The sequence below is a fragment of the Protopterus annectens genome, chromosome 3.part0 (assembly GCF_019279795.1).
Source record: "Protopterus annectens isolate FY-2018-M chromosome 3.part0, PAN1.0, whole genome shotgun sequence".
Lineage (NCBI taxonomy): Eukaryota > Metazoa > Chordata > Ceratodontiformes > Protopteridae > Protopterus > Protopterus annectens.
In genome coordinates this window covers 1,733,400,811-1,733,472,899 of record NC_056731.1, presented here as the reverse complement: position 1 = coordinate 1,733,472,899, position 72,089 = coordinate 1,733,400,811, and positions in this window count along the sequence as shown.

The window sequence follows — 72,089 nt, the reverse complement described above, 5'->3', positions numbered from 1 at the left end:
ACCCTATGCCAGACCAGTTCCAACTAGTTCACTTACTCCCGCTAAGTTCAGGCAGGCTCCTGCCAACACAAGATGGCATAGTAGGAAACACAGGAATCACGCAAATAGATTATGTAGCAAAACCTGTACCTAGATTATGCTAAAGATATTTAAACTCTGTGTAGTTCAATTTAACACAGAAGAACAGATACACACTTAAATATAACAGTAGCGCAAAGGGCAAACTGATTTAAACAAATTAACCAATTAAATAATAAAAAAGCTCAAAACTGAGCCCTGTTCCAGCAACCTTCAATCAGACAAGTTCTAACTGCACAGTTCTGCCACTTGGGTGCAGGGGAACCCTCCCCAACAAAAGATGGCCTTGTTTAGTGCTCAAATTATACAAACAGAGCTAGTGTCAGCAGGTCTGAATCTAGTCTATGCTACAGCAAACAAGGTTCACAAATTTCAGAAAGAAACAGTTCAAATATGCAGGCACAATAAGCCTTCAACCAGCAATTCCTAGCTTAGAAGGGCAGAATCTACCCACTCCTCCCAAAAGAGTGTAAACCACAAACCTTCTTAATGTAAAAACACTGTCCTGAAGCCCAAGTGCTTAAACCAGAACTAAGATGCTGCTTAAACCAGCTCTAGGACACTTTTAGCATAACAGAGTCAGGTAGCATAAAACGGTTTACAGTAGTTAGCAATATAAATGTAAGATAATTACAGAAATAGGTCCCGGTAGACTTTTGTCAGGGACCTCAGGGTCAACTATTAGATTAGGGACTTCCATTTTAAAGTAGTTTCATTTATTCATAAAAGACAGTTAAGCAGAAAGAAAAGTAACCTTGTTTGCCAAGCATGGAAGACAGTTTATTAAAAAGAAAATATAAGCATAACATGTGCAAACAGAATGTTCTTTTCACAAGGGAAAGCTACAATATTGTCAGCTACAGAATGTTCCTTAATGGAATGTTAAAATAAAGCACATAAGAGACAAAGCCTGAGACCAAGGTTAGAAAAAGTAAATAAGGAAAAATTCATATTTTTGTTTCTTTTGTCCAATACTATTTTATGTGCTAGTAGATGTTTAATAGCAGATTTCTTGAATTCCTTCCAAGAGATACTTACAGGATCTAACCATTTGCGAGCTATATATAGCTTCATTAATAAGAAAACCATTATAAGTGGGTTAGCTTGTTTTCCTGAGATGTTGGCCGGGAGGATGTGTAAAAGAGTAAATTCCCATGTTAATGTTGATGCTTGATACCCTATTTTTTGCAGTTGTAACTTAATGGAATTCCAAAGCTTGAAAACGCATTTACAACTCCAGAATATATGTATTAGGTCTGCAATCTGGTCTTTACAGTGCGGGCAGTATGGGGACTTAGTTGCATTGAATTTTCGAAGAATTGCTGGGGTGAAATAAGCATTATTATTAATCATGAGTTGCGTGTAAGAGAGTTTTTTAAGTGGAATAGTTTTCAATGTTAAGTTGATTGCCTTTTCTATTTGCTGGTCATCCATATCAGGTTTTAATTTTTTCCAGTAATTAGAGAAGAGAAGGTCTTTCTGGAATTTGATTTCCCCTATCATTTTGTATGAGTTCGTTATTGCTTTCCTTGACATTAACATAGTCTTCCAAAGTAGGGTACAGTTTTCGATGTCACTTTTGCGTATGGTAAGGTTTTAGAGGTAACTGGAACACACCTCTTTGATTTGTCTTAAAATTATTATATATACTTTAGGTAAGTTTAGATTACTTCTTAATTCATGAATTGTGCTATTGAGGAATTGGTAGATATATTGGATTCTCTTATGTTTTAACCGAGGGAAGGAGTATAGGTTTAGCATCTTAGGTTCATAGGTTCATAGCTAGGTACTAGGCTATCAGCCCTGGGGCCCATACAAGCCCAGCCAAAAAGGTATCCTGGCTTTTGCCACCCAAGAAAATTATTTTCCTGTGCCACTGTCGAGCAGAGCCACAGAGGTGATCCCCGTGGTGAATTTCCTATTTCCCATCCAATCATCAAGATTTTTCTTGAAGAGTGCTAATGAGGAGCTTTGTTTGATATAGATAGGTAGTTTATTCCAGAGTATGGGAAGTCTCTGGGGCAGGAATCTATCCCTCCAGCATGTTCTGTTTATTGTGGTGGCAAGGTTTAGATCCCTAGAGCGTGTAGCTCAGAGGGATTGGGATTTCTTTAAGTGGAGCATGTCCAGCAGCTCTGGGTTTGACATAGCTTTGTATGTTAGGCAGAGATCACCTCTGAGTAGGCAATATGCGATGGAGTAAAGCTGGAGTTTTTTGAGACAGTCTGTGTAGAGCATCTGTTTGAGGCCAGTAATCCTCTTTGTGAGGTATTTCTGCGGCCATTCCAGGTGTTGTAGATGTCTTGTGAGGTACATACCAAAAGGGGCGTTGTACTCTATAATGGGTCTAATGAGTGATGAGTAGAGGGGAACAATTACCTCTTTTTTTCTGGATGAGAAACCTTTTGTGATGAGGTGTGCCACATAGAAGGATTTCCTGACTACTGTGGTGATGTGATTATCAAAGGAGAGATTACTGTCCACCTTTGTCCCAAGGTATCTTATCACATTTTTGGTGTTAAGTATACTACCACGTATGTTGTAGTTCATGGGTACAGAGTTTTTACCAAAGGGGATGACAATGCACTTTTTGGCACTGAGCTTGAGGCCATGGCTTTGACACCAGGCATCTGCCTCAGTGAGGCCCTTTTGTAGGATGTCCACATCGTTAGGAGTTTCGATTATGGCTCCTAGTTTGCAGTCATCTGCGAACTTCATTAGCCAAAGACCTTCTGTGCTAGCCTATACTTCATAGAAGTAGATACCAAACAGGAGAGGACCCAGGACTGAACCCTGTGGTACTCCACTTGTCTCTGGTCTGAAGTTGGATTTGGAGTCTGCTACTTTCACAGTGTGGGTTCTGTCAGTGATCCAGTTGGCAACCCATCTTGTAACATAGGGATTTATACCTAGTTTAGTGAGTTTATCTATAATTCCAGAGTGGGGGATGGTGTTGAAAGCCTTGGCAAGATCTAGATAGGCTGTGTGAACCACCTTACCCTTATCTACAGCTTTGTTGACTGCTTCAAAGAAGTCTATCAGGTTTAGGATACATGATCTGCCTTATACAAACCCGAACTGGGTGGGATCAAGAGTTTGGAGATTACCAATGTCTTTGTTTATAAGTTCCATGATGATACATTCCATGGCCTTGCAGACTTGGCTCATCAGGCTAATGGGGCGGTATTTCCTGGGGTCCATGGTGGCTCCCCCCTTGTGAAGTGGGATAACCATTGCTGTGCGCCATTCAGCAGGCACAAAGTCTATGATTGAACATGGTACTTAGGTGGGGTGCCAATTCATTCTGTAGTTTATGTAGAACACAGCCTGGGATGTTGTCTGGTCCCATGGATGCTGTGTTCTTGGCTTTGGAGAGTGTGTTTTTTACCTGTGCAGCCATGATTACAGGAACTTTCATTCTTTCAGTATAGAGATGGGCTCTTTACGGGGTGAGAGGGGGGTAAAGTTAGCAATGAACCTATCTGCCAGGATGTTGGCAATATCAGTTGGGTCTGTATATTTAGTGCCATTGTGCTGTAACTCAGAGCAGATCTGAGTGTTGCCATTGAGATTCTTGACATAGCTATAGAATGCTTTGTGGTTGTCTTTAGAATCAATATCGATTTTGTTTTCGTAACTAGCTTTGGAAGATTTTATCAGAGATTGCGGGTTCTTACTAAGGCTGACCAGGGAGCTCCTCAACTCGTGGGATTTTACTCTCTTGTGCAAGAGTTTCTTCCTTCTGTTGTACAGTTTGTTTATGGTAGGGGACCACCAGATTGGCTTCCTTTTTTTGGAGGATAGCATCTTGGTTCTGTTTGGGATAGCACGATCCATGCACTCATGTAAGTGCTTATAAAGTGCCATTGTGTAGGTTTCAGTAGTCGTAACTGTATTGTCCATCTGCATGTTATTTGTTATTTATTTTTAAGTTAGGATTTTTATGGAGAGGTTGTAGTATTAACATAGCTTGTCCAAGGTTTAATGAGTGAAAAAGTTTTTGTGTTATATTTATAGAATGTTTTAGTGGATCTATTATGTAATATGCTTGTAAATCTTTTTTATTTAAGAAGGGAAGCGCTTTGGGTTTGATGTCTAGTGTTTTTATGTACCTATAGTATATTGTTACCCAGGCTGGTGAACCAATCTTTGCTGAGGGGGTCATACTCTGCTATTCTCATTATTCTATTAGTGTTGATAATAGAGTAGTAGGTTTTGAAATCTGGCAAGTTCAGACCCCCTTTGTTTTTGGGCAGTGTTAGTTTTTGATAGGAGATTCTGGTCTTTTTAGGTTCCCATACAAATTTTGCTAGAAAGGTATGAATTTGTTTGAAGAACTTAGTATGTATAGTTATCTGAGATGTCATAAATAGATATATTAATCTAGGTAGTATGTTCATTTTAATTATTGATACTTTAGACAAAAACAGTAGCTTAAGATTATTCCACCTTGTAAAATCTTGTGTTATGTTTTGCCATTTAAGAGTTACGTTATGTTGGTAGAATTCCTTGTTATTCTGAAAGAAAGTAATCCCCAGGTATTTGGTTTCTTCTTTTATTTTTATTTTGTCTAAGAGAAGTATTAGGGTGATGAGTCTAGGTGGCCTTAAGGGGAATATATTAGTTTTATTAAGGTTTAATTTGTAGTTAGACATGTATGAGAATTGTTCAATTGTGTTTATTATTTTGGTCGTCTGAACTTGGTGTAGTAAAGTATATGTTTAAATCGTCTGCAAATGCTGAGAGATAAACTTTGAAGTTATGTATTGTGGGGGGATTATGATATGTATTTTGTTTAATATATAGAAATAGGGGTTCTAGGTAGAGGTTGAAAAGAAAGGGTAATAGCGGGGAGCCTTGTCTTGTTCCATTTTTTATCAAAATTCTGTTTGACCATGCTTTGTTTATATATAGGAATGTATATGGATTATTAAAGAGAATTTGAATGATCTCTATAAAATTTTTAGGTATGTCAAAATGAGGGAGCGTTTGCAGCAAGAATTCAAGATTGACCTTATCAAAAGCCTTGTGGGCATCTACTACCATTGTGAAGATGTTGGTATTTTTCTGATTTGCAAAGGATATTAACACTTCTAATGTTAGCGTGTTGTCACTGGTCTGTCGATGTGGTGTAAACCCAGATTGTTCTGGAGAAATGATTTTCTCTATCAGGTTTTTAACTCTGTTTGTGAGTATTGAGGTCAGGATTTTGGTGTCTATATTTAGAAGAGAGATGGGCCTATAGCTAGCTGGATTTTTAGGGTCCACTTGGTCTTTTAATATAAAAAAAGTTTTAGAGGCATTAAAGTGAATATCATGTATGTTGTTATTTATTATATCGTTCAGGCCGTGGTATAATAATTTGGCAAATAGTGGACTGAAGGATTTACAAAATTCTGTGGTAAGACCATCCGGTCCTGGGGTCTTGTGTGGTTTTAGATGTTTAATTGTTATGGTTATCTCTTTAATAGAAATGGGCTCCGTTAGTTTTTTTTTTGTTTATCTAAATCTAGTTTAGGGAATTTTAGTTTTTGAAGAAAAAGATCCCTATCCTCCTTCAAGGCTTCTAGGGTTTGTTCTCCATATGTTTGAATATATATTTGTTCAAATACTTTGATAATTTCCTCATTTATTGTATAGTTTTTCCCTTGGTAATTTACTTCTGCTATAACTGAGGTGGATTTTTGTTGAGTGATAATTCTGGCCAATGCTCTGGAAGGAATTTGGGCTTCTTCTGCGTAATTAGCCAACTGTCTTGTCTCATAAAAAGATACATTTCTGTTCTCGAGCATATATATGTCTCTTTGTAGTATTAGCAGGTCCATTTCCATTTTATTATTAGGGTTATTTATCAATTCTTTCTCACATTGTTCTATTTTCTCCTTTAATTTATGTTCCTCTTTCAGTTGGATTTTTTTATAATATGCTGCTTTTTTAATGAAAGTTCCTCTGATTTGTGTTTTGGTCGATGCCCATTTTATAACCATTGATGTTTGGGAATTGAAGATATTTACAAGGGATGTTTTTAATATATCCTCAATCTCTTTTACGACATCTGTTTTGAAGAGCAGATTAGAATTTAATGACCAGTTATTGGCCCTATTGTTTAAAAACCTTTTTTTGTCCCAGTTGATACTCAGTGTAACTTTGGAATGATCCGACAGAAATCTTGTGTGCATGACTATTGTAGGGTCCATGTTAATGAGTATGTCTGACATTAAAAATAAGTCTATTCTCTCCCACATTTTATGGCATTGGGAGTAGGATGTGTAATTCCCAGTTTTGTTATCTTTATCCTCATATTTAAAGGGGTCATATAGTTTGAAGTCTTGTTTAAGTTCATTTAAAGCTATTGTAGCTTGTCTATTATGTAGTTTAGTCGGGTTCGATTTATCCTTTCCTGGGTTTTGCTATGTGTTCCAGTCACCACCAATTATTAGATAATGATCTTCCAGTTGGTTTAGAATTGGGTACAGTGACATGAAAAAGAGATGTTGGTTGCTACAAGGTGCATATACATTTAACACCATTATGGGTTTTGGAAATACCATGTTAGTAAATGTTACATAGCACCACCTTCCCTTTTTGTCAGCCTTAGTTTCAAGTATTTTATCCTGAAAGTATTTTTTAATTATTATGGCCACCCCCAGCACTGTTAGTTTTGTCCCCAGAAGCTATAATTTGTCTTATCCACTTTTTTTCCCAATATCCGTCCATTGCTCTTAAGTTAAATGCATTTCTTGTATTAAGATGAGATTAGCTTTGGTTTTCAGGGCTAAATGCAAAACTAGTTTCCTTTTTTCTTTATTTTGTAGTCCTTTAACATTCCACGTTTCAATTTCCCCCATTTATGTGATAGATATGCTTGTTTTAACTGATCTGTATATTAATTTAGATTTATGGTTTTTGTATGTGTTGTTATAGTGTGTCATTGGAAAGCATCTAACTATTCCTGTCCCTAAACTGTGCCTACCCACTATACCCCTGGACCAGGAATAAATGGGGGAATACAATGTGATTTTAGTATGTACCATAAGATTCCCACTAGTATTAAATTATGTTTTTTCTTTACGTATAAGTTTGTGACATGGTATCACCCTTATGCTACTAAATACAATACGGACAAAGCTTAACAGACTAGTTCTCTACACAAAACACTGCTGCATCATATCCCTAGTCTCAACCTTTAAACTATTATACCATTAGAGTGCAGCGGTTAAAGTACAAGACATACAGCTTATAAGTTTATTATCTATTCCTCCTAAAAGTGCATTTTTAAACAACATGTTAATGATCAAATTCTCAATTAGATATGGCAAAATATACAACAATGTAACCTATATTTTTAAGCCAGACATGTCATATTTAAATGATCCTTCTCCATATAGTTCTCTTACCTTCCCTCTTCTTATATATATATATAAATTACAAAGCTTCTGTGTTCAGGCATTCTTCTGTAGCAATCTATAGCAAACTCATATTGGATTATTGGTATCTAAATAGAAGTGAGTATATGAGGGAAAAAAAAGATTGCAAGCTTAGGCAGGTATATATACTGCTAAGACTTGCTTGTTTAGATATTTATAACTTCTGCAGTCAATTAGGTTATATTCATATTGTCATATAATTCCTCTCCTCTAAACTGCTTAAACTCTCATTCCTGCAGTTATTCCAATTAAACATCATTATTTCAATCAAGAACCATTTACTTGGTCTGGTTCTACCAGACTCACATCCAGAAATTAAGACTGGATTCTTTACAATAAGCTTGTATTGGAGAATTAAAGTCACTGTTTTGTTTTGGTAAAACAGTACCTTATTCTTCTGATTCTTCAAAGTCATGTTTGCAGGATTTACTACTCATATTTCAGTCAGTTGCTGTCTTATTAATTGTTTTATGTTATTTTTTGTGATTTTGAGTCAGAAATCACTTCTTGGTCTTGCTGTACCTTCCTTTTAGGTAGTTTTGGTTTTATAGTGAAGATTTTGAGCTCAAAGGGGTAGTGTTTTAGCATACCAGTTTCCTGGGAAATGGTGTCACCTTATATTATGCGCATCGGAAACGACAGTTGAAATTTAGTTCCTACCCAGTTTTCATTTCCTTTTCCTGTGTTCCTCATGGCTCCCATCATTGATTTAAGGGCCTAGGCAGCAAGGGAAGCTCTCAGGGTGTGTATCCCATCAAAAACACTCACAAATCGGTCTGATTTTTACTCAAGGGTCATTTTTAATTTCCAGGCATTTTATTTAGTTTCTGGAGGTGGAATCTGCTTGAAAACTGACAGGAAAGTCTCTTTTGCTTCCTAAGGGTTAGCAATCATGTATTTAACATCTTTTACATTGAAAATTAGAAGGTTTGGGTATTTCATCTGGAACTTTATTTTCTTTTCTATCAGAAACTTGCAGTATGGAGATAGAAGTTGCCTTGCTTGCCTTATCTGAATAGGCAGATCTTGAGCAAAGGAAATTCCACTATTATTCCAGGTGAGTGTCCCTTTCTTCTTTGCTGCAAAGAGTATTTTATTTACATCTTGATAGTTTAAGATTTTGGCATATACAGGTCTTGGTCTCAAGGATGATTAAGCTTCTCTCAGAGCTCTGTGGGCTATCTCTATTATTATTTGTTGTGTTGCTTCAGAATCATCTAGTAAAGATTTTAATATGAGTTTGATAGTTGGTATTAGATCAATGTGTGGCACAGTTTCAGGGATTCCCCTTACTATAATATTGTTTCTCCGAGCTCTTGCTTCTAAATCTATTTTTTTTTTTGCTTGTAGACTTTGCAGCTCTTTGTCATGGGAATCAGTTCTCTGAGATATAGAGTCTAATTTTATTTCATTTTCTAATATTTTTGCTTCAGATTTTTCAATTCTGGTTAGAATTTGATTAAATGAGTCTCCAAATGTTTGAAACTGTGTGGATAAGTCATGTATTGCTTGTTGAATGGGCAATAACGCTGTTTTTATATCTTCCAGACTAGCTGGCTGTTCTGACTTGGTTTTATTTGCAGGCTTGGAATTGTCAGATTGCTTATTTGTCCTCTGTCTTTTTGGAGTTGTGTCTTTGTCTGGTGAGGCTATCGAGAATTTGGTTTTAGTTGTTAAAGTCTCCATATTATTTTCTTCTTTCGACATCTTGCTTTTAGGAAAGTTTTGCAGACTTTATATATGACTGCAGGGCCACAGCACCACACAGCTACAGATGATTTCTAGAATCTTAGTTAATCCTTTTGTTTTAAAAGGAAGCTGTTGCTTTTTTCCCCTTCTTTTGAATGCTGTCTGTTGTCTGGAATAGATATTCAGTCGTATTTATTTGTTTTTTAGTCTGAGCTGTCTTCTGGGTTTATTATAATCCAGGGTATTTCAGAGAGCTAGGTGCTTGCAGTGCTCACAGAACAGTGGCCATCTTGAACTCATGAATACTCATTTTCTAATTCCTTTTGAAAGGACGATAGCATGTTACATTGTTTGAATTGAAATAGAAGTTTGTTCCAGAAAAATGGTAGTTGTATGACAAACATTCCTCTCCACTGTGCTTTCTTAAATTCCTGAAGCAATCCTACTGTTTTTTTTATTTATTTATATTTGATTACCAGGAAAGTCTGACTGGGTAGAAACCCATTTTTAGTAGAGGCCTATGGAGAAAAGCTCCAAATTATTACAAAACATTTTAGAACAATAATTTTACAATCTTAAAAAAAAATCTGCATTTTAAATAATTATAACAAATTAGTGATAATATAAAAACATTGGTTAAGAATCAATAACAAGTTATATAACAATAATTTAATATTTATAGAAATTTTAGACAGTAGAGAAATTAAAGGTAAGTTAGTCTAATACAAACAGAAACTTCAATATGAACTGAGGGGAAAACAGACATGGTATATTCAGAGAATAAGTCAGGGCTGAAAATTTGATAGAAGTAAGGAAGTAAGTGAATAAGGGAGAGTAATGAGGTATAAGGAATGAAAAGGTATATAGTTTACCCTGGTTTTAAGCAAGAACAAAGCAATTTAGCTATTAAGTCTTTCAGAGTGTTTGTGAAAGATGGGGGGGTTATTGATCTGATGGATACAGGTAAGGACTTCTAGGCCTTAGCAACCTTCTATGAGTACAGACAAAGCCCATCAGATTATATAAATTTGTAGAAAGACAGGAGATTTGGGTCATTGGATCTCAGTGACTGACTGGCAACATAGTTGTGTAGAATATTTTTGGTGCTGGACAGTCAGATGGATTCTGGATAATTTTATAGGTGGTAAGAAACTGTGTATATGTTATTTGATGAGGCAGTTCTAACAAGTTTAGGCATTTTAGTGTTATACAATGGTAGGTTCTGAAAGCAGTATTTGTTGCAAATTTAGCAACTTTGTTCTAGCATTCTTCAAGTTTTAATTTTTATGAAGCTTGGATGTTTGTAAGGGTAGGAGCATCATAAAGAAATGTGAGAAGGAGATAAGCAGTGGCAAGTATACCTTTAGTTTGGTGAGAAAGTTTTTGGCTTTGTAAAGCACCACTAGTTTTTGGGTGGCCACGGTGGTGCAGCGGTTAGCATTGCTGCCTCACAGCAAGAGGTTCTCCAGTTCAATTCTCGGCTGGAGTGCCTTCTTTGCGGAGTCTGCATGTCCTCCCTGTGGTTGTGTGGGTTTCCTCCGGGTGCTCCAGTTTCCTCCCACATCCCAAAGACATGTTGTAGGTGGATTGGACACTAAATTGGCCATAGGCGTGAGTGCGTGTGTGTGTGCCTTCTGTGGAAGGTCGGGCGCCGGGCTGACAACTCGACACTGTAAAACTGCAATGCCAATCATGAGCAGACAGGTGATCCACTGTGGCGACTCCTAACCGGGAAATGCTGGAAGAAGAAGAAAGCACCACTAGTTTTTGTGGAGTTTTTCTTATGCAAGTTTGTATATGCAGGTCAAATGTAAGCTTATTGTCCATTATCACTCCTAATAATTTGCTACGCGAGGTGACTTCAATGGTTGTATTATTAGGAGACAGGACTTTAAATTATGTTTTATCATAACAGAGGGATTTGGGGGGAAAAAGTAGCAGTCTGGTCTTTCTTATATTGAGCATGAGGGTCTATATTATATCCTCGAACACTTAAAAAAGCGAACGCTGATTGATCAAACTTATTTTCGCAAAACTGCAAAATATCGAAGCAGCAGAAACTCAAATTTTTTCCTAGGGAAAGAATTTGGTTGTCTGGTTTCTGTTGCTTTGGTATTTTCAGTGTTATGGTAGAAAGTTACCGGTCGGATTCAGTTAAGTGTGCGATTGTGTGGATGTGAGTGTTAGGGTGATTTAGGTGAGTTAGGGTTAGGGCTTGGGTTAGGTGTGTCTGCGATTGAGTGGACATGGGTTAGGGCGGATTTAAGTGAGTTAGGGTTAGGGAGCAGGTGAGGTGAGTGTGTGATAGTGAAGGACCTTAGGGTTAGGGTTTGGGTTAAGGTAAGTGGGTAGTTAGTGGTGTGTGCATAGTTTAGTGTAGGGTTAGGTATCAGATTTTAGGTGTATGTGTGTGGATTTCTGTTTGTTTGGTGTGCTTGTGTTGTGTGTATGTGTTTTGGATCAGTGATTTTTTTCCCTGGGAAAAAAATCGCTGATCTGACAGTTTGAGATTGTAAGCTTTTGCTTAAATTAGGTCGATCAATCAGCGTTCGCTTTTTTAAGCATTCGATGATATAATATAGACCCAAGCATGAGTTGTGAGTTACAAAATAATGTTTTAGTGGCTGTTAAAGCTTCCAGAGTAATTTTTTGGAGGTGTACCATGTTGTCAGATGTGCAAATGAGAGTGGAGTCATCTGCATATTGTATTAGGATGGCCTGTTGTGTGGATGTATAGAGGGTATTGATGAAAATGTTAAAGAGGATGTGACAAAGTATAGAGCTTTGTGGTACACCACTGGTGACTGGGAGGTAAGAAGAGAGTGTGAAGTGCCATTTTATTAACTGATACCTATTGGGCAGGTAGTTTTTGAATCACAGAAGGGTGGGCTGATAGAGACCTAGTGAGGACATTTGAAGTAGAAGTTTGCTGTGACAAACTGTGTCAATGGCTTTAGACAAGTCTAGAAATAAGGAAAAAAAAACTAGTTTGCTGCTATCTCTAGCTTTAGTGGCAGTATCTACATAAGTTAGAAGGGCAGTGCTAATAATATGGGAACGACAAAAGCCATGTTGTGTAGGGGGCAGGAATTCTTCCTGCATGAAATAGTCTAGCAATTGTTCCAGAATACATTTTTCAAGTGTTTTGGAGAGGGGAGATAAGATTGCTATAGGTCTAAAGTTATTAATGTTTGTTGAATCTCCTCCTTTCTGCAGAGGGATAACATGTGACTTCTTCCAGAGAGATGGAATGTGGAATTCCAGGACTGACCTATTTATAAGAACTGAGACGGGATAAGCAATGGTATTGGCTGATATTATTTATGTACTCACTTGGAAGGTCATCAGCTGAAGAACAGCAAGGTTTAAGTTTGTTTAAGAATAGTCATGCGGGCACAGGTTTGAAGGTAAAAGTGAATATGGTGATATATGGCTGTTGGGCAATGCTGGGATTAGATGCTGAGGATTTCTCGGTTAGAAATGCTATACTTTTTACAAAATAAGATTTGAACTATATTGCAATTTTGAGTGGTGAGTTATTGGAAGAGGGGTTTGGGCTGAATTTTTGGCCAGGATGTAAGATTTTTTAATGGATTTTCCAAGTTTTTAGGGCTGTATTTAGTATTATTTTAAAAGTTATTATGTGTATATTTTTTTGTCTTGATGTATTTGCTTTTTAGTATGATTGCAGAGCATTGTAAAGTTTTCAGGACATCGAGGTGTTTTATATTTTTGCTATTCTTTTCATGCTTTTTCTCTATCCTGCATTAGCATTCATTTTGGATACCTAAACTGTATTAATTGTTTTTAGTCTCTTCCTTCTAGGAAGGTGCAAGGCTCTTTAGGATATTTAGAAATGTTGTATTGAGTTAATTTACAGCAACACCTAATGAGAATATTTTAGGAAGTTCTAGTTAATAGATGATAATGTAGTAATGAACATTTCTGGGTTAAACATGGAGAGGTTGCGTGTTGTTTTATAAATATGCTGTTTAAATGGATGCATGAGATGTTTGCTTGTATAGACTGGGAGAGGATTACTGACAGTCTGACATTGTAACTGTGGTGGTGTATTTACTAGGGTCTGATACTAGGATACTATATCTTATAGGATAGAGTTTAGTGTTTGCTGGACTGGTTGATTTGTGGAGATATAAGAGGCCTTGCACAGTTAGAGCTCTAATGTCCTGAAAGGCAAGGTACAGATCACCCCTAAAAATTCTATAAAGCCCTGAATGCAAAGACAAATCTTCCAGTTACTCTTCATAGCTCAGGTCTTTCAGGCCTGTGATCTTTTTTTGTTGTTTTTTTTTTCAGGAGCCTTTGGGATCTCTCCAACTGATTTCTATGTCTAGTAAGACACATTCTAAAGAGGTCGAAGATGACATTTTTAGATTTTGTGTCAGGTCAGGTGGGAGGATATAATGTTGTCCTGATCAGTGCCAGGAGTCTTAATAAGAAACTACACTCCCTGAAAATCCTCCTCGCCTTGGAGAATGTCGATGTCTGTGCAGTTACAGAAACATGGTTCAAGGCTGCAGAAAACACTCCAGCAGTGCAAGGCTACAATGCTTATCACACATTCAGACCACCTTCTGAAAAGGAAAACAATGAAAGGAGGGGGTATTTCCATTTACATAAAAAACAATCACACCTTTAGATTGGTCAAGCAGGATGACTTGCTTAAGCTATTCTATGTCCAGCTGACCATAGGAAAAAGCCCTCACCACATCATCTCTAGCTATAGGTCCCCAACTATGAAATAAAAAAAAAACAGTCTGCATATTTGAAGTTACTACAATCACTTACCATTCAGTCCAACACACTACTCATGGGTGATGGCGATTTTAACTATCCCTCCCATATACTGGGAAACATATTTGACCACTAACATGCATGGTCATTGATTCTTGAACATTGTCAATGCAAATGCTCTAGAACAGCTGATCTGCACTCCCACTAGAGGCTCAAATATCCTTGACATATTACTCAAAAACATGGGGGAGTGGTGGAGTGCTGTACCCCCCAAGAGTAATGTCCTCATTGGTAAGATTGGATCATGAATCAGTCTCCTTTGAAACAAATGTGATGGCAGAAGCTCCATCGAACCCTAAAACCGTAAAGAATTCTTCTAAGTCAAATTACCTTTTATTAAGTGATAGCAAAGATAATTTTGAAGATCCCCTTAGCTCCAAAAACAGAGAGGCCTATGCAGAAGTATACATGAATGCCGTGTACATCCACTTAAACAACTGCATAGAAATGGCTCCACCTGACCGAAGTAAACCCAGGTTTAGCTGGAAAAACAAACCACCCTGGTGAACCCCTGGCATAAATGGATTATACAACAGAAGGAAGAAATTCCTGTCTAGAAGTAAGTGGGAGGATGCACAACAGAGAAAAAATCACTTATTTTTCTCAGTAGGTAAATCATGATACAAGTCAAGTCTTCAAAAGCTACATATGAAAATAAAATAGCCTCCCAAGCAAAGGATAACTACAAAGCATTTTTTTAGTCATGTCCAAAATCTTAAAGGAAACACTCAACAATGTGTTGAGTTGGCTGTAGATGGAACTACTTCTACTCAGCCAGAAGAAATATCAAACCTGCTGGTTGATAAACCCAGCTCAAATTTCACCCCCTCATCACCTCTGGTCACTCCTCATGAAATAACCAATATCATTCCTTTGCCTGTTATCACAAAAGAACGGATCATTACTGCATTCTTTAAAGCTAGAAATACAGCATCAATGGCTGCAGATGGAATCCTAGGCTGCCATTTAAATAGCCTGAAACATGACCTAGCAGATCTACTTTGATCCCTATTTAACTGCTGTCTCCAGACAGGCCTTGTCCCAGTAGATTGGAGGACAGCAACAGTCATCCCTCTGCACAAGAGAGAGCCATCAGCTGACCTAAGAAACTACCGATCCATAAGTCTGATTAGCCTCATATACAAGGCTATGGAAAGGATAATCATAGACCTAATTAACAAAGACATAGGGAATCTCCAGACTCTAGATCCAACCCAGTTCAGTTTTGCTAAGGGAAGGTCCTACTTGCTCAATCTGGTGGACTTCTTTGAGAAGGTCACCAAGTCCATGGATGAGATTAAAATAGTAAATACCACCTACCTTGACCTGGACAAGACATTTGACACAATACCCCATTTGGATATTATAGATCAACTCAAAAAACTGGGCATAAACCTCTACATCACCAGATAGATAACCAAATGGGTCATGGATAGGACACTTATTAATGTGGAGGAATATACATCCAGCAAGAGGTCGGTCACAATTGGAATACCACAGGGCTCAATGTTGGGTACCATCCTGTCTGGTATATACATCTCAGATGTCAAGGCAAATGCAGATGGCCTTTGGAAGACTAAGTTTGTCATGAATGCAAGTTATGGGCAATCAAAGTCCTCAAATGATGTTGACATCCTACAGAAAGGTCTGACTCAAACTAATGATTGGTGTCAGAGCAATGGCCTCAAACTAAATGCAAACAAGTACATAGCAATACCCTTTGGTAAATCAAATATCCATGCAAATTACAACATTGATAGCACCACCCCTAAGAGTGGACCCAGTGGTGAGAGATCTGGGTACTCAGATAGATAATAATCTGATCTTTGACTACCATGTGTCCACTGTGGTGAGTGTATTCTTCTATGTGGCACAGTTTATTAGTAAGGGAATGACATCCAGTTATAAGGATGTCATAATACCACTGTTTTTGGCCCTCATCAGTCAATAACTGAGTACAATGCACCCTTTGGTGTACACCTTGCCAGGAACCTCCCAGACCAAGGACAAGCAGGAAGCATTATTTAGCTATGTCCACAACCTCAAAGGCAATACACAATTGTGTACAGAGCTCGTTGTAAATGGAGCCACCTATACTGAGCCAGAGGATATAGCAAACCTCCTGGATGATACGTTCAGCTCCAACTTTACCCATCTCTCCCCATCAACCTTCCCTCAGGAAATATCATCAAATATAACTCCCCCTAAGATCACTATGGAACAGGTCCTTAATACTCTCTATAAGACCAAGAACACTGCATCAATGGGCCCAGACAATATCCCAACATGCCTTCTAAATAGCATGAAACATGACCTATCAGGGCCTATGGAATTACTATTTAACTGTAGCCTCCAAACAGGGTTCATGCCTTATGAATAGAGAAAGGCAACAATCATCCCTTTGCAAAAAAGTGAACCATCTACAGACCCTGGAAACTACAGAACCATAAGTCTCACTAGTCTTATATGTAAAGCCATGGAAAGAATTATCATGGAGATGATCAACAGAAATATAGTAAACCTCCCAGACACTGGACCCAAACCAGTTTGGTTTTGTCAAGGGCAGATCATGCCTATTCAACCTGGTGGACTTCTTCGAGAAGGTCACCAGAACAATGTATGAGGGCAAAGTCATTCACACTTTCTACCTTGACCTAGCCAAGGTATTTGACACAATACCCCACTCAGGTGTTGGTGACAAACTCATGAGGTTAGGTACAAATCCGTATGTCTCCCAGTGGATAGCCAACTGGCTCACGGACAGGAACCAGGAAGTTAGAATTGAGGAGTCCACCACTACAAAGAGGTCAGTCAGAAGTGGAGTCCCTCAGGGATCAGTCCTTGGGCTGGTCCATTTTGGTATTTACTTCTCAGACGTCAAGGCCAGTGTCAGTGGTCTATGGCTGACATAATTTGCAAATGATTGCAAATTAGGAGCTGTCATTTAATCTCACACTGACACAGATGTTCTCCAGGAAGGGTAGACACAGACAAACAACTGGTGTCAGAGCCATGAACTAAAACAAAATGCCAAGAAATGCATAATAGTATCCTTTGGGAAGTCATCCATCCCTGGTAACTATCATATTGACAACACACCCCTTAGAGTTGATCCAGTAGTCAGGGACATAAGGACATACATAGATAGTAATTTAACCTTTGATCATCACGTGTCTACAGTGGTGAGGAAATCATTCTATGTTGCACAACTTATAAACAAAGGTATGGCATCTAAGTCCAAGGAAGTCATTGTTCCACTGTATTTGGCATTCATGTGACCTATCATTGAATACAATGCTCCTTTGGTATGTACAAAACCAGGAATATCCAACAATTTTAACGTCCACAGAGGTTCCTCACTAAAAAATACAGGGCATAGGTAATATGTCCTATGCAGACTGCCTCAAGGCCCTATCACTGTATTCTGTCTCCTACAGGCTTTTGAGGGGAGATCTATGTCTGGCATACAGGGCATTGTCAGACCCCACTCTGATGGACCTCCTGCATATCCACAAAACAAACAGCACCAGAATTACCCATTCTAAGACTTAAACCTTGCCTGTGATATAAATAGGACCTGCTGGAGAGATAGGTATGTATCCCAAAGACTACCTCATCTATGGAGCAGGCTCACCATCCATGTGAAGCAGAATTCTTCCGTAACCCAATTCAAGTGCAGCTTGGACAATTGGATGGGAAACCAGAAATACATCCCTGGTTTGGCACCTATGTCTCTTAATGGACAGAGGTAACCTGTAAATAGTTCATCTCCCAGGCCCATACTTAAACTTACCAAGGGTATCAGAACTTGTCAAAGATTTGGGATGCATGGCTATGCTTAAAAAGGCCCTTGTGGTTTTTAGCGTAGTAAACACATATGAACCCATGACCCTACAAACAGGTGAAGTTTCCACAGAGGTTTCTGACCAAAAAAATACAAGATATAACCAACATGTTGTATCTGGACTGATTAAAAACCATATCACTGTATTCAGTTTTCTATTGATTACTGAGGGGTGATCTGTGCCTGACCTACAAGGCCAGTCACTGACCCAGCCCTGATTGAAATGTTGCATATTCACAAAACTAACTGCATGAGGCTTACCCACTCCAGTGATCTAAGCCTGATCTCTGACATGTATAGATCATGCTGGAGAGATAGATATATGTCCCAGAGATTGCCCCTCCTCTGGAATAGGCTTCCTATTCACATGAAGCAGAGCCCTTCCCTGACCATCTTCAAGCACAGTCTGGACCAGTGGATGGGAAATTCCAAACACACTCCTGGGGTGGCACCCATATCCCTTATGGACAAAAGCAGTCTGCTAAAAAAGTAAAAACCCCACTCGCTAACCCTTGTTATCTTTTCCCAAGGGATAGAAAATTAGGTAAAATCTGGCCAAAAACTGGCTAGGCTTGAAAGGGTTTTTTAGCCATTACTCTAGTAACCTCCAATGAAGCTATATGATTAGTCAAATCTGATAGTAAGTTGCAGAGCCAGCAAAGCTTCTTCATTTTGCTGTTTGTAGCTCTTTTCTTTTCCAGACCAACAAAAGATTGCTCAAGAAATGTGAACCAAGGCTAGGTTCTCCAATCAGGTGGATTACCTTTGTCCCAGTTCTACAAAGCCACACAGTTTGACAGTACTTCTGAATATTTTATCCAGCAATGCCTCAGCTGTTGCCAAGTCCTGGCAACTACTGAAAGTGCATAGTTATGTTGATTAGCATGTTTGGGCATTTATAATACAGTTTTTTCCACTTTGGGTATAGAACTACCAAAGTACCATGTCACTGGTGCCATCACATGTTGACACTGAAATAGGACATTGAATATTTGCTGTGTAGCACACAGAGATAAAGTCCTGCACCCTAGACACCCAAGAAGTGACTATCAATCTGGGAAGAGATCTGGGGAGATCATTGGATAAGAGTGCATTGTGAGTGCCTTTCCTCCCATCCAGGGGGAAAATCCAGCCTGTGCACACCACTGGCAATTCCTGGTGGAGGTTAGGAAGAGTACAAAAGGGAAGCAGAAGCTCCATCCATTCACAGGAACTACCAAAAAGTGCTTTATGATTTACTATCATGTTATTTCTGACCTTTGCATCAAGGAGTACAGTCCACGGATAACCACGCGTATGCCTCAGCCCAGCAGCATTAAATCCCATAACAGGAAAAGATGTTGAATATTACAACTTCCTATGGGAGCATAAACAGGAATGAGAACAACTATAGATCTTAAGTGGCTGAAGTGCAGAAGTTCAATACTGTAGTCCCCAACATTGCTATCGGTCTATTCATTCTGAGATAGTGTAGCTGAATGTGATGGCAGCAGATACATCAATAATAATATGTAGACTGTAGTTATTTGTACACATGTTGAAATACACGTCATCAGCTCAGATATGCCCCTTCATTTCAGAGTTGCACATAGAAGACTGCAAAGGAGAATGGGGTAGTCTGCAATAGAAAATTGCTGGTGATGTTTCAGGGATAATACAATGCCAGGGACTGGCCCATGTTTCCTGTTCAGCAGTTTAAGCAAGAGATCTTTGTGCTTGACCATGGGAGATCATTTTTGTCTGGGAAACCAAGCAAGACACACTGGCTTTGTAGGAGAATAGGCTACTGATAAGTGTTAACTTGATGGTCAGAGTACTGCAGAGGGCCAAGACAGGATAATAAAAAAAAAAGACAAGACATGTTGTAAGCTCAATCAGACAGGTAAGGTGAAGACTATATCCTCATGGTGGTTCCATCCATCCAACCACAGCCCCCTTTTCCCATTTTTACACATGGAGACAAGCTACCACTCTAACAGTGATGATCATCTATAGCAAGCATTCACTATGCTGGGTGGCTAGCCCTGTTGCAATTGTTTTTCCACACTACACATACACCTGCACTTATACACCTATCCCCAATTCAGAGAGTCCAATCCACCTACTGGATTTCTTTGGGATATAGGAAGAAGCCAGAGCATCTGGAGAAAATACATGTGAAACATGGGGAGGGCATGCAGACTCTGCATGGAAGGCACTCCGGCCAAGAATCAACCAAGAAAACCTCATGCCATGAGGTGAAAGCCCCAACTGCTGCACCACTATGTGACCCCATGCCACTGTGCTGCGCCGGTACTAGTGTTTTATAGTGACCCCATGCCACTGTGCTGCGCCGGTACTAGTGTTTTATAGTGACCCCATGCCACTGTGCTGCGCCGGTACTAGTGTTTTATAGTGACCCCATGCCACTGTGCTGCGCCGGTACTAGTGTTTTATACTGGGTATAACCTTCAAAAGGCAAATAGCCATTGAAAACTATGACAAAACAATTGCTTTGCTCCTGAGTTTGTACTAAGGTGAAGAAAGTAACTATCTTGACTATAGGACAGAACTAGAAATAGAGAAGTCAATCAGTAGCATGACATTGTTATGAAGGACACATTCAACATTCTGTACATTCATTACACAAGGTTGTAACCAGGCACACTTATGTATATAAATGAATACATTTACAGATTTTTACCTGAACATTTTTTGGAAACAAAATAGCTTACATGGGTCAAAAGATGGCTTTAACTGTCAAAATATATGTGCACTATTTGTTGACAGACAAGTTTATTTATTTGAAAAATATGCTCTTGTTGATGCTTCATGGAAGAGCGGCTCATTTGAAAAACATCTTGATTCATTAACACCTATATTAATTGTACACTAGGTGTACACCATCATGAATGAACAGACAACAGAAGCATGACTCACACCTTCTTCCTTCTAATTTTAGTTTACCTATCAATTTTCTCGCAGACTTAAATATCAAAGGGGATTCCTAAAGTTTATCACAAAGTGTAGACTACATGTACACTTAGTGAAATCTTTCTCAGTGACTAGAAAGCACAAAAAATGTGATAGGGATGTTCTTGAATACAGATACATTTAACTGTACATGTATTATAGCTGTTAATGAATCTGTCAGTATGTTTGTAGAGATATGTACAGTTTTAAGAAATGAAGTGTGGGGGTGGGATTGTAGCAAGAGAATGATCAAATAAAATGTTAGCTTGTCTCTTCAGTCCTGTAGTGATTAATATTAGCTGTATGACTTGGTAAGTAAAACTTAAGAATGCCAAATATAAAGCTTATCTTGTCAATCACAGTATGGGATCTGTATCAGACATCAGAAGTTCAAGTAGGAAAGAAGAGGAGTGTTTTATCAAATGCATTTCTAAATTATGATTTTATTCCTTTACATTGTACTCTATTATAGAAAACAGTAAAAGGACTATTATTTATTTTTAAATAAATCAAGCAGCAAGTATCTAGTAAAGGGAACTGCATCAGCCGAAAAAGATGTAAATAGATGATATTATGCAACATAACATTATAAAGATAAATCATTACAAAGTTAATCAAAATATCGGCAAGCACTAAGAATAATAAAGGCTTTAGAAAGCATGCACTCTGTGTTATTGTAATGGATTACAGAAGCAGTAGAATATTTACCTGACAGAAAGAAATAAAAACAGTTCTGCTAAGGCTACAGATGGTACAATGCTTGTATTTGCCACGTTTACCAGTATGATTGTGATGCATAGGGACTTCTGACCTAAATGGCTCATTGCCAGTATAAATACATTGTTATTTAACATCCATGCTATTAGTTAAATGTTTAAAAATATAAGAAAGTATGTAAATATGACTGATGCTGAATGACATATTTTTATAGGAACCATGTCTCTGATGTTTTACAGGATCCCTTATTTCCTTTAAAATGAAGCAATGCTTTTCATTGCATCCATGTGATATTTACAGCTCATATGGGTAAGAGGGCTTAAGGTAAATTATAGGGTACTAAGATGAAAAAATACTGTGGTATATGAAATAAGCTTTGATACAAGATTAAAAACAGATATTACTAAAGTGGTTAAGGTAAAAAAGTGTTTATTAAAACAAGGTGGTGGTCCTCTGTCGTCACTTGCAAAGCAAAGATGCCTACTAGTGTTATATACTCTGCAGTGCTACTGGGAGGGAAACAGCATGTCACTCTTACCATATGGTTCATTGGAAAGAGAACAAACCTAATCTAGCTATGTATCCCGCTGTTGTTCATCTACTGTTGTTTTGCCTGTCTAACTTTATGTCTGTAGAAATCACTGCTCATTCAATCTGATCTGTGTACATTTGTATTAATACTGACAGAGCATTTGAGAGTTAGTTTGCATTTATAATCTCAAAACTGAAATAAACAGTCTCTGTGGTGTCCCTCGAAGTCTCACAAACCCAGTATGTCAGTATACTGGGTCCAACAACAAATAATGAGGAAACTTCTCTGTGTGAAAGATCTATGATTCCCTAGAGTTCCTTAGATTTCAGGCAACACTGGTGCAGAGAGGCTCTTTTTCATAGTTTCATAGTTTCAAAGTTTAGTACTAGGCTATCTGCCCTGGGGCATTTGTAAGCCTAGCCATAGTGATGTGGCTTTCGCCACCCCATGAAATGGTACAAAAATGCACAGAATAGATTTAGAATACTGTGCCTCTGTCTAGTAGTGACACAGTGAAGGTCCCCTTATATAATAGAATTAGTTTACTGTGCCCCTGTCTAGTAGTGACACAGATGTGACCCCTGGGGTAAACTTACGCTCTCCCATCCACTCATCAAGATTTCTCTTGAAGAGAGTCAGTGAGGGGCTCTGCCTAACATGAACTGGGATCTTGTTCCAGAGCATGGGAAGCCTCTGGGTTATGAATCTATCCCTCCAGCATGTCCTATTCATACTTGTGCCAAGGTTTAAGTCTTTAGCTCTCGTGGTCCTGATGGTTTTGGATTTTTTGAGGTGGAGCATGTCCATCAGTTCCTGATTGGACATGGCCTTGTACATCAGGCAGAGATCACCACTGAGCAGGCGGTATGCTACTGAATAGAGCTGGAGTTTCTTTAGTCTGGCAGAATAAGACATATGTTGGAGACCCTTGATTCTCTTGGTGAGGTACTTTTGTGGTCTCTCCAGCTGTTGCAAATGCAGGGTGAGGTACATACCAAATGGGGCATTGTACTCAATCATGGGTCTGATGAGGGAGGAGTATAGGGGTACAATGACATCCTTGGATCTGGATGTGAATCCCTTCATGATAAGGTGTGCAAGGTAGAATGTTTTTCTAACCACTTTGGCAACATGGGTGTCAAATGAGAGGTCGCTGTCAACTTGGGTCCCTAGGTCTCTGATTACTTTTTCTGTACTCAGTGGGTTGCTGTCTATGTGATAATTTCTGGATACTTTGTTTTTCCCAAAGGGGATAACTATACATTTTTTGGCATTTAGTTTAAGGCCATGACTCCGGCACCAGTTGTCCGTTTCTGTGAGGCCTTTTTGTAGGATGCATGTGTCTGCTGGTGTATCGACTATGGCGCCTAGTTTGCAGTCATCTGCGAACTTTGTCAGCCACAACCCTCCCATGTTTGCTTTAACATCTGAGAAATAAATGCCGAACAAGAGGGGTCCCAGGACAGATCCCTGTGGGGCACCACTTGTGACTGGCTTTGAGTCTGACATTGTTCCAGCGATTTTAACTTTATGGGTTCTGTTTTTTAGCCAGTTTGAAACCCATCTATTGACATAAGGGTTTACATTTAAGCTGTTGAGCTTATCTATGATGCCTGAGTGGGGTATTGTGTCGAAGGCCTTAGCCAAGTCCAGGTAGGCTGTATGGACTGCTTTGCCCTCATCAATGGCTCTAGTGACTGTTTCGAAAAAGTCAACCAGGTTCAAAAGGCAGGATCTGCCCTTTACAAAGCCAAACTGGGTGGGGTCAAGTGTCTGTAGGTCCCCAATGTCTCTGTTTATGAGTTCCATAATGATTCTTTCCATAGCTTTGCAGACCAGGCTGGTTAAGCTTATGGGGCGGTAGTTCCCAGGGTCTGTAGTGGTACCCCCTTTGTGGAGTGGGACCACTGTTGCTGTATGCCAGTGTTCAGGTACATATCCTGTAGTAAGGCTAAGGTTAAATAGCATTTTTATGTGCGGGTTTAGCTCCTCTTGGAGTTCACGTAGCATGCAACCCGGGATACCATCAGGTCCCATTGATGCTGTGTTTTTAGCTTTGTTGATGGCGGTTCTCACTTGGACATCTGAGATGACAGAGAGATTACATTCAGCTGGGATAAGTATTTCTTCTTTTGGGGGTGAGGGAGGGGAGAAATTTGCACTGAACCTGTCAGCCAGAATGTTGGCAATATCTGTGGGTTCAGTGTATTTTTTGTTGTTGTGAACTAACTCTGAGCATATCTGAGGGTTTCTGCCCAGGTTTCTAACATAGCTGAAGAAGGCTTTGTGGTTATCATTAGTGTCCTTAGCGAATTTTATCTCAAAGTTGGCCTTGGATGTTTTTATGAGAGAATGTAGTTTTCTGCTAGTGTTGATCAGAGATGTCTTCCCTTTATGGGATTTTGCTCTGTCATGCAGTAGCTTCCTTCTTTTGTTATACAATTTGTTAATGGCTGAGGTCCACCAGACAGGACGCTTGCCTTTGGTGGAGAGGGACTTGGATTTATTTGGGATTGCATGATCCATGCATTCTTGGAGATGTTCATAGAAAGCATTTGTGAAGGATTCGGCATTGTGGGATGTGGTATCCACTGGCCCAGTGGGCTTAAAGGATACATCTCAGTCTTAAGAAGAGTGAAGTCTGCTTTTGAGAAGTTTTTCACTGTGGTCTTTTATGCTGGGGTTGGAGGTGGGATATGTATATCCAGGGTGATTAGTTTGTGGTCAGATCTCACTAGTGAGGGGTATACCTCCGGTGTGGAGCATTTTGTCCCCATGTTTGTGATGATCAGGTCTAGTATATTATCTCCCCTAGTGGGAGAGGTGACTAGTTGTTCCAGTGCATTTGAATTAATGAATTCTAGGAACCTTTGGGCTAGGGTGTTAGGGCTAGAATAATGTACCCAATCTATGTTTGGGTAGTTGACGTCTCCCAGTATGATAGTGTTTTGTGATGCATTCATATCCTCCAACGTCTTCAGGAAGGCTGAGTGGGGTTCCTGAGATTGGGAGGGTGGTCTGTATCATGCTACCAGCTGTATAGCAGATTTGCCTATGGTTAGTTGCACCTGTATGGTCTCTGATGCTTCATGTGTTGCTACTAACCTGGAGGTGTGGGTGTCCTTGATGAATATGGACACTCCCCCTCCCTTTGTGGTTCAGCCCGGGTTTTGGGGCCGAAAAGCATGATACGAGGTATAGCCTGGTAGTGCTGGGGTGCTCTCAGGAGCCTTGAACCAAGTTTCAGTTACTGCACAGACGTCGATGTTCTCCATACTAAGGAGTGCATCGAGTGCCTGCATCTTGAGATTTAGACTTCTGGCATTGAGCAGCATTACCCTTAGTTTTTTTCCATTTTTGTTTTCTAAGGAGGTGGGTTTGTCTTTTGAGCCTTGCCTAAAAAAGGCACTATGGGGGTGGCAAGAGCCTTAGCCAATATCCGGAAGCCCAGTGGTGACAGGTGCAAGCCGTCCCTTGTGAAGCAGCATGGCTTGTCCAACATGTCATCCCAGGCAGACAGACATTGGATCCCCTTAGAATGACACCAGTACTTGAGCCAATTATTAAAGCTGATCATCTTGTCTTTGTATTGTGGCATCATTCTTGGTGAGGGCAAGATGCTGCTCAGGGTCAGGGTCATACCAGCCTGGGCTACATAATCAGAGAGCTCCTCTGTGTCTCTTTTCATGTAGTCCAGGGAGGTATGTCTCAGGTCATTCATGCCAGCATGGACAATGACGGAGTCATATTTGTACTTGCTTTGGAGTGACCTGAGTGCGTATGTTATGTGGCGGATCCTAGCTCCCGATAGGCAGCTCACAGTCACCCTCTCCTTGTTCTGCCTGGTAAGTGGGACATCAGTGTGTCTGACTATAGAGTCACCTATTACTAGTGTATCAGGCATGGTGTTTGGCCTTAAGGGCTGTGATTGATTGACACACTGATTTATTGCAGTATGTGTTGCATGTGTTTTGTTTTGAGGTGGTGGATTTTTGGATGTCTGCTTTAGGAGCCTCTTTTGTTTTGGTAAGATTTTTATTAGAGCCTCCGAGTATGTCTTTGTGTTTTTATGTGTTTGGTTTGCAGTTGTGGTAGGCCTATGTGGGACTGGGTTTGTTGTGTGTGTGGTTACCATCTCCTCCTGTCTGGTCATGCCAGCCCTGAGTTGATAGAGATCAGCATCCAGTTTGGCTATATAGTTGCATCTCTCACATGTATTTGTGTTTGTTGGGAGGAGAAGAGGGTTGTCTGTGTACATGAGCCAATTGTAGCATTGTCTCAAGATAACCAGATTAACCAGCTGAACTGGAGAGGACGCCAGTAATCTACCACTTGACATGCTAGAACAGTATAAGGGAGTGCTGTGCCTTTAAGGGAAGTGGATATTCACGGGGGGGGGGGGTAGGTGGATGTAGTGCTTACTTAGTACGAGAGTGCTTACTTACTAGAGAAGTTTTGAGAACAAGTGCTAGGCTTATAATATAGCGAGTAGTCTGATTATACTAAGAGAAGAGCTTCCTTAAGGGAAAATTTGAAGAGCAGACTTGGCGGAGCCAGAAGAAGTTTAACCTTGTTTAATATGCGCACAACCACGCAAAGCCATGCAAACGCGGATTTTAAACAGGGAACTTCAAAAGAGCTAGAAATGGTCCAAAACAACCAATTACTACAGCTCTTGTGCTGAGGTCACTTCCTACAGGGACAGGTAGGCTGCTCAAGGCTCCCCACTCCCACTGGTGATCAAAGAAACTTCCTTCTATCCAAGTAAGGTAATGGACAACACAGGAACTACACCACAGCCCCGAATACAGCAATGCCTGTAAACTGGTCTAAACTAGTCGAGGAGAGGCGGGAAAACAAGGATTATTTTTTTGTTTTTTTTGTTTTTAGATAGAAACACACAGAAAATGCAGAAACAGTAATAAATCAGTTACACAGGCTAGCACACTTTAGTGGGCAGCCTCAACAGTTAAATTAAACAAACAAACAAACAAACTTTCGATCAAATTTGACTTTTCTAGTGCTGTTTCTCCTTGTAGAAAAGGAAAGCCTGGTTATGTGAAGGATGAGGCTAAGTTTGGTGTGATCCGATGTCCCAATAAGAGCTCATCATTATTCAGGCTACACACAATATTCAGACAAAAACAATGGAGTAAAAGAGGAAATGGTAAAGAAAGACTTTACATCTGAGCTGCTCATGAGTTCTACTCCGATAGTCTCCAAGCCTTCACTTCATTTAAGTTTATTGCATAAGGCCCCTGGACTGCGGGACACAGAGGAGTGTGTTTGCAGCTCTGGATTGCAAGTTGATTCTTTACTGACTGTGGTTTGCAAACTCCAATCAGTAGAGAATTGCATGGCAATCCAGAGCCACAAGCATACTCCTCTGTGTCCCGCAATCCGGGGGACTTATGCAACAAACTTAAATGAAGTGAAGGCTTGGAGACTATCAGAGTAGAACTCATGAGCAGCTCAGATGTGAAGTCCTTCTTTCTTGTTTCCTCTTTTCCTCCTGTGTTTTTGCCTGATTGTTATGTGTAGCCCGAAGCATGTCAAGCCCCCATTGGGACTTCGGATCGCACCAAACTCAGCTTCGACCTTCACATAACCAGGCTTTTCTTCTCTACAAGGAGAAACTGCACTAGGAAAAGACCTCTCTGGACCAACAGTGCCTGAACTCCAAGGAACTCTAGGGAATTTTACATCTTCCACACAGAGAAGTTTCCTCATTATTTATAATCTCAAAACTAAAACTGGATACCTAACCTAACTGCTATGGTGACATGGGGAAAAGGGTTCCTTAGGCATCTGGTGGCTTTTATACCCAGGGTCAGCCTTGAGGACAGATGGAAATAGTACAGACAGCAATATTGCTGGTCTTGCTAAATAATCTTTAAAGCAAAAGTGTATCTCTAAGAGAATGCCTTTAGAATCAATGCCTTGAACACTGGATTTGTATTTGACCATCTGACCATTTTCAGAGGAGAGACACACTTTTTGTGCATGTCTTGAGTATTCATTCCTCATCTCTGCCTGACATTCAGCCTGACATTCAGCACCATTAAGATACTGGCCATTCCTTTGGAATGGATAAGGTAGCAGGAGATCTGTAAGTCAAAAAGACTTCAGACCCCTGAAAATTTTCAGTGGAAGTTGCTGCTTTTAAATTTGCCTTTGCTCTTACTTATGCCCTGCTATGGGCAAACAAATGCTATCTATTTCTTTCTGTCACAGTCTGTCTCCCTCCCTCTTTCTCACTCTCTCTATCTCTCTTCTACTAGTAAACACCAGGATTTATTTCAAATTTATGCCATTCTTAGTGAACCAGACATTAATGGGAAAACCTTGTCATCAAAGTTCAAAAATCGCTATTTAGAATTCTTCCTGCTATGTTCTGTTAATATTCACTGGCATCCCTTTGCTCAGACTACTGCAATAGAACAGCGGGTACCAGTTTTGTCTCTGACTGTGATGGCATATTTAGCCCAATTGCTGGCCCTAGGCCCAAAACACTGCCTTGGCTGGGCAGCCAAAGCTCATGATATTAAACACTTTCAGAGTCTAGACTTTAAAAGGACACAGCAGGAAATGGCACCTGCAGATGTAGCGTTACATGGGTCAGTCACTATCGCTTCTTCCATTATACTTAACAGATTATTTAAACTTTCATCATTGAAAATGAGAACTGTGTATGAAACAGTGTGACAAATACTAATGCCTGCTGTTCTGTTGAGGAATTAAAATGGAATTACCTATATATACCCAGTAGACAGATTTAAGGTGGGATAAGCTTATTTCTTTAGGCGACCTATTATTTTCCAACTTTGTAAGCTTCTGAAACAGTTCACTCAACAATAGCAGTATTTTTAAAACATCCTGACATGTGCTTCCTATACAAAATACATGTGTGTTAAATAAGCGGTCACATTTCTCACTGAAACAGCAGCTTTTTAGATATATTTCTTCTGAAATGTGTGTTTCAGAGCTTGGCAGATCTAAATTTGAAAATCAAACTTCTGACAAGGAAGAAATAATTCTTGAAAGTGTCAGTGATATATGATCAAAGTAGATAAGTGGAATGGAGCAGGTTTCTTCCTTCCTGCTCTACTGGTGTTATGTTAGGTGACTACATAATAGGGTAATTTATAACCCCCTTGGTTTGTTATTCACTAAGTTTGCAGTCAAAACAGGAAGATGCCATGTAGCTGGTTTTAGCTCACAAATCCTTTGCACTCCAGTCACACCCTTTAATTATAATCACCACTTTAAGATTTCTCTTTTCCTGCTTGGCAGACTACAGAAAGACAACATTTTGCAGCATTTCCCATCACAGTTAGTCACGTTGAGTTTTTCTTGCTTGTATATCCAACTGTCATAATGCCAAGTCATTCCCTAATTGCATAATCCCTGAGTGCACATTGCCACAGTATTCATGTGCTGTATTGAGTCTGTGACTAAACTTGAAAACGACTGCTCATTAGTGATATAAAATTCCACGGGAGAGGTTACGGTTCACCATTTATCAGGGGTGGAACACTAAATCATTATTTGAAGATACCCGCCCCTTTATTTAGGGAATTTATTGTTTCATTTTGGCTCATATGAAAATGAGCTAGTAGTATAAATACCACCTCGGTTTTCCTCTGAAAAAAGACCACTAGCCTAAGTGGATTAACCTGGTCAGCAAAGGATAAATAAATACATAAAATGATCTAGGACAGAGTAGTAGATAAAGAGTTACAGAGGGTCAAGACTGATTATTTTTTTTAATGAACAGTAGAATTGTCTATAAAACCAAGGGACACAAACCAAGAACTTTTTCTAGTGAAGTATTTATCAATATATAAAAGAAAGCAGTGAATACCATTATTAGAATTATTTCTTCTGCTCTTTGTGTATTACATTGTATTTCTGAATGTTCCAATTGTAAATGGACCACAGTGTGCGCAGTGATCTTTACTTAGCTGTGTTAATAGCAATAACATATTAGATTAGTTCCTAGAAAGGATGTTTGGGACTGTCATTTAAATAAGAATGGCCAAGATTCTTGGGAAAATGATAGTTATATTGTTCTTCCTAAAGGTAACACAGTCCATACCATATATATATATAGATATATATATATATATATATATATATATATATATATATATATATATTATAGATATATATATATATATATATATATATATATATGTTGTTGTGTCTTTCGGCTTTTCCCGGATGGGGTCGCCACAGCAGAACTCCAGTCCGCTAATGACTGGCAGTAGATTTTTACATGCCGAGTTGCCGGCCCTGATGCACAACCTTCAACGAAGGTGCGCCCATTCACGCATGTCTCCACACAGAAGATGCTCTAGTTGAGAATCGAACAGGACAACGTCTTGCTAATATATATATATATATATATATATATATATATATATATATATATATATTTTTTTTTTTATATATTTATTTTGGTTGCCCCCCATGTTATTTCAAGTAACATGTACAAAGTCTTGTATCTGCGATATTCACATTTTCTTTCTTATATCAGAAAGTCTTAACATGCATAAAAAATAATATGCATACCTGAATCTTCTTTCTGTTGATGTATTATGTCCAAGGCAGAAAAAAATAAATTGGTCTTCTTACTGAGGAAAGGATCAGTGTTGTCTAGTACATGATTTGGTCCTTGTAGGGGCATTGGGATAGACAGCATATATGATGGCATGTTAAATTATGGAAATGCACCTGTTGGAATCTGAAGCATATGCTAGGACCATGCCTCATTTGCATTTTCCTAATACATTTAGTGTTGATATTAGACAATACAGCTGAGCAGTTTATAGCATATCAGAATTTTAGAATGATAGTCCAGCACCACTCTTTCTTTCTCTTCCTTCCCTCCCACACCCTGAGGACTTCCTATACCTAACCTAACTGCTATGGTGACATGGAATAAACATACAAGAAAAGGGTTCCTCAGGCATTTGGTGGCTTTTGTACCCAGGGTCAACCTTGAGGATAAATGGAAATATATTTTGTGAAAATTATTTCCTTGAGGATGACAAAAAGATATTATGAGCACACTTCACCATGTAGGTGCTACTACTGGCAAATTTGTCTAGGCACTTTGTAACACGTATTATAGATTCTTAGGTTCTTTCTCAGCCAATAGCCATAGGAGGCTGTAAAGAAAATCAGACAGATTACCCAATGCTGGTGGGAGACTAACATTGTCATCTGTTAATCAGACTTTTTCCATATATGACTGGCAAAATCTGCAACCACCATTCAGTCATCCAGACTGGTTTTAAAGGATAGTACTGTAAGAACAGCCTATTCCAGAAATACCAAAAGGTTGATACTGACAATACTATGCAAGAGAAAGACCAAGTGAGGGCTTTTTACTGGAGCAGAAAAAATGGAGGAGGGGTCCCATGACTTTGCTCATTTGTCTGCATTTATTCAAATGTGCTAATACTGCTTTAGATCCTGTGCTTCTAGTCAACCTGTTATCATCAACTGGAACTGTTATTCCAGCACCCATAACATGGAAGATAAGTCTACTGAATGTCCAGGTCCAGGAATAAGATAGAATTCAGGATATTAATAAATAGAGTTTGTGGGCTATGAGCAAGATGAAGTTGAATTTATTAACTTCAACATCAGAGTGTACGGAAAATACAGATTTTCCAATTTCATTGACAGAATCATGTCTAAACATTTATACAACTTTTTATTTGGTCTAAAAAACTGAGCAGTATGTGAAAACATGCATCACGGATGACATTTTTCATAATTTCAGGATTTTACCGTACATATCAGGTAACATATATATATATATATATATATATATATATATATATTTTTTTTTTTTTTTTTTTCACTGCATATTGAATGTGTTAGCATACAGTTTGAATATGACTGTGATTTATTTGTATAGTGAACAATCTCCTGATGGCCAAAGACCATCACCAATGTTTCAACTCTGTTTTGGTTTATCTAGATCTCTCTGTGGTATGGGGCAGTTTACATTTTATCACACTTGCTGTAGTCAAGGAGTGTCATCAGATCTTATTTCGTCTGCCTCTTTTTGTCTGATTTGCAGATTACCACAGGGCTCAGTTTAGTGTTTATGCTTCCAATAGGGGATCTAACTGAAAGAAGAAGTCTGACAAATCACATCTTTGCCAGTGACACCCAGCTCTAACTTCCCTTCCCTCAAGATGATAAGGTGAGTATGTATTCTCTTACAGATGAACTGGAGGCCATCCACCAATCGTTCAAACTTAATCAGTTGAAGCTGAACAAATGCAACAATATATTTATTTTTATTTACTTAACATTTTTAACTGGGAAAGTCCGACTGGACACAGGTCCTTTTTCAGCAGATGCCTGGGGAGAAGAGCTCCACATATAAGTACAAGATACAAGATATAATTTCCAAATACAATTCAAATTACAGTTTCAAGAAAATTTTTGAATGTCAAACTAAGCAAATCAAACAAGATTTTGAATATCAATCTAAGCAGATTAAATCAAACAAACATATAACATACAATATAGCAATAACCCACGCCTGGGTGTGGGTAATGCGGGGTTTACCCACGGTTGGCGTGGTTTGGTCCCGAGGCCGAAAACAAAGACAACCGTGGGTAAATCCCGCATTACCCACACCCAGAAGTGGTTATTATTATACTACGACATTATTTAAGAAAAGAATAATTACTTTTCTTAAATAATCGCATTGTATAATGCCTCTTTGCTGCCCTTCCGCAGCTGTCTGGTATCCGCAGTTCTGATGTACTGCGATGCCTACACAGTACATCAGAGTTGTGGCCAAAAGCAACGGAGAAAGCAAGATCTCCGTTGCTTTTATTGTTTCACTATGTTAAATGGGTTTAACATGGAGACAGCTTTAAAATAAGCAACGGAGATCTCCGTTGCTTATTTAGCTGTCTCGCTATGTTAAACCCATTTAACATAGCGAGACAGGTTTAAAAAAGTAATGGAAAAGCAAGATCTCCGTTGCTTTTTACATTGTGTCGCTATGTTAAAGGAGTTTAACATAGCGAGACAGCTTTAAAAAAAGCAACGGAGATCTCCGTTGCTTTTTTTAAACCTGTGTCGCTATGTTAAACTCTTTTAACATAGCGAGACAGTGTTTTAAAAGAGACTTATACTAATGGAAAAAGTCTGGGCGACCGGACCTTTTTCCATTAGTATAAGTCAATTTACAACGTGCACGCTGGCCAATCAGTGTGCACGTTTTGGAATATTAATGGGGGGTCATGGTATAATATACAATATTGCAATGTAGAAATTATGACACAAGTTCAGCTGATGACAGTTACATGATACAATATATACAAAAATGTGATTTATTAGCTAGGTAATTTATTAGCAAGGTAACAATAAGGCCATGATGTCTCATACTACCCTGAGGAGTACTTTTCCCCTGATATTTCCTTCATGAATCTTCTATGGAAGCAATAAGTTTAAATTTGTTAGCAAGGTACATAACTTAGGAATGATCTTTGACAACTGGTTGACTCCTAGTGACAAGGTGTTAGTAGTTGTGATATGTTTATGTTCCCACTTATGAAATATCTATAGAATTAAGTACCTCATCTCTCAGGCTATATCTTGATAGTTGTTCGTGTATTGGACTCTTCCTGCCTTCACTATTTTAATGCCCTTTACCTGTCATTCCTTGACAGTAAGATTGCTTGCTTGCTTCTGGTGAAACCTCTGCTGCTACATTACTGCCATGTTATACCTGTTCTAGGAAAGTCACACTGCCTCATGGTCTGATTTCATGTCATCTTTAAAAGGTTTGTATTGAGTTACCTGACCAAATACGACTTGGACCCTATTTTTTGACAGTGCTTATAATGTCATCCCCAGTCTTTATGTTCTGCCTCTCAGAAGCTGCTTGTTGCCCCACAGTTGGAAACCTGATGTCGGCTAAAGGTGTATACCACCTTGGTGCCTGTCCTCGTGAAGATCAGAAAATACATATTTATTTGAATGGATCACTAATCCTTGTTTTTGATGACAGTTTGTTTTTTTCTTTTCAGTTTGTAACTGTGTTGAGCAGCTTCACCTACAGTCAGTGATTGTACTTCTAGCTTTAAAGAAGGGTCATGAACCTTTGTGGGAAGAAAAGTTTCCCCTTTTCAACATTACTGTGCAAACAGATTCAGCATTGTGTGGGGAGCAGAAAACACTGCTATTTTTAAATGGAAACCATTGCCATTGTCAGTTAGCTGAAATTGACAAAACTGCAATAGTTGCACTTGCTGCCCATGAATTGCTCTATTTATATGCATGTATGTTATTTATACATAGGGAGATGCATCTATTTATGTAGATTTATAGCAAAAACTAAGAATGAGGCAATTAGAAACCTTGAATTTTGGAATATGTTGTATAAAATGTTCTAATAGAAATTCTATTTCAGCATATTATTGTTATGAAAACATAATAAAATACACATTACACAATTCAAACTTGAGTCATCGCACTAATTTAATACAATGAGTACGTGCCCATTGATTTAGTATAGATCACTAAGTTAATACAATGAATGAATGTATTTGTTGATAATTGTTAGCATCAACAACATTTTGGCACAGCAGCTTTCTTGACCTCTCTTTGTGTTCTAGAAGTGTCCTTGAGGTAAGAAGTGCAATACAACGATAGAGAATCTCGAACGTGATGCAGACTACAGATGCAATATTTGCTCTGAGAGTGTTGTTGGAGAAATACAGAGAAGGTCAGAAGGAGTTGCATTGTGTCTTTGTAGACTTAGAGAAAGCATATGACAGGGTGCCTAGAGGGGATTTGTGGTTTTGTATGAGGAAGTCGAGAGTGGCAGAGAAGTATGTGAGTGTGGTAGAGGATATGTACAAGGGTAGTGTGACATTGGTGAGGACTGCAGTGGGAGTGACAGATACGTTTAAGGTGGAGGTGGGTTTACATCAAGGATCAGCTCTGAACCCTTTCTTATTTGCAGTGGTGATGGACAGGTTGACAGATGAGATTAGACAGGAGGCCCCGTGGACTATGATGTTTGCAGATGACATTATGATATGTAGTGAGAGTAGGGACCAGGTTGAGGAGACCCTGTAGAGGTGGAGATATGCTTTAGAGAGGAGAGGAATGAAGGTCAGCAGGGCTAAAACAGAATATATGTGTGCAAATGAGAGGGAGGGTAGAGGAATGGTGAGGATGCAGGGAGTAGAGTTAGTAAAGGTGGATGAGTTTAAGTACTTGGGATCAACAGTTCAGAGTAATGGTGAGTGTGGAAGAGAGGTGAAGAAGAGAGTACAGGCAGGGTGGAATGGGTGGAGAACAGTGTCAGGAGTGATTTGTGACAGACGGGTACCAATAAGAGTGAAAGGGAAGGTCTACAAGAGGGTAGTGAGACCAGCTATGTTATATGGGTTGGAGATGGTAGCATTGTCGAAAAGGCAGGAGTCAGAGCTGGATGTGGCAGAGTTAAAGATGTTAAGATTTGCACTGGGTGTGACTAGGATGGACAGGATTAGGAATCAGTATATTAGTGGGTCAGCTCAGGTTGGACAGTTTGGAGACAAAGCAAGAGAGGTGAGATTGCATTGGTTTGGACATGTGCTGAGGAGGGATGCTGGGTATATTGGGAAAAGGATGCTAAGGATGGAGCTGCCAGGTAAGAGGAAAAGAGGAAGGTCTAAGATGAGGTTTATGGATGTGGTTAGAGAGGACATGCAGGCGGTTGGTGTGAAAGAGCATGATGCAGAGGACAGGAAGAAATGGAAACAGATGATCTGCTGTGGTGACCCCTAACGGAAACAGCCGAAAGAGGATGATGATGATGCAGACATGAGTTTTAAATCTCTTCTATACTGTCCCCACCCTATGTCACACTCTATAATCAAGACACACCATAATAAAGAATAAAACTGATGTATTTGAACAGTTTACTGACATGACAATGAACTGCCTAATAGTAGAAGTAATGTGATATATGGTCTGCACTAGCATTATGGTTGTCAAGTATTTAAAGAGATAATCACTATATGCTTAGAGTACATAGCTTTCTTTAAATTTGATTTTACAGTTCTATTGAGTAAATCAGTAGCATTTTAACTGGTGTACATGCCATATGGGATGCAACTGAGCCATGCAATAATATAAATATACGTATTATGCTGCCATCAAGCATAGACATAAAAAGCAAATGGCCACTATCTTTCTATTCTTGCTAAACATGGCTTTGCTGTTTACAAAAGTAAAATAAAAATATTAAATGAAGAAAAAGCATTGGGTATGTGGATGAGGCTTTACATGTGTATGTGTGTGTGTGTGTGTGTGTGTGTGTGTGTGTGTGTGTGTGTGTGTGTGTGTGTGTGTGTGTGTGTGTGTCTGTGTTTTTCTATGTATATGAGTCAGTTTGCCAGTCAGACCTTCTGAATGTCTATGTGTGTATGGATATTAAATACCTATGTAACATTTTGCTACAGCAACTTTGAAACATTAGGTGGGGAAGATACTTTACATCAAAAATATAAAGAAAAGTATATAATAATGAAACAATTAAAAATGTAATAGACAGCCCATTCTGTAAGTGCCAGAATGAAATGCTCCAGTTCCACAAGCCACATGAATCAACTCTCAAGAATTCCGCAATGTAGTGAAATGAAGAACATTATTCTGTCAGTGAAATAATGCCATCCAGGGTGGGTGTTATTGGGGAAATAATGTCCTTTCAGGTGTGGAAAGACATCATAGGGCTTCACATCATCCCTGGGTGGGCATTAATTTCCTGATAATGCCCATCCTGAAGGTCATTGCTTGCATGACCCAACATATAACATCATTTAAGCTTTTCAAAAAAGTAAAGCTTATTAGCGCTCATCTGACATTTTTGTTTTATTCTTTCCCATTGCTGAGATGATATTTTAACATCTGTGAGAAAGATGAATTGAAATATACTCTAAATAGTGAGCTAGTAAACCAGCGTACATTGGGAGTTTAGGGCACTTACCCTATTTGTTTCTGCTGTTTTGTGCAAAAGTGTTATGCATGTTCCTAAATAAAACAAAGTATTTTTGTTCTGTGCCTAAAACAACTATATTTACCTTTGACAAAGTAATAGCACAGACATGCATCGGTTGTTTTTGCTTCATTGTCAGTTTCTAAAGTCTGGAAATACTTGAGCTGTAGATAAAGATACAGCTTATTCTGACCCTACTGAAAGGAAGAATCTAGACTGTAACAAAAAGAGCTGATTGGTACTCACTTAGATTTAGTCTCTAGCTAGGTAATGATTAAATACTTGCTAAGACCGTGGATCTGTCTTCATTGCTACAGAAACATATGAGTGACAGAAACTCTCATTTTGTTTAATGCATGATATCTCAACTCTGCCATGTGACATGATTGTTATCTACTTTTAAAGATATCCAGTATACAGTATAATGAAAGCTGATACAATCCATTTTTCTCTTGTGCTTCATGAAGATGGATTAAAAGTACCACAATGATTAAGGAGACCAGTTCTTTTTATGTTTAGAACTTTTAAACTATTTATGAGACAGAGAGTTTTTATTTTCATTTTAATAACTGATTATGGTTCTTGTACCAAACACATATTTATTGTTAAGCTGTGAGTGAAATCTCTTTAGCTCATATTTGTATAGGGGTATGTTCTACATGGGATCCTTCACAGAGAACAAAATAATATCCATTATATTTATAAGTCTTGTTTGGGGGGGGTTAAAGTGTTTGAAGAAAACCCAAACATGCCATAGAAGAACATATTGCTTTCAGATGGACAGTAAACAGGGTCCAGAAAAAGACCACATATCCTTTACATGTCAGGCACCAGCACTGATACCTACATCAGTAGTGTAAACACTCCCCATTAAACCTAGATAGAGTTGAAAGCACATATAGTCAACCATCTCAAAAGAACCCTAAACCAGTCATAGAAAAGTACTGGTAATCCTTATTTAACTTGATTTATGCAATGTGTTCACCCTGAGAAATCTGTTTATTTAAATCATCTAACAATAAATTAGGATTCCTACTGTGCTGGTGAGAAAGGGAGCAATTCCATCTTACATTCTAATAAGATATAATGAATAGTTACCAAAGAAGTTGCTTATGAAGCTGATAGAGAAACGATGGTTCATGCCAAACAGAGAACACAATAAAACGTTGGTCATTTATTAAGAATACAACACAGAGGGGAACCATGTTTAATCAAGTTACCAAGATTTCAGATGGCATAAAAAGAACCAAACTATACATCAAGCAATATATACATAAGCATGGCTTAAGTTTACTGGTTTACATTAACATTAACCTTTTCTTACAGGTTCTAGTATGTTCTGATTTTCAGATCAAACATGCAAGGGGAGAAAATCTGTGAATATTAAGTCATTAAGTTGAAAAAATAGGGACAGCACAGTGACACTGTTCAATGGTTCAATGGTTCAGTGATATGAAAACAAATTCAGAGCCTAGAAAGGCTTTCAAAGAGTTTGCCACCTGTATATATACGACTGAATATTTTCTCTCTCTCCCATCCAAGTTCCCAAAACTTTTTAAAGAGGGCAACAGAAGCAGGCTTTCGAATTCAAAAAGAATGGCGTTCCATCATCTGCCAACATGAAAGTGAAAGGAATTATGCAATACATTAGTTTTACAAACATCTATATCTACAAAATATTTCTGTTTTATTTAAATTTTTATTTTATTTTAATAACAAAGAACAATCAAAGTAAAATAAAACAAACAAATAACTATTTACATACATTCACTGCTGTGTAATATATCAATGTGGGTCAATATTACCAAATTGAAAAACCCTTTACACAAATACCTAAACATCGACACCTATAATGCAAACCGTGAAAATCCAGAACGCACTAAACAGAGAAAAATAAAATAACGGACTGTCATAGTCAGTCAACCCCACCACCCGCTACATACTACCTACCCAAGCAAAATAAATAAACCATATACATACACTAACTAAACCCTACTTCTAACCTAAAGTAAAGCACCAAAACCCTACTGCTAACCCTACAATAAACCCCACATACACAACTAACTATGCACTATCCTTAACCCATCCCTAACCCCAAGGTCTGTAACTACTGCACACGTCCCCTACAGACATACACCCAAAAAAATAAATAATACACATACATACATTTAGCAAAATCCTACTTCCAACACTACACTAAACCCCACATACACAACTATCTTTTCACTATCCTTAACCCCTCCCTAACCCTAAGGTCCGTAACTACCGCACACTTCCCCTACAGACATACACCAAAAAAAAAAAATACACATACATACAGTTAAATAAATCCCAACTTCTAACACTACACTAAATCTTACATACATTACCTATCTATTCACTTACCTTAACCCACATCCTAACCCTAAAGTCCTATCTATCGCACACTTACCTTACAGAGCTATACTGCAGACGGGCCAACAATTACATTTCGACATTTACATTTTTGCTATTTTGAACATTTGGCATTTACATCTTTCGTGCAATCCATGTCGCTCTTTTTGTATTCGCAGTTACGGTCTTTCGATCTGGTAATAGGAACCCATCAATGTAATACAAATTAACAACAGTTAATATTTTTCAAGCAATTTTTTTAGCCACGACTTAAATGAATGAGCAATATTAGAAGTTATCGTCCTAGTTCTATGTAACTCACTACTACATACAATGTTTGCCATACTATGAAATTCAGTACAAGAAGGAGTAGTTTTACTCTTCCAATTTTTGGTTATTATTTCTTAGCTATTGTTAGTATAGACCAGATAGGTTGTACTTGAGTCCTTTGAATTATTTTAGAGATCAGAACCTAAAATCCAATCAATGACTTGGAAATATTATATCCATCTGAACACAACTCTAGAATAATGTTATTAAATCCTTTCCAAAAAGTGGAGATGACCACACATTCATATATCATATGTATCCAATCATATGTAACCTCAGAATCATATCTCCAGCATTTGATTCTACTTGATTTATATATAATTGGAACCATATTAGGTGCAACAAATGCTCTGTGCAAGAATTTCCAGGTGAAAAGTTTCCACTATAGAAAGAATGTATTTTTTTTCTACTGATTTTAATGCTATTTTTTATCTTCATCGGAAATATTTCTGTTATTAATTTTTTTTTAATAATTCCAAAAAGTGTTGTCTAAGTGTAAGAAGTCTAATCTAAGAATTCTACAAATCTATTATAAGTAAGATTTATTTTCTTTTCCTTTATTACTATAAATTCAGAATTCCAATATTTGCAGAAAATATTTCTTACCCAAGTTAAATATCTTATTTACCTTTAAGTTTACAAAATCCCTACATATTTGTAGTATTAACCATCTATATGAATTGTGTTTGCATCTAGACATTAAGATTTAACAGATCTTAGATCCATTTAAAAATTTAAGCCAATAAAGTTATTTTGTTCTTTTAGAACTATCGTTCTAGTCAAATTGTGAGTTTCTAAGCATTCATTTGTATATGCTATTGGAAAAATGTAAAAGATTAGAGGGGGAATTTAATAAACCCTACACTTTTTTTTACGGTGTAGGCATCAGACCACACTACTTACATGAAAGTAAGCAGGTTTTAGATTCAGTAAGGACTATAGTGCCTTTTTTAGGCAATATTAAAATGACAAATTCACCACTGTAACAAGTACAAGCAATCAAAATCTGAGGGTAATGCTACTTAATGCTAAACGTCTAAACCTCAAAATGCACTCACTTGATGCACACCTTAAAATGGAGAACATCGACATCTGTGCAGAGACAGAGACCTGGTTCAAGGCTCCAGAGAGCACCCCTGCATTACCAGGCTATAATTCATACCACACCTTTCGGCCACCTAACCTGGACCGAAGCACTAAAGGTGGAGATGTGTCCATATTCATTAAGGATATCCACACCTCCAGGCTAGTTGCTCAGCATAATGCATCTGAGATTATCCAAGTGCAACTAACTCTGGGCAAGACCGTAATTCAAATTGTAGCTTGCTACAGATCCCCCACCATGCCCCAGGATTTCCACTCATCATTTCTTGATACACTGGAAAATTTTAGGGTACAACCTAACACCCTAATAATGGGTGGTTTCAGCTACCCCACCATTAACTGGGAAAACTACTCATGTACCAACTCTAGTGCTCAATGTTCTCTGGTATTCATAAATTCCAATGCCTTGGATCAACTTATCCACACCCCCACCAGGGGCAGCAATATCCTAGACCAGGTCATTGCCAACATGGGCAAATGGTGTTCCACACTAGAGGTCAATTCCTCGTCGGTCAGATCCAACCACAAGCAAATCACCCTAGACATCCACATCCCATCCCCACCCTCCATTAGGGAAACCACCGTAAAAAATTTCTCCAAAGCCAACTTCAAGCTTCTTAAGACAGAAGTGACAAACTTCCCTACACCAGTGCTGATGGACAATAGAGATACAACTGCTGAATCCTATACAATTGCACTTTATAAGCACTTGCACAAGTGCATAGATCGTGCAATCCCTAAAAGAACCAAAATGCTATCCTCCAAAAAAAAAGGAAGCCAATCTGGTGGTCCCCTGCTATAAACAAACTCTGCAATAGAAGAAAGCAACTGTTGCAAAAAAGAGTAAAATCCCATGATTGAAGGAACTCCATGGTCAGCCTCAGTAAGAAGCTGAGATCCCTCATAAAATCCTGTAAAGCTAGTTACAAAAACAAAATCACCACTGATTCTAAAAGCATTCACAAAGCATTCTATAGCTATGTCAAGAATCTCAATGGCAACACTCAGATCTGCTCTGATCAGAGCTACAGCACAATGGCACTAAATATACAGAACCAACTGATATTGCCAGCATCCTGGCAGATTGGTTCAGTGCTAACTTTACCCCTCTCTCGTTCCCTAAAAGGCCCATCTCTATACCGGAAGAATGCAAACTACCTGTAATCATGACTGCACAGGTAAAAAACACACTCTCCAAAGCCAAGAACACAGCATCCATGGGACCTGACAACATCCCAGGCTGCGTTCTATATGAACTACAGAACGAACTGGCACCCATGTTCAATCATAGCCTCACCTCAGGCTTTGTGCCCACTGAATGGTGCCCAGCAACAGTTACCTCACTCCACAAAGGAGGAGCCACCATGGACCCCGGGAACTACCACCCAATTAGCCTGATGAGCCTGGTCTGCAAGGCTATGGAGCGTATCATCATGGAACTTATAAACAATGACATTGGTAATCTCCAAACTCTGGACCCTACCCAGATTGGGTTTGTAAAAGGCAGATCATGTCTCCTAAACCTGATGAACTTCTTTGAAGAGGTCACCAAAGCCGTAGATGAGGGTAAGGTGGTTCACACAGCCTATCTAGATCTCACCAAGGCTTTTGACACCATCCCCCACTCTGGAATTATAGACAAACTCACTAAACGAGGTATAAATCCCTATGTCACAAGATGGGTTGCCAACTGGCTCACTGACAGAACCCACACTGTGAAAGTAGCAGACTCTAAATCCAACTTCAGACCAGTGACAAGTGGAGTACCACAGGGTTCAGTCCTAGGTCCTCTCCTGTTTGGTATCTACTTCTCTGAAGTACAGGCTAACACAGAAGGTCTTTGGCTAACAAAGTTTGCAGATGACTGCAAACTAGGATCCATAATCAAAACTCCTAATGATGTGGACATCCTACAAAAGAGCCTCACTGAGACAGATGCCTGGTGTCAAAGCCATGGCCTCAAGCTCAATGCCAAAAAGTGCATTGTCATCCCTTTTGGTAAAAACTCTGTACCTATGAACTACCACATAGGTGATAGTCTACTTAACACCGAAAGGGTGATAAGAGATCTTGGGACACAGGTGGACAGCAGTCTCTCCTTTGATAATCACATTACCACAGTATTAAGGAAATCCTTCTACGTGGCACACCTCATCACAAAAGGTTTCTCATCCAGGAAAAAAGAGGTCATTGTTCCCCTCAACTCATCACTCATTAGACCCATTATAGAGTACAATGCCCCTTTTGGTATGTACCTCACAAGACATCTACAACAACTGGAAAGGCCACAGAAGTACCTCACAAAGAGAATTACCAGCCTCAAACAGATGCCCTACACAGACCGTCTTAAAAAACTCCAGCTTTACTCTGTCGCATATCGCCTACTCAGAGGTGATCTCTGACTAACATATAAAGCTATGTCAAACCCAGAGCTGTTGGATATGCTCCACTTAAAGAAATCCCAATCCCTCTGAGCTACATGCTCTAGGGACCTAAACCTTGTCACCACAATAAACAGAACATGCTGGAGGGATAGATTCCTGCCCCAGAGACTTCCCATACTCTGGAACAAACTACCTATCTTTATCAAACAAAGCTCCTCATTAGCACTCTTCAAGAAAAATCTTGATGATTGGATGGGAGATAGGAAATTCACCCCGGGGATCACTTCTGTGGCTCTGCTTGACAAGGGCACAGGAAAATAGTTTTCTTTGTTGGCAAAAGCTAGGGTACCACTTGGTTAGGCTTATATAGGTCCTAGGGCCAATAGCCTAGTACCTACCTATGAACCTATGAACCTATGACTGCTGAGCATGCGGCAACACAAGAAGTTCTGTGACATGCAAATTGCCTCATAAGAAGGTGAATCTCATTCACTTGAGTCAGGTAGAGTGATCCAGTAAGCAGGTAGACAGCTCTTCAGACCCTGTGTCAGTGTCTGCAATGTACATGGAAAAATTCCGTGTACAGAAGTGCAGCCATACAAAAGGGTCTGCAAAAATGTAGATATATGGACAGAAATGCCATACCACATACTGATATGAGGGAAACTATCATCCTGTGTGGCTGAAAAATAAAAGAAAATAAGTTAATAAGTTAAATTAATGCATTTTTTTAATAATCTGGGCATGTTTGCATAGTGTGCCACAGTGCGCAAACATGCTTTATAAAAAAAAAATAATAATATTTTGTGACAGAAATGTATTACAGGATCTTGCATGAAGTAATTGGTGCTGTTGCTAATGTGGATGAAATATGAAGCATGTAGTTTCCAGGCTGTGAGCATGGATCCCTATTTAAATGAGGTGTAGTTACTTAATAGCATAAAGGGGTAATCGTGTCCACATATCCCCTTCGAGTAGGTAGAGAACCATATTGGTATGCACACAGGAGGTAGCTGACATCAGGGCAGGGTGTGTCCAATGACTTCTAAGCTCAATACAGCTTAGCTGCGCCTGTTTGCATGGCATGCCACCATGCTGAGTGTGTTCCTTCAGGGGTGTGTGTGCACTAACTTTTAAGCTTAGTTTACCTATGGGGCGTGAGTTTGCATGGTGTGCAGCAGTGCTGAGTGTTTCTAAAAGGCCAATGACATATTAAAGAGTCTTAATCCCTTTTTAACTTAAAATAGGGCCATTAAATGATGTTGATTATATACTAGTCGGGTGGAATGCATCATAGTTAGCCAATCACACATTCTGCACCTGCAGCAGAGCCCTATAAAGTATGCATACACTCTACAATCTGATTTTCCAAATACTCTGGACCATTGGAGTACACAGTTGGGAATTTTAACCTGAGAGAATGCTAGAGGGAGCTGCAGGTCTGCTAAATCAGTATGTGTTAGATGCTAATGTCAATGGTGCTGCTGGTGCTGACGATAGGCCTAGACAGAGAAGGAGAAGAGTCTTCAGACCCAGGGTAACTTTCCAGGAGCTACGTAAGCTGGAGATTGTAGAGCACTACAGGGTGGACAGCAACATACCACAAGAACTCACTGAGCTCTGCCACCCTCAACTCAGACCCAGAGCCAACAGAGGGGAACCAATCCCAGTGGAAACAAAGCTATGTGTAGTCCTTAGTATACTAGCTACAGGTACTTTACAAAGACCAACTGGAAACATGATGGGGGTCTCACAGGCATCAGCATGCAAGGTACTCCACCAGTTCCTGGATGCCATGCTACCACATGCCAGTGAGCACATTTCTTTTCCCCTCACCCCTGAGGCAATGGCCAGCAATATGCAACACATACCATGTAGCACACAACCTTGAGGTATTGAGTGCCATAGATTGCACATCAGGGCACCACCCAGTGAGGAGAGTAGAATCTATGTCAACCACAAGGGGTACCACTCCATCAGCTGCCAGCGCATGTCCGATGCCCAGGGTAATGTGTGTGCTGGCAGCCCTGGCATTTATCATGACTCCCATATCTGGGACGCATCACAGCTGGGCAGACATCCCACATGGCCATTTACTGGGGGATGCTGGCTACGCATTGGAACCATGGATGATGACACCCATCAGAAATGCACATACACCTACTGAAAAAAATGCCATAATGATGCACCTGCACAAACTAGGAACATCGTAGAGCATGTGTTTGGGCTGCTGAAGTCACTGTTCTACTTCCTTGATATATCTGGTGGAGCCCTGCAGTACACTTCAGTTGCATCTGCACAGATGTTCATAGTTTCATAGGTTCATAGGTGTGTACTAGGCTAATGAGCCTGGGGCCTTTACAAGCCTAGTCATTGGATTACCCTGGCATAGTGCCACTCAACCTTAGTTCCCAGTGCCTCTTTCGAGTATAGCCACTAGTGTTATCACCGGGGTGAATTTTCTGTTTCCCATCCACTCATCAAGATTTCTCTTGAAGGGGGTCAGTGAGGTGCTCTACTTGACATGTATGGCAAGTCTGTTCCATAGCATGGGCAGTCTCTGGGTTATGAACCTGTCCCTCCAGCATATTCTGTTAATTGTGTTAATGAGGTTGAGGTCTCTGGAGCATGTGGTGCGGAGTGATTGAGATTTCTTTAGATGTAACATTTCTAAGAGAGCTGGGTCAGGCATGGCTTTGTAAGTCAAGCAGAGATCGCCTCTAAGTAAGCAATATGAGACAGAGAATAGTTGAAGTTTTTTGAGTCTGTTCATATAGGGCAGGTGTTTAAGGCCTAGGATCCTCTTTGTGAAGTACTTTTGCGGCCTCTCCAGTTGTTGCAGGTGTCTAATGAGGTACATGCCAAATGGGGCATTGTACTCAATGATTGGTCTAATGAGGGAAGAGTAGAGGGAGACTATGACCTCTTTCTTCCTGGATGCAAACCCCTTAGTAATGAGATGTGCCACATAGAAGGACTGTTTGACCACAGTGGCAATGTGGTGATCAAAAGAGAGGATGCTGTCAACCTGTGTTCCCAGATCTCTTATAACGTCTTCTGTGTTCAGTGGACTACCATCAATGTGGTAATTCATGGTTAATGGGTTTTTCCCAAAGGGGATGATGACACATTTTTTGGCATTGAGCTTAAGGCCATAGTTCTGACACCAGTCGTTGGTCACAGTGAGGCCATTCTGATTGATGTCAACATCACTTGGGGAGTTAATAATAGCTCCCAACTTGCAATTGTCTGTGAACTTTGTCAGACAGACTCCCTTCGTGTTGGCATGGACTTCAGAGAAGTAGATACCAAACAGGAGGGGACCTTGGACCAAATCCTTTGGGACTCCACTCGTGACTAATTGGCAGTCTGACTTGGAGTCAGCTACTTTCACAGTGTGGGTTCCATCTGTGAGCCAGTTTGCAACTCACCTAGTGATATAGAGGTTGATGCCAAGCTTAGTGAGTTTTTCAATGATTCTTGATTGGGGAAGGGTATCAAAAGCCTTAGCCAGATCAAGGTAGGCTGTAAGAACCACCTTGCCTTCATCCACAGCTCTGGTGACTGACTCAAAGAAGTTGACCAAGTTGAGCAGGCATGATCTACCCTTCACAAAACCAAACTGTGTGGGATCCAGAGTCTGGAGGTTCCTTATAACCTTGTTTATTAGGTCCATGATGATGCATTCTGTAGCTTTGGATATCAGACTCGTCAGGCTAATGGGGCAATGGTTCCCAGGGTCTGTAGTCACTCCTCCTTTGTGGACAGGGATAACTGTAGCAGTGCACCATTCAGCAGAGACAAAGGCTGAGGTGAGGCTGTGATTGAACAGAGCACACAGGTGAGGTGCCACTTCACTCTGTAGTTCATGTAGAACACAACCAGGGATATTATCAGGTCCCATAGAACCTGTATTCTTGGCCTTGGCCAGTGCTGTTTTAACTTGTGCAGCAGGAATACTGGGTGCCTGGCAATTACTGGTATTGTGATTAGTCCTTTGGGGGAGAGAGGGGCGTAAAGTTGACACTGAATCTGTTGGCCAGTATGCTCGCAATATCTGTTGCCTCGGTATAGAAGGTACCATTGTGCAGTAGCTCAGAGCAAATTGGGGTATTGTCGTGGAGATTATTTACATAACTATAGAAGTCCTTGTGGTTGTCTTTGCTATCTGCTGAAATTCTGTTTCATTCTTAGCTTTAGAGGATTTGATGAGGGATCTCAACTTTTTGTTGAGGCAGATAAGGGAGTTTTTACAGTCTTGGGACTTTACCTTATTCTGCATCAGTTTCCTCCTTTCTGATGCATTTGTTGAGTTTGTGTATGGCAGGGGACCACCAGATTGGCTTCCTTTTCTTGAAGGAGAGTGTCTTGGTTCTATTGGGTATGGCAAGATTCAATTTTTGTATGTGTTCATACAGTGCATTGGTGTATGATTCTGCAGTCACACAACTATTCTCCATTTGCATGGGTGCCGTGAAGTTAGCCACCTCTGTTTTTTGGATCTCAAACTTAGCTTTGGAGAAGTTTTTCATGGTGTTTACCTTTACTGGGGGGGGGGGTGGATTTCCAAGGTGATTTGTTTGTTGTCGGATCTAACCAGAGAGAAGCTGACTATTGGTGTAGAGCAACGGTCGCCCATGTTAGTAATGATCAGGTCAAATGTTGCTAGCTCTAGTGGTGGTAAGAATGAGCTGGTCCAGAGCATTGGACTTAATGAACTCCAGGAAACATTGTACAAGTGTATTGGTACATGAGTAGTTTACCCAGTTAATGGAGAGGTAGTTGAAGTCACCTAGTAAGAGACTATTTGGTTGGACCCAAATATCTCCAGGGTGCTTAGGAATGTGGAGTGCAAGACTTGGGACATGGTTGGGGAACTATAGCAGGCTAACCTGAATCGCTGCCTTACCCATTGTTAGCTGTGCCTGAAGTAACTCTGATGCGTTATGTTGGGCTGCCAGTCTGAAGGTGTGTGTATCCTTTATGAATATGGAGACACCACTGCCTTTGGAGCTTCAGTCTAAGTTCTGGAGCCGAAAGGTGTGGAATGAGTTATAGCCTGGTAGTGCAGGGGTGCTTTCTGCTGCCTTGAACCAGGTCTCTGTTACAGCACAAATGTCAATGTTCTCCATTTTAAGGAGTGCCTCAAGCCAAGTGCATTTTGAGATTTAGACTTCTAGTGTTGAGTAACATGACCTCAGATTGCATTTATTTGTAGCTGTTATGGTGGTAATTTGGTCTTTGGAACACCACCTAAAAAAGGCACTATAGGTGTGGGAAGAGCATTGGCCAGTATCTGGAAGCCCAGGGTGACAGATGCAGGATATTTCTGGCAAAGCATTGAGGTCTGTCAATCATGTCATCCCAGGCAGACAGATAGTGGATCCCCTTAGAATGACACCAGAAACATAGCCAATTGTTGAAATCAATCATTTTCTGCTTGTACTGTATTATCATTCTCGGTGATGGTAGGATGCTGCTTAGGGCTAGAGTGATACCTGCCTGGGTACAGTATGTGCCATGCTACACAATATGATCATGCAGAAACAGCTGCAGCAGGATCAGCAAAGGGAAGCCCTCATCAGTGCCTAAGTCAACAGAGTCACAGCCAAAAGAGGACTTGGAGGAGAAACCCCCCGTGATGATGCCCTTATAGGCAGACTTAGACATGACCAGTACATTATGGCATTGGCTAAGAGACAATGCATAGTACATTCACTAATAACCTAGGGACTGACACCTTACTCCTACTCACATACATATTTTAAAATTGTTGATGCCAGGCAAACTATACAACTTGTACCTATCCATGCATTGGCTGTGTACTGCTTGCATCAGACAGAGACATCCATGAACTACAGTCCTGTCAACTGCTGCATTCACGTCTCTAACCTATACAGTAATTTTAAGGATTACTATAATACATACTGTATGTATGGATCAGCTGCTATTATGCAAGGAGATACAGTGGGCTATTTGGACAGATGTAACATCCACATGGGACTACAAGTAACCAGTCCAATAGTATGCATTCCTTAATATTCATTAGGCCTCATGGTTGGAATATTCACTACATCAGTCATGGGAGACGTTAAGCAGTAAACTCACATGATATGTGAACTACTGTCTATCCCTGCAGATCATATGCTGTTGTTCCCCCACCCACAACTCAACGATGTTCCCATATAACTGCTTTAATGGAAAATCAGCAACGGTATACCAGTGGAATGGGCAATCTCAGGGCTGTAACATTGAAATCGATCACACATTGTATGTTTCACTTAATGCAGGATAACAGTGTGCATATTTATGCTGGTGATTGTGTGATAAATGGCTCCTGATGAATGACTCTTCTTTGTCTAGCAGCCTGTGTGACTTTGTGGGCTAGGGAAGCTAGCATGGGCGATGGTGTTGATGGTTCTAATCTGGAATTATCTTTTGCATATGAGGTATTATTATGTTGGTGTTTACACAGACTGTCAGTCTGTGTATGGAATAACATTTTGAACCTCTGTCACATATTAATGACATCAGACAGCTGGGGAATGCCATGGACAATTTGAATGAAGGGCAGTACTTCAGAAACAGGAACAGATATCAATGTCTGTAACACACAAAATCCCAGACTGGAGTACAGGTAGGTGTGGCCTGCAGTCACTCTAGAAGTGCTAATAGTCGCACATGGCATGCCCATACACTTAGTTAAAATGAGTGCAGTTCTGTTGTCCCCTCATCAAAATGACCTGTTATGTATAGATATGTCTGTACCTACAGGAATATACATATACATATCCATCTATCTTTATCTCTCGCTCACATACATAGTATATCTGTCTCGGTGTAGTGTCAAATATATATATATATATATATATATATATATATATATATATATATATATATATATATATATATACCGGTATTTATAGCTACACATATTAAACCAATACATAGACTCACCCAATATTTATACATAGCACATATACATATCATACACAGACACAGCTACATATATATATATATATATATATATATATATATATATATATATATATATATATATATGTATATCACTGCTATATACAGAAATATGTCTGTGGATGTCTGTATTGTCCTAAATACCCTAATAATTGTGAGTAAATTTGCACTTTGACAGATCCATACTATTGCTCAAAGGATTCAATGTAAGGGCACAACAGTACATAATCCAGTTACCTAGAGACACCTGTGCCTGCTGGATGTCACCATGTAGACAGAAACAGGTGAGCAGGTGGTGTAATGTATAATGTTGCCAACACATGCATGGACAGGGCACATTGATCCTCCCCACAGGGTTGCACATCTAAGTGCAAACAGCCATATATGGCCATACTGGTAACTGTACATACATAGCTAGGATAATAATTATCACACTGCTAGGATACTAGAAGCAGATAACAGTACAAAGCAATATCATGCTGCAGGCCACATATGCTGTTCATCACAAGCTTGGTGTATGTAATCCACAAGTACTGCGTCTGCAATCACATATACAACAAACTTAAGCCATGGCATGTGCAATAAGTACTGTGGTGTATAATGTGTAAGACTAAATATGTATGGGTTCTAAACTCACTCCAGGCTACTTAGTGGGCATATGTGTGTGTGTGTGTGTGTGTGTGTGTGTGTGTGTGTGTGTGTGTGTGTGTGTGTATGTGTGTGTGTGTGTGTGTGTGTGTGTGTGTGTGTGTGTGTGTGTGTGTGTGTGTGTGTGTGTGTGTGTGTGTCTGCAAAACAGCTGGCATGCCTTCACGGGCTATCAACCTGCAATGCTTATACACTTTTTGGCCCTGTAAGTTGCTGCTGGCATCCAAACTGTTCTCATCTACAATGCTTGATGTTGTCACCCACCTTAAGGCTACCAGCTGCCAGTGTAGTATCAGACTTATGCTGTGGCATGTGCGATAAGTACTGTGCTCTACAGTGTCTGTGACTAGATAGGTAGGGGTTCTAATCTCATTCCAGGCAACTTGATGTGCATGTGTCAGTGTGTGCATCCATATGGCCTAAATAGGATCACCTCAATAACATAGAAATAGGTAGGGTTTTACAGTATTCTAATTTTACTGGGTGATGTGGCACCTCAAATGACTGACCACTACAAGGCCTGTTGATGTCATCAAGCATTACATGTCATAAACTGATAGTACTAGCAGACATGAGATGTGTCATGTGCCTCATGTACTGTGATCTGTAGTGTGTACCATTACATAGGTAAGTGGTCTACACTACATACAGCCAACTTGCGCTACGTGTATTCCTTGGCAAGTCCTGTACTCAGTAATGGGAGGTGGTGGTAGCCCCAGTGTAGCCATATTTGTGTGTGAGGCTGTTAGAGAATTTACATCATCTTATGTAACAATAGGATGTTTGAACTTCACTAGCATAATGGTCATACAGCCCTCACAATCCTGCACAACTTTATACTGGGAGCTGCAGGATCAGCACATATTACCCCAGTTGAAGAGGGACACAGGAATATGCCCTGTGTTGGGATGATGGTCACCCAGCCAGACATGCAGATGGTATGTGCTGATATGTACTGAGGTGCTCTGTTTGTCATCAGGCAGGGTTCTCTTCCAAGGGTGTGTTTATATCTGCTAAAAAAACCTCCCCCACCAGGATATATTATTTTATTTTTTATTTTTATTTTACATTTGTTGACCGGGCTAGTCCAACTGGATATATATCCGTTTACAGTAGAGGCCCGGGGAGAAAAGCTCCAGTACATGTGAAAAAAAAATAACACTGGTATATCACAAAAAGTTATTTTAAAACAATATAAAAGTTTAAAAGTTTAAAAAAAGAGAAATTACAAAGTCAAATCTAAAAACATATAAGATAAGTTCAACAATTTGAAAAATAGGCAAGCTTTTAAGAAGTCCTTAGAGTGCTTTAGCCATCTACTATGCCTCCTACAGATAGGCAGCATATGCAATTAAGCAGGGTCACACATTGCCCCATATGCAAGGCAGAGATCACCTCTGAGTAGTCTATATGCCACAGGCTAAGATGACACTAAGGGCACATGTTCCCCGTGGAACACATACTGAAGACGTGAAAAATGGCATGCTGAGGGAAGAATACTCAGAAGTTATGAGTATGTCACAGGTGACTGTGCCCTCAACTATGCCATATGATTCCTGCCAAACCACTGTAGAGACATGGTGATCTGAGGCACATGAGGTGTACACCTCTGTGTCCAGGTCTGTGTGCTCAGTTCTTTCATCCCTGTGTATGTACAGCACGTGTTGTGAGTGATGTGCTACATATCAGATACATAGGTCTTACTGATGGCAATGATACCACATATAGATATGCATGGAGTTTGTGGCAATTACTATGTCAATAGGCATGTGCTCAGCAATACCCCTTGCAGGGTAGTGACATAAAACAGAGACCCTATGAGTGCTCACAATTTGTAGGCATCAGACAACATTGTTAGCCACAGTCAGTCAGTAGTCACATGTATTGTGCTTAAATGGCTTCTAAGCAGTGGAGGACCCAGGACTGCACCCTGTTGAACACTGCTACCTACAGATCAGCTATTGGAGGGGGATATCACTATGTTGAGTATGTGTGCCATCATAGAGCTACTTAGTGACCCCTAAAATGACAGTATCATGGATACCTAAGTGAGTGCTTTGTAAATGCTGCCTGAGCAGGGGATATAGACAGATGACTTGGCTCAGTCTAGGGGATTGTATGCCCTGATGTCCCCTTACCCAGGTCCTGGATGACTGTCTTGGAAATGTCCACCACGTGTAACAGTCATGCTCCCTCTGTCACATATGCAAACTGCATACAGTCAACTGTATGTAGATCACATATATGTGTGCTGATCAGCTCCATGATGATTGCCTCTATGGGAATACAGATATGGATACTTAGACAAAGACATTTATGGTTATGTTGATCCTTGGATGCACCACTTTGTGCAAGGGTGCGATAGTTGCAGCTGTCCACTCAGTTGGGGTTCAGCTAGTGGTTTCAGTATGATTGCAAGGTTATCCCAATGGAGTTGTTAATCCTTGTCAGATCACATGTGGGATACATCCTGTAATGTTAACATGTGCAATAGATGGTGTGTATCCTCCATTGAGAGGCCAGTTATGAACTACTCTGTAAATATGAAAGTTATAGGAGAGGTTGCAGAAATGGACTTGCCTTTGGGCAAGTGAGCCATACCACTATTAAGCAAAACAGTGTATACATATAATACTTCCCTAATGTGTTTGTGTGTGCTCTGTACAGACACCTTGCATGACTCCCTTTTTGCAACATGCTGGAGGTAACTGAAATAAGTATGTACACAGGTGACAAATAGCATGTAGTGCCAAGTGGTGTCCACAGATCTCTGAGCCTGTCACCTGCAATGGCATGAGAGGAGTTAGCATGGATATAAGCACTAAAGCTGTCATACACTGACTGACACTGAACCACACGCTGTTACTGTTGCTCAAGGCCAGAGCATGCCTACCAGCAGTAACCGGTGGAGCCCCTTGCCTGTTACACTATGCAATGGATGATGGAATTATGTCTCACTCCATCAACCATGGCCTGACAAAGGGATGTTTGACAATAGTAGGCCAGCAGGCCTTGCTGGAAACTGTATACGTTATGTACAGAGTGTTATAGCAGCTGGTGGATAGGCAAGTGTCTGGCAGCTGGTGGATAGGCAAGTGCCTGACAGTCATATTCTGGGAAGATAGCATTGGGAAACCTACACTGCAATGACACAACTCACCAGTGGAGTTCACCATTCTTTACTATTGGCGTACCCCTTCTAGCCATTCCCTCCCCACAGTCACAGCCACTGTCAGTGACCTCTCTCTCTGAGTACATTAGCAGGTGATTGCATATTAGGAGCTGTCACCAAATCCCACACAGGACCAACAGTTATCCAGGATGGCCTAAGACATGCATTCAGTTGTAGTCTGAGCCATTGGCAGAGACTGCATGCCAATGGCTGCACAATACTATACTTTGGGAAGACATCCACCCCTGGAAAATATTGTAGTGCCCACACACCGCACACAGTTGAGCCAGTAGATGTGGAGTTATGGACACAGAGAGTAATCTAACCTTTCCCTTTCAATAGTCAGTCAGATGTGGTGATGCAGTCACTGCTGTACAACCTATACAGAGAGATATGGGATGGAAATCCCAAACTGTCACTGCTATACTGCATGTGGCAGTCATCACACCTATCATTGTGTGCAATGGCACCCTTGCTATGTCACTACACAGGCATATCGTACACCTGTTGCAGCCACACAGGTTCCATGGTACAACAATACACAGTGTACATAACATGTCCTATGGAGTCTGTGTCAAGACCATACATCTGTAATCTGTCACCTAAATACTTTGGAGGATATGTGTATGGTTCCAGACAGGGAAATGTCAGTTCCCATGTTGTCACCCCCCCCACGTATCCATGAAAGGACTAAGTTTCTTGCCTTTGCTACATGCCTACAATATCACTGTGGTATACATTGTACATGCTAGAGAGACAGGTATGTAACACAGACAGTACACTTTACATGAAACATGCCCCCCATGCATGTGAAGCACACATCTGCTGTGACACACCTCATGCTGAGGTCATGCAATGGGATACAGAACAAGACAATCATAACTGGTGTTGGACAACTGTCTGTACTGGACACAATATATTTGCAGATGGGTCATCTCCTGCACCACAGCTTGTAGATGTCTTAGTTTGTAGAATCTTGATGGCACTTATCAATGGTATCAGTCCTTTTCACAGAATAGGGCTGCATGAGTATGCTGAATGAGGCCATTGTCCTTGTTAGCCTGTTATACACATATGAACCTATGTACCCATGCAGTTATAGTGCTGTACCTTGCTGAAGACATATATCTGATGTGCTGACATGCCATCCTGTGTTGTTGTATTGGCGCTGTGTACCCATAGGTTTTCCCAACAGACTCCTGAAACAGAAACAGGGCCATGACACTCCTTTCATTGTGTAAGTATACAGCCATTACAACACCAAACAGCATAAGGTAAACAGCAGTATGTGGCATACTCATGAGAATTGCCAGCAAAGAGAATCTGTCAGTAACCACTACAAGTGGCATGGCAAAACAGCACTGCATTACACAAGTACTTGTTAACTAATAGAGTCACCCTGTGCATCAGACACAGCTTAATTTCCCTCCATTGATGATGAGGATGACAGAATGTAGAACAGGTATCATGACTTGCACAGGGTGTTGTGTGGAAGTGCAAGAGGCCTAGGCTGACTGAGACAGTTGACAGCATGTGTGTGAGTCAGTAAGGGAACCACATAAGGTGGACCATGGGAAGGTGCCGTGCGTGTCTGTAGGTGACCTGTATTTGACAGTGGTGTGTGAGCATGTGTGTGCTCACAGTCACACTCAGTGCTAGCCCTACATGGGTGTATGTTGGACAGCTACAGACAGTACATGGTAAACTTGACAGTGCACTGTCTGCAGCATCAAACACGGGAACTGGCTCTGCCAAGAGATGCACTGGCACCTCCATGTCCAAGGTCAGAAGTGGTACTCATACCTGATGGTGACTACTGTCTTCTGGGACCTTGTCCCCCATGGGAATGCCCAAGACCATGAGCCCATAGCCTGCCACATCATGTTATGGACAGCACGCTGCCCTCTGTACCACTGGATGTACTGCCACTATGGAAGTGTGATTGTGCATGGCCATGAGGACTCTCAGCAGACGGGGTTGCTGACCTATGTCCCCAAGGCTGAGGCTCAACTCCATTCAGATGTTCCACCACAAGACAATGTGCACTTCAAGACAGACACTGTCTTAGCCCACGTTCTGTCCATTGAATCAGTGATCCAATCCAGGTTGTCACCAATACGGTGGAGGCAGTCACCGATATCAGACTGTGCTGCATCCGTCACCCTAAGCATACATGTGGAGTTCCATTCAGAGTGTATCTGTGCCTCCATGATGGCCAAAAACATGCGTTGAATGACCCGTGATGTGACACCTGAAACAGGTGGTGGATGGACAGCAGGCTTCTTCCAGGCACCCCTATCAATCCACCTGTGTGGAAACTTGCCAGGTCTCTGGCTATGGCCAGTGTCTGCACTCATTGGAGACATAGTTGCCACATTTTCCTGTTCACTGCCCCCAACCTCTGACTATCCAATACCTGTGGCCTCTGGGGATTGGGTATGCGTGGGCATACTGAGTGTGTGTGGTGACAATGAGGACAGAAGAGCAATGTCAACCTCTGGGACAAATTCAGCTCCCAAACCCCCCACCATAATTATCAGAGTCTGAGGAGACACTGTTATCAGGTTGTGTAGGGCACAGACACCAATCCCCCCGATCACCTGTGGTAAGAAAGGAAAAATCAGTACAGTAACACCTGCACTATTATGCTCTGCAGTACTAATTTGTGATATGTGTAAGGCTCTATACACTGTCATCATTATGACAGACCTGTTAAAACCCAACCTCATATAGTAGGACTTGAGGAAAGTACTCTTCCCAGTAACAGCTGTAGTTATTTGTAAATAAACTCTCATTACAGGGCAATCTCATCAGCAACAGTGAATTACAGTGTTGACATTAGTGTAGACTATGCACAGTTGACAAATACGACATTCTGTAGTGTCCTGATCATACTGTCATATCTATCAGTGTGGTCACACCTACAAGGCATAGGTATGAGTCTAATGTGTACAGTCAGACAATATGTGTGCATTTGGCAATCATGTCAACAGTACAGTAATGCAGGCAGCAGGCCTGGGATGACAGTCTAAGGATTACAATGCTGCAAACATACATCAATAAAAAAACAGTGTCATGCTTACCAGGAGCAGGACAATGGGCTTGTGCGATAACTGATGGACCTGTGGAAAGTTGAGAGAGAGGTAATATCAGTATCATCACATGTTCCACTACCTAATAGTAATACATCCATATAGCTCACATTTACAGTAGTTACTGTGTTAATTGTTATAGTGGTCAAAATCTGAGCATGATATTCAAACTGCAGTTAAGCCCTTCTCCCCTCCCAAAGCAGAAAGACCTGACATCCATGTAAGACTATGTATGCCCTGACAAGCTGAAAGCTACAGTATTGCAGTGCTGATCAACCTGAGCTTACCTACATGCTCCTCTGTCATGGAAACCATGGCACCCACATCCACGATGTAGGGTGTTGTGGATGCCTGGGAGTGCAGCTTGGCATAGGTGTGTGCCTAGATTTGTCAGGAATTCCTCTGTGGTTGAGAGTGGTTGCTCCATTGCAGGCCTTCCACCGGTGGCACCATGATCCCTGACTACATCTGCTCCTCTTCTGCATGCAACATCGATCATGTCCATTGCATGGTGTTGAGCTTGCTTATATGTCCTGTTCAGATGACCTGTGGTATTGACATCACGGACAAGGTCAGCCCACAATACCTCGCGCTATTCCCTGTTGTGCCTCCTCCTGGACAGTAGGACGTCATGGTATTGATGGAACCCTTCCAGTGTCAACTCATTCTCTGCATAAGTGAAAGCTGCATGGTATTGTGCATACATGTTTCCTGAAAGACAACAACATGAGAACACATTTCAGGATCGCATACATGGAAGCACACTATGTAGAGATACAGCAACGACAGAATGGCTGGCAGTATCCACTGCTTGATCACACATGTCATATCTAACAGTATGCAAACATACTAAGTGTGTGGATACAACTAGAATACTATCGATAGTCAGGTATTCCCGTGTGTGCTATAGTAGATACTGCTGTATGATCATATGGCCAATACTGCAGTCTATTGTAGTGTGACTCAAGGGCCATCCCTCTTGATAATATGTCAGAACAACTGTGCCAAACAAATAGCAGTGTGCGATTACAACCACTATAAAGGATGAGTCCCACTAGCCCAGTGTTGCCACACTGACAATATGCATTCCACCTTTGAGGTATTGCATATCCTCTGCATGTGTAACAAATCTGGAGATCACTTGACATGTCATTATCACAGTTCTAAGAATGTCTTATTGCTGTGCTGATATGTGTTGATAGTTAATATTTTGCATGCGCAGCTTCTGTGTGAGGAAAGTCTCATAGAGACTTGTTCTCCATAGCCAGCTGCCTGCCTTTTTAACATGCTTCTCATCAGCAGATGATGCCTCTTAACCAATCTGTGGTTTTAAAATTCTAATTCCAGCCAACACAGCTAATTTGCACTATCAGCCAATCACATGCAACACAGTACAATATATAAGGCCTTCATGTAGGTTAGGGGCCCTCTCTGATATGTTGTGCTGAACATTACTGAGGTGAGGAGACTATTTCATAGCAGAAGGTAGGCCTGTAACATCAACTTTTACATAAAGATGGGTGTGCTACAGGCTGCAGCTGCTGTAGGTAATTGGCACAGGCAGAGAGTGTGAACCGTTTGGAAGAGTACAAGCTGTAAGAGTAACTATGGGAGCTGTGTCAGTCTTGTATAAGGGGCAGAACCAGAGTGAGGGTACTCTTTCCAGTCCAATTAATGCATGTGTTTAAGGTAAGTATGTTATGCAACAGTATCACTAACAGACTACTAGGACACATGTTTGTTGTGTCCTTGAGCAACATGGGGAATAAATATAACAAAATGTCTACCATTTGGGTGACTATCAGGCCATGTGTTACAGTCTAGTAGTAATTTGGAGCATGTAAGCGAGCAGTCCTTGTTACAAGCAGGTACTTCAAATGAGTATGTTAGTTGTAAAGCTGTGCTAATCTGCACTGTGAGTTTAAAGGATTGTGTGGTGCAGTCTGATATTAGTGGCCCTCATTTACAGTGCCTGAGCTGAATTTCTCTACGAATGCATATTAAGCATGGCATGACATGACACTTTATGCATTTTTACTTCCGCTATAGGGATATGTGAAGTATGTTTCTATCTGCAGGCCTGTGACTATCATCAGTGAAAATCAGACATTTCATTTGATATGCATTGTGTATATAAAGACTGCATGACTCAGTTATTAATTGCTGGCTACACAATACAGTAATTCCACTGCTACACCCCACTGGATTTGAACCCGGGATCGTGTGTGACAAAATGTACTGTTTACAAGCCATTTAACAGACTGGGTTACTGCTACAGAAGTTGCATTTGCAATATATATATATATATATATATATATATATATATATATATATATATATATATATAGATATATAGAGATATAGATATATATATATTATATATGCACACATACAGGCCAAGACATACATTTTCTACATCTATCAGTATGTGCATAGCTTTATATGGCTGTATTTCTGGACCAGTGCCCCAGCTGAACATGTATTTTGCCATTGATGCCTTTGCAAGTGTCTTTCTACATTTTGCTGATAAAGGGCACATTTACCTGGTATCACAGGCCTCATTTACATCAATTATTATGTATCTGGCTTTCCAGTAGTGTACTATTGCACCAGACTCTAAGGTACACTTCCATTTTTTCCATTACTTTTTAATCAAGTTTGCGTATTGCGGCACAACTCACAGCTCCACTGAAACATGCTTAATGATTGTAACTGGCAATTACTATGATTTGTTTAAAAAACTGTTTTAGTTAAGATTTGTGTGTCGTGGCAGGTTAATGCAATGGTCTGCAGGTGCGAGGGTCTTGGGTTTGAAGTAAGGGACAGGTAGTTATTTTGTAAGTGTGTATTATAATTTTAAAAACACATATAGTCAATATAGTTATATTTAGCAGAGCTTAGTGAAGCTGCATGAAGCAGTGTGTAGCACAGTGCCATGCTAAAAAAATTATAAAGAAAAGAAAAATGGTAGATAGGAAAGTAGTGAATTGGGGTGCAAGCTGGGGGGAAACATTGTGAAAGGCAGGTAGGGATGTACAGGGTGGGTGCATGAAAGAACCATATCCATTTTTTGTACAGCAACAACTGTGCACTTTGACAGAATGTTTACATGACTTTGAACACTCACCCACAGAGGGAGGGGTGAGGACAACATAACTGTGTTGTCAAGCCAATTGGAGCAAATTATGTGTGTCCGGTGGACATGTGTGTGAAATGGAGAGCTATGCACAGGATGATTTGTTTTGGTGGGACAGGTGCCTATTTTTTAAGGTGACAGTAGAATGTTGGGGAAGGGACATAGGTACATGTGGGGGAGGTGGGTTGGTTAGGTGAGGATGAATTTGCAGACAGACAAGCCAGCCAAGACATTTGACAGGGGTAGTGTGTGATACATGAGGGGGAAAACACCTTGGATAGGAAGAATGTTGTACATCCACAAGGCAGCAGTGTGACTCTCCTCCCCACCCATGGGACTTTCAGAACTGCTTCCTCACTGCCCCGGGGGTGGCAGTGGTGGTGGCTGGATGCTGGGGCAAGGCTGCCTCACCAGGTCGGCCAGCATGTCCTCAGTCCAGTGCAGGTGGGAGTCAAGCCCACAGAAGAATATCCTGTGCACCAAAACAGTCAGCTCAGGCTGGGTAAATGCTGCCCCTCCACCACTGCTCCCAGAGGGGGCCCATCCCCATCCAGTTGGGCAGTATTACCCAACTCTGCGGGTATTGCAAAGGTAGCAGAGGGGGCACCACTGGTCTGGGTCCCAGATGTGCTGGGACCCGGTGCCATGGCCAGAGGAGGCAAGGAGGGTGGATTAGCTGGTACCGGCCTACCTTGATGTGCTGTAGTAAATGAGGTACAGCAATAAGTTAAGATTGGTAATAACCAAACTATTGTTACTATTAACAGAATGGAACATCATAGTTATTAATCCAAATATATTTTAATATATATTATGAGTAACACAAGATTAAGAAACATAACAGTCAGTATGTTAACAGTATGCCAGTAAGAATTAAATCACAATGCCAAAAAAGTTAGTTTAACAAAATATATGTTAATATTGAATCATAATACCACATAACAATAATAAATAAGATTTTACCAAAATATAGCTAGTTTAAAAATATGTTAATATTAAATCATAATAATAAATAACAATAATAAATAAATGAAGATAAGGGGTGGGGAGAGAGAGAAAACATTCCATTACTGACAATGCAGATGATATCCCTGAAATCACTGATAATAAATACTCTACAGGTATGTAGTGTCAGTTTTGAGTACTGTGACTACACTTCTCCTATAGCTGATGTAGCATATACATACCTGTCAAGCTGTTAGTGTGAGTCATTATGTGCCAAGCAATAACAGATGCAGGTACACAACTACACGGAACAGTTTCACATAATGTGGACTTATATAACTACCAAAGTGTTCTGTACATGGATTTGGTAATACATTGCATTCCAGGTAATCATTTTTCTGGTACTCCTGTGACAGATTAAGCAGTTTTAGTTATATTATGAGAAGTCATGACACTTGAAAGGCATGTTTGTGTAGAGTATATAAACTAGACAGCTGTCATGCCTTAGTTGGCCGGCATGGGAATAGAATGTAACAGCTGTGACTGCAGGGGACATCTGCAAATAATGTAACAATTGACTGCAGCAACTTAGAACAGACATGCAAGGAATACAGTCATACTAGAGATATTTATACAGATATATTTAAGAATCAACAAGGATGCTTAGCACTTTATTGGTATTGCTGATAAGTGTGTGTGAAATCTAAACCCACTATCTGCTCATAACATGGGCTACCTCAAGCATATACCTTTTTGTTGCTGGAGTGGGAGAAAATGAGATCATTATGTGACAGATATTGGCCTGCAGACAACCTTAAACAATACTATGAGTTGAGCTATGCATGTTACAGGACATTTGTTTTGCATTCTAGAACTATTACAGTGTTATACTTGACTGCAGTGACAGTTGAACACACTTGCATGTAATACAGCCATACTGCATATTTTAAGACAGATTTATTTAGGAATCAAAAATGCTGCTTAACACTTTATTAGCATATCTGGTAAATTACTGTGAACTCCACTCACAATATCTGCTCATATAGTGGGCTACCTCACCCATATATCTTTATTACCTGGAGTAGGAGGAACAGTGAGCATAATGTGACTGATATTAGTTTTGCATTCTACACCTATTACAGTGTTACACCTGACTTCAGCAACCTTACCATAGCCAACTAATGCATGCACATTTACTGCAATGGTTATAACACCCTTTTGCTTACTGTTATTGGTATTGTTTATTGTTTATTGCAATATAGCTCTAATTCCACATTTATTGCACTACACTTCTACTTGCCCATTTATTGCAATGCAGTTGTTATTGTGTATACTTTGTTGCAGTAAATGATTTACTCTTTCTTGCTTATTGCACTACAGTTAGCATAATAAATATGTACTTACTATACTCTCGGCTCAACCTGGACAAGCACCCAGCATGGGACTCAACATTGCAAGCATCACAGCTGCAGCTGTTAGGAGAGAAGCACACCATTATGCATACCACGTTTGCAGACATTCAGCTTGCATTTTTTTAAAACAGTGGAAAACATACTTACATATTTGTGGGGCATGCCCAGCTCTTGCCTCTTGGACCAAGGTGTCCAAGGTTCCCGTCTTTCACCTTTTCAGGTCATCATAATGGTGGCAGCACTGGTCACCTGTGTGAGGGATGCCAGTAGCACTGGTGAGTTCCTTGGCCAACTGGTCCCAGGCCTGCAAATTACATTCCCAGCCCTAGAAAATGCTGTGCATCAGCCTGGGTTCACGATTCTTTACCAGAAGCCCAACAAATCCCTGGACTCCTGCAAATCCCATGTCTGTGCCCAAAAGCATGCACCTTCACCAGCACCACCTGCCATATCAACAGATGATAAGACTCCAAAGAATGATGCAGAATTCCTGCCTATTGGCCTTAATATAGGCTGTTTTCCTGCCCTAACATGTCACTGAGCAACAGTCAAAAAACCGCAACATTGCATAGCATCACACAAACTAGCTAAGCAGAACTGAGCAGCGCATAAATTCACACAACTGTGGTTTTAGCCAAGCTTATCACCGAGTAAATAGTATTAGCCATTAGCATGTTTAAGCAGTGCTTAGCACCATGCAGCACTGCCAAATATAACAATTTTTATAACAAACATGTTAAGAGTGCTACGGACTCAAACCCAGGACTTACTATATATTAGGCCATAACTCTAACCATGTAGCTACTTGGATATTATGAAAACTAGTATATCTTCACATATACTACTATGCTCCCTGTTAATGTTGCTGAGCACCACTCCACACCATGCAAACACACTTAAATAGACCTAGAAATAAATAATTAATTGCATCTGGTTTCTATTTTTAGATGTCTGGCAGGTGTCGGCTATGTATGTATAAACACTGCTCGGCTCTGTGCCCCACGCTGCACCATGCAAATAGCAATTAAAAAAAAAAAAGAAAAGAAAAATTTTAAAAAGATAATTATGATAATTAATTACATCCAGTTTCTATTTTTAGATATGTAAGAGGTGTCTACTCTCTATATGTAAATGCAGCTTGGCATTGCTGTGCTTCCTGCCACACAAATATAGAGCAATTAAAAAAAATCCATGGAAAATAAAGTATTCCACAGTTAAAACATTTTACAGCATTTCAGTCGTAGGGAGGAGCTTTACAGGGAACCTCACCCTGTACATAAAATCTGACCAGGAATCCACGAGCATGGGTAGCCTCTATCTTCTCTCTACATGGATTCAATATCCCTGTTGCTATAATCTTCCCTTGGAAGCATGCCATGATTAATATGCATGGTATGCTGCCGAGGGAGAACCATGGCCTTTACACAGATACATTCCATTTATTCTCGATGTGGTGCCTACATGGATTTTATTAAATCCTGGGGTAGGTCTTTGATACAATAATTAGAATATATGAATTTCAAGAAAAAAGAAAGAATTTTTTTTATATAGGGAGTTTGATTAGAAGAAATATTTCATTTAAACAATGATATTTTAATAGCTAGACAAAACTGTTAGGCACTATTTGCTTATGACAATTAGTGATATATTATTTTTAGATAATAATACCTGCTGTATTAGTTTCCATTTTGATTCATATGATGAATTTATCCACAATGCAATAATTTGTACAATAGTTGAAGTAGCATACAATTGAATATCAAGGAATCATATTCCATCTTTATCCCAACCTTTTGTTTGTCAATTAAAATAAACTCTTGATTTATTTGAATGCCAAAAAACTTAAGTAGGGTATTATTAATCTTTTTCATTATTATTTTTTTTTTGGTGGAAACAATGTTAATGATTGTATAACAAATAATATTTTAGGGAAAATTACCATTAACTTTAAATGTTCTTCCATAATAAAGAAACATTTATTCCAACTTGTGAGTAGACTTATACTTTTATCAGTAACCTGTTGAAATTTACTCATATAATTTCCTTATTATAAGACAAAATGATGATACTAAAATATTTAATCTGAGAGTTATTCCAACTGAAATAAAATATTTTATATTAAGTTTTAATTTCTTATTGATTAATAATGCACTCATTCTATTATGATTAAATTTAAAGTTTGAAATAGTTTCAAACTGCCTCAAAGAAATAATTATATTTTTTACTGAATTTTCTTTATTTCCTATTGTAAGCCGAATGTCGTCTACAAAGAGTAGAATCTTTAATTACAAATCTTCTATTTTTATACCATAAATATTTTTTTGACCTAATAAATTTAGCAAAAGATTATATTACTAGTGCAAAAAGTAGTGGAGATAGTGGGCAACCTTGTTTAGTACCTTTCTATACTTTAAAGGAATTTGAAAGAAAGGAACCTATGTTGACATAAGCACAAGAATTAATGTAAAACTTGAAATCAATGTTATTAACTCAGCTGTGAAGTCATATTCTTTAAGTGCTTTAAATAAATAAGGCCAATTGACTGAATCAATAGCTTTGTCTAAATTAAGACTAATAATAGAAAGTTTGAATAGTCTATTAGTGCATGTAGTCTTATTATATTATCTTGTACCTGACTATTCAAAATAAAACCTGTTTGATTATTGTTAATTAATTGTGGTATTACTAGATTAATTATAGTCAATACATATGAACCTATGAACCTATATTTAGGAGTGAAATGGGTATTTAAGAACAACATTTTGTAGGATCTTTGTCTTGCTTTAGAATAGGTGAAATGAGGGAATATTTTCATAATGGGAGAACCTCTGAAGTAGTTTTTATTTCCATGAAAGCTTTTTCTAGTATACAGACTGCATTATCTTGCAATAGGTTATATAGTTCAGGTATAAGACCATCTAAACTAGGAGCCTTATTATTTTTTTAACTTTTTAATTTGATATATTATTTCTTTTAAAATAAAATGTCCATCAATTTTATTTAATAATTCATTTGTTAAATTATTAACAACGGATCAACCTGAAAGAAAAGGAAGAGGAGTCCCCATACTCTACTCCAATTGACTCTCCCAAATCAGTCCCACACTAGACTTACCCTCCTTCTCACCAGCTGAACTCCTATTGACCAACTTCAAACTTAACAGCTTCAACACAATAACTGTCGCAGCAATCTATATTCCCCCTGTAAATATTATCACCAGGGGGGGTATAGATTGCTGCAACATTTATGGTGTTGTAGCAATCTATATTCCCCCGGTGAGATAGGATGTTCTCAAGTATGTTACTATTATCACCAGGGGGAATATAGATTGCTACGACACCATAACTGTTGCAGCAATCTATATCCCCCCTGGTGATAATATTAACATACTTGAGAACATCAAAATCACACCTCTCTGGAACAATGTAAATTTATTTATTTTTATTTATTTATTTATTTACATTTGTTGACTGGGAGTGTCCAACTGGACGTAGGTCCATTTTCAGTGGACGCCCAGGGAGAAAAGCTCCACAGTTAAAATAAACAGACAATAGTTACAATGGATTACATAGCGATTAACAATTTGATGAACATAGCAGTTAGTTACAAACATATTTACAGATGAAGAACATAGTACATCAGTGGACAACTAGAATCTTTATCTGTGAAGTACATGACAGACATTAACAAATGTTACAATAAGAAGTTCCTGCTTTATAATAAGTACTAGGCTTATGAGCATCTGAGCTTGCTATAATCAAGGTAGTTAGTGGGGTAGAAAGAAAGGTAGTGGTTGGATGGGGCGGGTGATATTAGAGTGGAAGTTGCTTTTAAAAGCAATTTTTTACTGTATTTTGAGTCTGTGGACTAAAAGCAGAAATTTTTTAAACTACTTGTTCCTGACCTGTGGTTTACTTTGAAATTGATACTTGAGAACATCCTATCTCACCTCTCACATACCATCCACAATGAAATAATTTTACTGGGAAATGTAAATATTGATTGGCTTACAATACAAGCTCCCAACACTACTTCCTATATAAACTTACATGGGTTTGAGCAGCTAATCACAATCCCAACCTACATTAATAAATCTCACCTACCTAGCTCTTTTATTGACTAATTATAGGTCTCCCACCCTCAAAACTATCATAACTCCCAAACCCTTCCAAATGCCTTCAGCGACCACTGTCCTATAACAGTTACCAGACATACTCCCCACCTTACCAAACCTAACAAATTTATTACTACCCGCTCACTTTCACATTTCTGTCCTAACTCCTTTATTCACCAGTTCTCCAAAATTAACTGGTCTTACCTCACCACACTTCCTTTAGATAAAGCTGTCCCCTCCTTCAACACTACATTGCTAAACATTCTTAACTCCCTTGCTCCTCTTTGCACAATTAGAATAAAATCTAATACTGCTCCCTGGCTCACTAAATTTACCAGAACCGTCATGAAAGACTGGGATAGGATTTGGAAAATGTGGACTAAAACTAGGACCCCTTCTTTTCTTCAGAAATATAAAGAACTCAGAAATAAAATAAAAAAAAACATCCATTATGACAAAATAAACTTCTATGACAGTCCTCCCTCTACTCTTAAATCAGACCCAAAGAAATTCTGGAGCTCTATTAAACAGACTCTTCATCCAGGAAACCCTTCCTCTCCTAACCCATGTCTCAATGCAACACCTGAAGACATAGCCAACAATTTAACAATCATTTTATAAACTCAATAACCTCCATAATAAATCCCCCCTAGAAACAACACTAGCACCCCCACAAACTCTATACCTCTTCCAAACCCTCCTAACTCCTTCTCTCTAAAAGCAGTATCAACTAACTATGTAAAGTCATTACTCTCTAAACTTAAACCTTGCTCCCCATCTGTTGACAAGCTACCCTCTTACTTCCTGCAGATTGCCTTTGAACCTCTTGCCTATCCTGTATCCATCTTAATCAACCGGTCCATTTCTGAATCCTATTTCCCCACTGTGTGGAAGAATTTCTTTACTCTACCCATTCACAAAGGGGGCAACTCCTCAGACATATCCAACTTCAGACCAATTGCCATACTCTCTCCCACTCTCAAAATTCCTACAGAAATGCATTTACAAACAGGTAATGCATTATCTTCACCAGGAAAACCTTATCACACCCACACAGCACGGTTTCCTTCCCAAGCATAGTACAACTACTGCACTCATATAATTCATCAGCAAAGTCTCCCTAGCTCAGGATAACAATAAACTTGTCTCATGCCTATTCCTTGACCTTTCTAAAGCATTTGACACTGTCTCTCACCCACTCCTTCTAGATAAACTCACTAACTTACTTTTCTCTTCCCTACTATCTCCTGGTTCTCCAGCTATCTCTCTACCCACCAGCAATCAGTTAAATGGCTCTCTGCACTATCCTCCCCTCTCACTGTACAAATGGGTCTATACTTGGACCACTACTCTTTAATATTTTCACCAACTTGCTCTACTTCTCTTGTCCCCAGTCATCTCTTGCGCAATATGCTGATGACTCAGCTGTTATAACCATTGCCGACAACCCAACTGACCTCCACTCAACTACCCAGGCATCCTTCCACACCATTGAGACTTGGCTTAGTGATAACAAACAAATAGTTAGTCCAAAAAAACTAAGCTCCTACTCTTCCTCCCTAAAAACATCACCACACTCAAAAGTACATTTATCATCTTATCCTGCAACAACACTATCATCTCAGATGAATCTAGTACTAAATTGCTAGGTGTTACAATAGATGATCAGCTTAAGTTTGACCTCCATATTACTAACTCGGTAAAAAAGAATTAATCAGAAACTTGGACACATTTTCCGTAGCAAGAAATACTTAACTAACACTGCCTGAATAACTCTCTCCCAGGCTTTATTACTCCCAACACTCCTGTACAGCTGCCACATATTCACAAACCTAAAGTCTACACATATTTCCAAGCTTGAAACTACCTATAATAAGATCACCAGATTTTCAGCTAGCCAAACCTACAAGTCACACCACTGCTTAGCACTACAGCTACTAGACTGGCTAGAATTCACTCAGCTTCTCCAACTATACCAACTACCAATCATCCACTCTGTCCTCTACCTACCCTCCTTCTGCTGCCACCTCTCCACTATCATATCCAAATATTCCCCTGCAAGGATGCTACACAGCTCAAATCAAGAATTATTAGACATCTACAAACCCAAAACCAAAATAGGCTGCCTTCTCTATAACTATAACCCAGCTATATCCTGGAACCAACTCTCCTTGTAAATAAAATCCCTCCAGCATAGCAAAAGTTTCAAATTAGCCAGAAGGAAATACCTAAAAACAAAGTGTAAAAAGCAAACCTGCTGCTGCTACCCAAGCTGAAATAAAAAGGTTGAAATAGTTAAAACCAGTTCCTTTATTAACAAAATAAAATGTAATCCTGCTGCTGCTGTTCTGGATAAGCACTTTCAGTTATTGAACCTTTATCAAATCCTAAAGAAAAAAGCAGCTTCCTATCATTTAAAAAGAACTTCCTGCAGCTCATTCATTCAATCAATCAATAAAGTTTTGGTGTATGGACACACCTCTCATTCAGGATGTATATTCTATTTGCTTAGTGTTAGCTAAAAGCTTGAAGCTTTAAAGCTTTAAAGTGAAACAAGAATTAATGCATACACATTATTTCCTTAGAGCCCTTCCTTTCAAGATGGGTTTGAGAGGTACAATTTCATATAATCCAGGATTCTGATCTGCTCTAAGGTTCATAATCCATTTTGTTTCCTCAGTTTCAGTATAGTTGGCCAGATCCCCTCCTTTCTACTAGCCAAAATGGTCTTGCCACTGTAGCCAACCACCCTGAAACCACCATCCTTTCACCTATTTCACCACCTCACTCTTAATGTATCTCTAACACTATTCCCATGCCTCTTCTACCTCTTCCCTTCCTCTATCTCCAACCACTCTTAATTCTTACAGTCTCAAAACAACCTAACTGTCTAGTCTGTCTCCTTCACTCTACCTCCTCTACATCTCCTACTAGCCATTCTTACTTTCCTTTCTTGTTTTCAAACTCCTATACAACTAGATCCTACCACTTTAAATATGCATCTGCCTAACTATTAACTCATATTGCTCTAAGCAGCTTAAATAATATTGTAACATTTTCTTCTGCTAATTGTTTAAAACCTTGTTTGTAACAACTCACGTGCTTGTCTGCCAATTGTTAATACTCTGTATAACTGAATTGCCTGAGGAGCTTTTCTTTTCTCTCCAGATCTCTGCTTGTAAGATCATATAGATCATTGTTACTACGATGTTATTAAAATTTAATAAATTGTTTTCTAGTGTTGAGGAGCTTTTCTTCCCGGGTCTCTGCTGAAAATGAGCCGAAAGCTCAGCCAGACTAACCCAGTTAACAAATGTAAAATAAACAAATGTAAAATAAATAAATAAATAAATAAATCATTCTTTATATTTTTCCTTTAGGAAAGTATCTACTATATCATCATTTACTAAGCTATTCGAATTTTTATTTATATGTTCATAGAATATTCTAAAGCACTCAAGAATATCTTTAATATCTCTTTCTTTTCTTTTTTGTTATTTATTTGCAATATAATTTCTTTAATGTGATATGGTCTATTCATTTTCTTAGATCTAATAGCAAGTTTATACAAGCTTGACGGGTTCACTGAATACATTTGAAGTTTTAGTTTTTCCATGTCTACTGACACTTTATGATTGAGAATTTCAGCATATTTTGAATTCATATATTTTAGTTTAGACTGACTAATAGTGTTATTTGGTTTTAGGTCTAACTTTATTTTATCTATTTTAGTTTGTAATGTACTTAATTCTTTACCCCATTCTTTTGTTTTATGCATATACAAGCATGTCATTCTACCATTTAAGTATTCATTTAGTGTGTCCCAAAGGATGATATAATTTACTTCCTCATTTTTATTTATTTCTATAAAGTTCTTGACTCTTATTTACATACCACTCTTTAAGTCATTTTATTTTAACAATGTATGCTGGTAGTCTTTTATGATAAATTATGACTTTATTATTTAAAATAATGTTGAGCACAATAGCATTGTGATCTGTTAATGGACATGACACTATGGAAACTCTTCTGATATTTGAAATCAAATTGCCTGTAACAAAAAAACTTGCCAGTAGTTGTCTGAGTTCCATATCTATAAGAATAATGGGTGTATTGAAGCAAATTTACTTTTCTTAGTTCATGTATATCCTTTAAGTTCATAAAGTTTTTACAAAATGTGATAAATGTTTAGCTGAAGAGATAATTCCAGGTTTCTTTTTAGCAATGGTGCTCTTATCAGATACGATACAATTAAATCACCAATCATTATAACCTCACCTTTCATATAATAGGCTATGGTGTCTAGATAATATTTTGCATCTTTAGCCCCTAGCCTTGGTATCCAGTAACAGTTTACCAAAGTACATTTTCCTTTTCCATTCAGTTACAGCAATGCTTAACATACCATTTTTATCAACATAAGTTTCCATTACAATAGGCATAACTGGGGAATTCCTCCACAGAATGAGAGCGCCTCTTCCTAAAACCAGAGCCTGCCAGAATTAAATAATTCTTTAATGATAATTTAACATCCTTATTGTGTAAACATGTTTCTTGTAAAAATACCATTTGAGCTTTATGTAACTTCAGGTATTTAAATGGGCTAACCCTCTTTACTGGATTATTTATTCGAATAATATTAATAGATAAGCATTTAAAATCAGACATTTGTAAGAGAACATATTATTAAAATACTTTTATGTAAAGAACTATTATATATTTCGGAGATAATGATAAAGAACATTCAGCTATGGATAAAACATTTAAAACAATTAGAATATCTCTAACAACATAACCTTAAAACATTCTACCATGAAATAACATATTCCTAGTTTGTTGATACAATTAAACAAACTATGTCTCAATCTCCCCATTAGTCTAACTACACTTAGCACTTACACGTGCATTCCCTATCTTGATGTGACTCATTTTAAAAAAAGCCCCTCTACATGTTATTAAGAAAGAGAGAAAAGACTAATTAGGCCCCATTTCTCTTTAAATAAGCCAGATTAGTTATCACTATTCCCACCTTCTCTTATAACCCCTTATTGATCCTCAAACTGCAATAAGAAGGTTATCAGATGTTAATTTCACATTTTGTTATTATAAAGGTCAAGATGTTGCATATTATTATTTATTTTATTTACTGTTTATAAAATTGTTTATACAACAGTCTACTACCTATATACATGTTTATTTGTCTCTTTCTCTTTCTGTTCCTGCTTATACTATCCATCTTATACCATTTACAGGTCTATATTATATGCTTGAAGGTTTAAAACATTGACTCTCATATGATCGACACTATATGAGTGAAGTTTC